The following is a 72089-nucleotide window of genomic DNA, read 5'->3' on the forward strand; positions in this document are numbered from 1 at the left end:
TCCCATTTCTTTGCATCATGTTCTTCCAAAAAGGATATGAGCACAGCGGGATGTTAGAGCTAATAGCTCTGGGAATGTCAACTGGGTAGGAGTCTCAAAATAAAGAGGCTATGATTCCCCAGGGCACAAGGGTTTTTATATTAAAAACCAAAGCCATAGCCTCCCAAAACAATTCAGTTGCTACCTTAATTAGATTATGTGAACTGACCTTCTGCATATCTTTATCTCTGAAATTTACAGAGATACCTTTCTTCCACCTGTCTAGCCAGCTCAAGTTACTCACATAATTCCCACCATTCTCACTGTCACTCATCCCTGAGCCACCCCCCTTCTTCATAAGATCATAAATGCTGGGAGAGGCCCAAGATCAAGGCCTTTGTCCACACATCCTCATGGGAATTGGATTTAGGACTGATTGGTTGTCCTTAATTTACAACATATCTTGGGGTTTTTACTCTCATCGTGGGTTGCATTGGTGGTGGTAGATTGCTGGGATTCCAATAACATCTCAATAGGATTACAAATATAACTTTTTGGATTGTGAGGAAAACTAAAAACAGGATTACAATAATTGGATGACTGAACCCAATATTTGGGATTACAATATTTGGTGCCAAATTTGGCTGCCTTACTCCAGTATATCAAAGTGGTAGGTTGTGAGCTGGGCATCGAGGCATGTGCCTGTAATCCCCACACTCAGGAAACCGAGGCTGAAGGATCACAAGTTCAAGCACAGCCGCTGTTGGGGCTGGAGATTTGGCTCAGTGGCATAAGCCTGCCTTGCAAGCAGGCAGTCGTGAGTTCAATCCCCAGTACTGAAACAAAAAAGACCAAATGAGAAGCAATGCAAAAGGCCCTGGTTTCAATTGTAAGTACTAAAACAAACAAACAAACAAACAAGCGAGCAAACAAAAAGGTAGTTGATGTGACTAGAAAGAGAAGATACAGAGAAGATACTAATGGGGTGACAAAATTATAATGCACTGGGGCTGGGGGTTTAGCTCAGCGGCATAAGCACCTGCCTTGAAAGCAGGCAGTCATGAGTTCGATTCCCGGTACTGATAAAAAGGAAAAAGACCAAAAAAAATGTAATACACTGTGATAAGTGACAAATCTGAGGTACACATAGTAAACAGTGAGAGTACATACCAAGGGCACTTAGTCAATTCTGTGTGTATGCACAGTATGTGTAGGGTAGGGGATTGTTAGGAAGATTTTCTGGAAAAAGTAACTTCCAAATGAAGTGCTCAGAGAAAACAACTGAAGTGCTAAATGTACAAACAAGATTTCAGCCAACCAAAATGTAGGAGAGGAAGTGTCAGTCAGGGTCAGGGGAACATACTAGATCCAAGGACCCACAAGGATTACTCTTGTCCAGAGGCTAGACAGAGTGGCAGCTTAGTGCAGCCAAAAACAGTTCTCTGGAACACGAATAGAGAATAGAGTGTAGCCCAGGGGAGGATCCTTGCTTCCACTGACTTAATGCTGGGGAGGAGTGTGTGTGTGTTTACATGTGTGTGTGTGTGTGTTTGTGTGTGTGTAGTTGGGAATCATCCTTAAGCAAAAGATTCTGTTGAAATAACTTTAGGTTTACAGAAGTGTATTACAAAGTGATCTTATATACCCTTCACTCGAGGTTCCTCTGATGTGAATATCTTATGTAACCATGATACAATAAAAAAAAAAACACTAAGAAATCAACATTGGTTCAGTGCTATTGTCTAACTTACAGATATTTGGTTTTCAGCAGTTTTCCCTCTAATGTCTTTTTGATGTTGCAGAATCCAGTCCAGGATCCCATTTACATTGGGGTATCTATTCCACTGAAGGATTTTAAACAAGAGTGAGGTGTGATCAGAATTACAATATAATTTTGGAATTAACATATTTAGATTTGGGGAACCTGTGGAGGAAAAAATAAATCAAGGCAGGAAGCAGCAGGATCACCTGGCCTGGCCCTGTCATGCACACCATGGAAGGTATGATTTGGCACCTGGAGGGTACACTCGGTCTACCAGAGCAGGTTAATTCCCTTTCTGATGTTCCAAGGTGCTGAGTTAGAAGCATGGCTTAAATAGAACATGATCCACTAGATCACAGTATTCCTTTGTTCTGATGTTTAATTTTGGTGTGAACACAGTGAAGTGAGGTGGAAAGAGGGTGGGAACTGCAGCTTGGATATGTTTAATTTGAAGTGGTTAGAAACTCTGACAACTTTATTAAAGATCTACTTGTTGCATTAGTCTCTTGTTTGTTTTCTTTAATGTGGTTTGAAGCATCTGCTTTGGTAAAGTGCAATTTCTTATTTTTCTCTCCTTTGCAAAATTGTTTGAGTAACACTATATATTATAAATATCATGGTTTACTCTCTCTAGGCATCATTCTCAAAGGTAGCTCCTAACTCATTCCTAAGTGGTGAATTAAGTGCCATGAAGAAAAACAAAACAGGATAAGGAAGGCATATATGCATGTTTATCTGCTTTACATGAGCTCATCAGGGAGGGCCTCACTGAGGTGATTGGGTGTGTGTGTGTGTGTGTGTGTGTGTGTGTGTGTGTGGTATTAGGGATTGAACCCAAGGGAACTCTACCAGTGAACTACAACCCTGATACTTTCTATTTTGAGACAGAGTCTCACTAAACTGACCAGGTTGGGTTCAAACTTGTCACCCTCCTACTACAGTCTCCTCGGTAGACAGAATTATAGATGTGCCACACCCAGCTTGTTCCAGAAACATTCTTCACTGATGCTGCTGGAATTTCTTCTTCTGGAACTGGATATTAAACTCAGGGCCTTTGCACTGAGCTACATTTCTAGACTTTTTTATTTTGAGAAAAGATCTTGAGAAGTCACTAAATTGCCCAGGTTGGGCTCAAACTTGAGATCCTCCTTCCTCAGCCTCCTAGAGTGCTGGAATTACAGGATGGTTTTTAGCTGCAAGTTTAACAGCTACATTTTAAAAGGACTTTATTTCTGTTTCTTACTGCTACATTTTGGATCTATCATGTCTCTCAAAAGGCTTACGTGTCAGAGGCAAGGCTTTTGAAAGGTGATTGGATCATAGGGGCCCTATACTCACCAGTAGATTCATCCTTTGTAAAGTCATAGCTGAATGTGCTGTGAGGAGGTGGGGTCTGACAGAGGAGGAAGGGCAGCTTCCTGTCTGTCTCTCTGGCTCTCCTTTTGTCTCTGCTTCCCAGATCCCATGAACTGAGGATACTGCCGCCTGCAACCGGGCCAAGCCATTTTTGCCTTGGAGCCACTGTCCAAACTGAAACAATGACTCTAAATAAACCTTTACTTCTTTAAATTACATGTGTCAGGGATTCTGTCCCAAGAATGGAAAAGTGACTTCACAAACACTTTATACTTCCTTTCACTGGCATTGTGCTGGAGAGCTACAGTAAAGGTCAGACTTTGTTTCTTTCTTTTTTTTTTTTTTTTTTTTTGTCTTTTTGAAACAGGGTCTCGCTATGCAGTTCAGATTGGCCTTGAGCTCGCTTTGTAGCCCAGGCTGCTCTGGAACTCGCAAGGATCCCCCTGCCTGAGCCTCCGGAGTGCTGGGATTACAGGCATGAGCTACCACGCCCGGCTCAGACTTTCTTTTAGGCCTTCTCTTTTCTTCTATTAGCTTAGTGAATTAGGAGAAGCAAATGAAATTCCTTTTCTCTTGATCTCAGTTCACATCAAACAAAGAGGTCAGTAACTAACCTGCATATCTGACATGGTCATGGAAAGAATCACATGAGATGACACATGGGGGAGAACTTGGCAACTCTGTTCCCATATAAAAAGAGGTCATGGTGCACGCCTGCAATTCCAGCAGTTGGGAGGAGGAATGTGAGGCCAGTCTGTAATGAGTTTCAAACTGGCAGGTCTGCATAGTGAGATCCTGCCCGCCCTAAAAATGCTGGAGGTGAGAATTATCCTTTTCTGCATTAACTCACATTTACTAACTACAGTCTTATAATTTTTTTTTTGTTTTGTCTTTTTGAGACACAGTCTGGCTATGCAGTTTAGGCTGGACTTGAGCTCGCTTTGTAGCCCAGGCTGGTCTCGAACTCACAATGATCCTCCCACCTCAGCCTCCCGAGTGCTGAGATTACAGGCAGGAGCCACCATGCACAGTCTTATAATTTCTAAATAAGGTAAAATCTGTGAAAATGTTTAGAACACTCATTCATCTTTTCACTTATTCTGAATCTATGTATTATAATCTTACTAAGCTCCTGGAGCTGAACTAAAGATTTGAAGACAAGGAAGAAGTAGACCTTGTGCTTAAGAAGAAAGAGATGAGACAATCAGGGGAAGAGAGAAGCAAGTCAATAAAACGAGTAAGTGATTTCTGTTCTGCTATCTCAATGCCTGTAATGGCACAGGAGGGAGAACCCATAACTCCCTACAGTTGGAGGCATAGCCTACATTGGTAAATGAATGTCTTTGAAAGTCACATTTATTTATTTATTTGGTAGTGAGGATTAAGCCTGGGCCCTTGGGCATACTACCCACTCTACAACTAGCAGGGCATGGTGGCCCACACCTGTAATCCCAGCACTATGGAGGCTGAGGGTGGAAGAGTGTAACTGGAAGCCCAACCTGGGAAATTTAGTAAGATCTTGTCTCAAACAAAACAAAACAAAACAAGCTGGCAATATAGTTTGCTAAGAAAGCCCTGTGTTCAATTGCTAGTACCACACACACACACACACACGATCACTCTACCTTACTACTAAGCCAAACAACTTCATCCCTTTTTCAAAACATTTTTATTTTTTATTTTTTTTATCGGTACCTGGGATTGAACTCATGACCGCCTGCTTGCAAGGCAGGTACTTATGCTGCTGAGATAAATCCCCAGCCCCAAAACATTTTTATTTTGAGACAAGGTTTTGCTAAGTTATCCAGACAAAGAGTCTCACAGGCCCTAGGGTTTAAAGCATCTTGTCCACGGGTGAGAAGCAAAATATGAACACAGTTTGGACAGGCCTGACAAAATCCCAGACCTCCACTGTGCATGGAATATAAGGCTTCTAGAAGGACAGTAGTCATGTGGCCCACATAGAACCTACTCATCTGCTCCTCTCTGGGCTCAGCTTGATGTTTAGCAGATAGCTAAAGCTGGTGACATTAACGGATGGGCTTGTTGGTGGCACCAGGTCTTCGTCCGGTAGAAGTGTTGCTGTCTTTCAGTATTGGACCTCCCTGGCGTCTAACCCTAAGGGTTTGGCAGACCAGTCACTTTGCCTCTTTTTCATTTTAATATATACAGTTTTTCTCTCAAAGGCAGCCCAGAGAGTTGTGGTTATGGAGCAGTGAAACACAAGTTTTTACTTACGCTCTGGTTACTTCCAACCATGACCATTCACTCTCAAGCTTCCAGGGTCCTTTTCCCATTCCCCTTCACAAAGACAGTGCCCTTCTAATCCTGCTAATCTGACCCCTGAATCTTTACAGGGGCTGCTCCAATTTTCTTAGTCAAGTTCAATCTTTTCACTTGCAAAACTCCCCTACTTCTGAGCATTCTTACAGTTTCTTTTATTTCCCTCACAACTTTCCCTAGGCCTGTAGTCCAAGAGTTAACTGGCTAAGTTTCTACTTGCCTAGGCTAAGGGCCAGCTCCCTGTCTTTCTTCTGTGTTGAATTACCTCCTGCCAGTCACCAGAAGAAGCGAATCTTGAGAGAGAGAACTTGGACAGAAAGGTACTTGGCTGATGTGAACAAGTTCCAGTGGAAACAAATGACCTCTTGTTCTCCAAAGCTCTTCAGGCACAAGGGGGAAAAATAATTGAGCTCTTCTACCATTTTTGCCCTGTGATACCTATAATACCCCTTGGTCCAAATGCAAATTCTTGGCATTATAGGACACTTATAAAGAGCAGGAGGCAAGGGCAACAGGATTCTTACAGAGATTGCAAACCCGCCTCTAAGACAAGGAAAGCTTTCAGTGTCTTAGAGCAGATCTCATGCTCCCTCCTTCTCTTTTTTAGTCTTTTTCCCTTCCTTTTTCCTTCTCCAGGCCAGCACTGTAAAAAAGAGAAATATGTGAGCCACATGTGTAATTTTAGGCTTTCCAAGCAGCCCCATTTTAAAAAAGGTGACCTTAGTTGTGTTTTGTTTAACTAAAAATATTATCATCCCAGTGTCCACAATATTTGAATGATTTGAAGTTTGCTTGATAACCTGTCTTTGGAACTCGGTGTGTGTTTTCATTTACAGAATACGAAACTCGGACTAGTCCGGTACTTGGACCTCAGGAACCTGGAATTCTCTCCCCTCCGCATCCCCCCAACCCCAGTAGCCAGAGAGAAAAATGTGGGGAGGGCGGCGGTAATAATGCTAATTTGAAACTGAGAAACAACCTCCCAGAGGAGGCAAGATTGCGGGGCAGTGAGAGTGAGATCTCTCAGCCAGCTTCTCTTCTCACTCCGCCCCCGCCCTGGCCCAGCAGCGCTAGCAGTGGGGCAAAGCGCAAAGCTCTGCCACAATCGCGGGAAAGTACAGAGCAAGGCACTGGGGGCCGGGGGGGGGGGGGGGGCGGGCGGGGGGATGGGTACTAGGCGTAAAGTGCGAGCGGGATCCATACGCATGCGCACTCCCCTCCTCCCCCGGCACCCTGGCAACCGGGTTCCAAGCCAATGTCTTTTTGCCCACCCGGACTTCTCGTGCCACCAACCAGTCTCCGCTCTTCCCTGTGTGTGATTCTTCCTAGTCACTTCCGCTCCCCCTTCCACCGGTTCTGATCTCACTCGGGATGCTTGTGCCCCAGCATCTGAGCCAGTTCCTAAAACGGGTCCTCGTGGTTTCCGCCAGAGGATGGTTCTCTGGCGCCTCTGCTCCCCCACCCTCCTCTTTGGGCTGAAGTGGCTGCTGAGCCTCGGAGTGCTCTTGGAGGCCTCACAAGTGCCAGCGGCGCGGCTTTCTACTTCCCCGGCTAGGCCCCAGTCAGTTTCGGCGAGGTGGCCTGAGAGACCGCATCCTGTCAGGTGAGGACCGCGGGGCACTGAGAGGTGAGGCAAAGCTGCGGATTGTGGCCTGGGGCGGACCAGGCAGTCCAGAGTTCGGAGCTCAGGGCCTCTCACTTGGAATGCCAGCGCCCCTCTGTGGGTGTGCCTGTCTTAATCTCCGATCTCCCTCCCCCTTTGCAGATCTGGGCCTCATTTTCCCTGATCCTCTTTTCCTCCCTCTCAACACCTTCTCCGCCTTCAGTTCCTCGCCTTCACACCTCCTGCCTCTTCCTTCTCAGCTCTCTCTGCCCCCGTCTTCCTCCTCCTTCCCTACCCGCTCCACCCTTTAGGCTCCGCCCCTCTGGCCCCGCCCCTTCTTTTATTTTGGCTCTCTCCCCTCCCTGGCTTCTTACCCCCAAGCTCTCCTTAAGGCCACGCCCCAGTCCCCGCCCCTTAGCCTTGGCCCCTCCCTTCCCCCCCGCCTGCTCCTGCTGCTCCACCTCCTTCTCACTTCCTTTTCTCTTTTTGTTCCTTTTCTTGTCACTTTTGTTTTGGGGATCATCTTATCTTCCATCTCGCATCCTTCACCCTCCTCTTCCTCTGGATTCTTTCCTCACCCCTTCTCCCTTTCCGCTCCTCTTTCTCTCCTCCCTATTGCTCGCCCCTTCGCCGCCTCTTAGTTCCTCCCACCCTCACTAATTCTCCTCCCCTACCCCTTCCCCAGCCTATCAGCACCCGCGCACTCCTCCTCCTGCACGTCCCCCCTCCCGTCCCAGTCCATACCCCCCTTTCTGCTCGCGCGCACTTGTTTCGTGGTCTTTCTCTACCGCATCCCTGCCATGTTTCCGTCATCTCTCACGCCTATGGTCTCACACTTTTATTCCCTTAATTTTTATTTAATCTCTTTGGTCTCCTGGATCCTCCCTCTGCAAACACCGAGATAATGCTGTTTACCCCTAGAGACTTGTGAAAATGAGATAGTGCCTGAAGATGACTTAAAACGACACTCGTCATATAGTAAGCTTTCATTTAATAGAATTTAACGGTTACTAGTTTTTTTTTTTTTTTTTTTTTTTTTTTTTGTCTTTTTCGTTTTTATCGGTACCAGGGATCGAACTCCCGGCTGCCTGCTTACAAGGCAGGCGAGGCGCTTATGCCGCTGAGCTAAATCCCCAGCCCTGGTTACTAGTTTTCTTTAGCCAATGATTTCTGGCAATTCCCCAACGCTCAGTAATTTCTTGACTCCCTTGGTAATTTCGTTTTATTCATTGTAAGCTGACTACAAAAGATATTTTGGGTGCTGGAGGTGTAGGTCAGTGAGAGAACACCTACCCAGCATGCACAGGGTCCCAAGTTCAGTCCTCAGCACTAAAAAATTGTTTTGGGGAAGTGATTATTCTACTCAAAAGGAATTACAGAGTAAGGTTTATTTTCTGAGTCCTACTTGCCTAATTTAATATATGGGGTAGGGTTTTGGAAGGAAATATCACAAACACTGTGAGGTTGACGACAGCTGGATGGGTTGACTGCAGCGTTAGCCAACTTGAAGGTTCCAGTTTAACAGCATCTCGCTGTGTAGTCCACGCTGGCCTCAAACTCTTGGCGATCCTCCTGCCTCATCTTCCTGAGTGCTTGGATTACAGATAGGACCTATCATGCCCGGCTGCCAGGGTTTTTTAAAGACCAGTTCTAGGCGCAGCCCACTTGATCTTTTTTTTTTTTTTTTTGAGGCAGGGATTCACTATATGGTTCAGCCTTCCATGTGCTGGGATTACAGGAGTGCACCACCACGCCTGGGGGAAACATGAATTTTAACCATAATTACCATATGGATTTTTTTACACAGTACTTATCATATTCAACACTCCACATTTCCTTGATTAGGTAGTATCTCTCTCTTTTTAAAACTTTTTACTATTACAAAAGTAGTAACATACATGGTAGAAGTTTAAAAACTGTGGCTAGAAGCCAGGCTACCCTGGGCTACATGGTGAGACCCTCGTCTCGAAAAATGATAGCAACAAGAATGGTGGATAGGCAAAAGTAAGAACAATATTTCTAGCATTTAGAAAATTACTATTCCTGGGTGGGGAAAATAGCTCAGCGGCACAAACAAGTGCCTGGCAAGTGCAAGGTCCTGAGTTTGATTCCCGATACAAGAAAAAAAAATCACTACTCCTGATGTCTTACTGTATATTATAGATTTTAAAATGTGTGATCATGCACACATGCATTTTTAGTAGACTAAAGGAGCTTTCTAAAGGAGTTTTAGGTTCACAGTAAAAGTGAGCAGCAAGTATAGGGAGTTCCCACTTCCCCACTGCCTCTCCCAGTTTGATCTGCTGTTGACATCATCCCTGCCCTCACCAGAGTAGTGCATTCATTACAGTCCTTGAGCATACATTGAATGGTCATTTCTCTCAGAAGTCTGCAGTTTACGTGAGTGTTTATTCGTGGTGTTCCATATTCTATGGATTTGTATAATGACCTGTGGCTACTGTTACAGTACATAGGGTAGTTTCACCATACCAAGAGCTTCTATGCCTCTCCTGTTCAGCCCCCCTCTCTTCTCTAACCCCTGACACTGCTGATCTTTTTCATTGGCTTCATGTTTTCACCTTTTCCAGGGATGTCATGTAGTAGGATCGTACGGAATGTAGCTTTTTCAGATTGGCTTCTTCACTTAGTAATGAACACTGGGGCTTTAGCTCAGTGATATGAGTGCCTGCTTGGCAAGCATGAGATGGCAAGTTTGATTCCCAGTACAAAAACAACAAAACAGTCCACATTAATAATGTGCATTTAAGCTTTTTTGTGTCTTTGTTTTTTGGTGCTAAGGATCAAATCCAGGACCTTACCTGTGCTAGCTAGGCTTATGCTCTACTGCTAAACTTTACAGTGCCCAGCTCTTTCTATGGGTTTTCTTTTGCTTCTTTTTTATTTTATTGTCTTTTTGAGACACGGTTTCACTATGCAGTTCAGGGTGGCCTTGAACTTGGAGCGATTTTCCTGCCTCAGCCTCCCAAGTACTGGGCTTTTCCATGGTTCTTCATGGCTTAATATATCCATTTCTTTTTTTTAAAGTTATTTCTTTTTGGCACTGAATAATCGTCTGTTGTCTGGATGGATAAGTTGATTCATTCACTCACTGAAAAGCATCTTGATTACTTCCAAATATTGGCAGTTATGAATAAAGTTTCTGTGAACATTCATGTGCAAGTGTTTGTGTGGATGTGAGTTCTCAGCTTATTTGAGTAAATACTAAGGAGCACAATTGCTGGATTGTTTGATGAGAGTATGTTTAGTTTTGTAAGTAACTGCCAAAATGTCTTCCATAATAACTATATCATTTTGAGTACCACCAGCAAAAAATGTCTATACACAACTTTTTACCAAAATAAAATCATGGTATACATGTGATATTGCCCCTTGCAATTTTCTCTCTTTAATTCCATCTCATTAAATCAGTATGTTCTTGACTCATCTATTATATAGCTCATAGTTAGATTACCAAGCCATGTCTTAAAATATCCAAACCAGAATTCAATCTAGCACCACAAATTGCATGTGGTTGTTATGATCTTATGGCTCTTATAATCAAGCAGAGTCCCTTTTTCCATTTTTCTCTTCATGACACTGACTGATAAAGAGTACTATCTCTTATTTACCTGCTTAGCTTATTTACATTCCTTTGATCTTACCAAACAGTGCTGCAGAAGAGATTATAACTTTATTTAATTTGTAAAAACATTTAAAAAATCCAATTCTGTGTATTATGTATATATGAAATATAAAAGTTTGAGTAGTTAAATATATGATAAAGCAGCCTTATGTTATCAGTCCTGTATCTAAATGATTTGCCTTAGAAAAAACTAGACATACAATTACAAGATCTCTTGGAAACAACCCAAAAGCCTATCAACTGTAAATAATAAAGATGTGTTTTTTTATCCAATAGAATACTACTTTGCCATAAAGAAGGAATAAGCTTGAGATATTCCTAGGTAAATGGATGCACCTTGAGACTATCCCCCCGCTCCTTTCTCTGTACTGAAAATCAAACTCAGGACATTGCACTTGCCAGGCAGGTACTTATGCTACTGAGCTGTATCCCTGGCTTGAGACAATACTTTGAAGTGAAATAAATCAGACACATATGTGTAAATACTGCACTGTCTCTCTGGTGTGAACAATGAAAAGGATAAAAAAGAACCAAAATATATACTTGGTATTGTGAAACAGGAAGAAAATGTTCAAATGGGGAGGGGAAAAGTAGAGGGGGGAGGGGAAAGGAAAGAAGAGAAAGGTAAAACAAAAGTGAGAAAAAAAGGAAAAAATGAAAACAAAACTTTTCTAAATGGTGTAGAGAGGAGGGGTTGAAGGGAGGCTAGGGGAATGGGAAAAACAGAACCAAGTTATATCATGTACAGTACAAATTCTCTATGAGGAATGTGATCCTTATGTATATCTAAAATATACCAATAAAATCTGATTGAAGAAAAAAAATTACTAGATCAAAGAATACATGCTATTTTGATACAGCTATTTTCTTTCTTTTTTTTGAGATAGACTCTCACTGTGTAGTTCAGGCTGACCTTGAACTCACTCTGCACTCCAGGCTGGCTGCAAACTTGTGGTGATTCTCCTGCCTCAAACTTCCAAGTGCTGGAAACACACGCATGTACCTCTATGCCCAGGTATTGCTAAATTTCTAAATTATGTGTCCTAATGTACACTCTTCATCAACAGCATGTATATGTGAGAATATCTGTTTCTTCATGGCTCAAAAACAAAATATTATGGTATTTTTACATCTTTGGTGATCTGATAGTTGAAAGATTGTTGTACTTTCAATTTCCTTTGCTTTATTAAAAGTAAGATTGAAAATATTTTCATATAATTAAAAACCATTGTATTTTATTTTCTGCAAACCACCTACATATCATTTGGACATTTTTGTAAAACAATGTGCCATTTAAAAAATGTTTAATTTTTAAAAGTACATATTTGCAATATGTAGTGATTACATTCATTGTAGGGAATTGGTACTTGTACATAATACAACTCAGTTCTTTTTTTCCACTTCCCCTACACCCTTTTATTTGGCAAGCATCAGATTCATTTGTTTATCTTATAAAATAAGTCCTTATAAAGTTAGTTATTTTATATACAGATTAACAGGCAAAAAATACAAAACATTTAAGAGTGACACTAAAACAGTATACTTTTGGGTGTGTTGTCCATGATGGGTTATGATTAACTTTTTTTTTCTCTCTTTTCTCCTGTTATCTGTCTATTTTGCTCTTTTTAAAAATATACTGAGTTTTTCATGTAAGAAGAATCATGTGATATTTAAACTTATGTGTCTGAGTTGTTTCACTTAACAGTAAATCTCTAGGTGCATCCATTTTCCTACAAATGTCTTAAAGTTTATCCTTTATGGCATTTGCCTTTTTTTAAGTCCATTTTAAATTTTTCCCATTTTTGTAGTAGATTGAACATTTGAAAACTTGAGTTGTAAGGATTTTTTTTTCCGTACTGAGATTTGAACCCTGGGCCTTCACACTGAGCTACAGCCTTATTTATTTATTTTTTGGTCTTTTTTGAGATGAGGTCTCGCTATGCAGTTCAGGCTGGCCTTGAGCTCACTTTGTAGCCCAGGCTGGTCTCGAACTTGCAAGGATCCTCCTGCCTCAGCCTCCCAAGTGTTGGGATTACAGGCGTGAGCCACCACGCTCAGCTTATTTATTTATTTATTATTTTGAGATCAGGTCTCACTAAATTGCTAAGTTGCTCAGGCCAAGCTCAAACTTGCTATGAGCCTCCCAGAATTTTGGGAATATAGGTTTACTCCACCATGTTTGACTTTGTGAGAACGCCCATCCCCTCACATCCCCACCCCCGCCCTCTCATACAGGTTCTCACTATGTAGTACAGGCTGGCCTTGAACTCACTGTGTAGCCCAGGCTGGTGTTAAATATCATGATCTTTCTGCCTCAGTGCTGGGATTTTCAGCTTTCCCAGTGCTGGGATTACAGGCTATGCACTACCATACCTGACTATGAGAACACTTAAATCAGGAAATTGGTTCTTTGTATGTAACATGTGGCAAATGTTTCTTCTGTGTTTGATAATTTTCTTTTGGTTTTATTTTTGCCATTATAAAATTTGATTTTTACTCTGATTTATAATGGATTTTTATGGCTTCTAGCTTTGTGGCTGAATTTGAAATATCCTTCCTATGACAATCAATGTTTTAAATAATTCCTCCCTGGTTTTTAAAAGGTGTTATGGTTTAAATCCATTTTTTTTTTTGAGACAGGAACTTGCTATGTAGTTCAGGCTGGCCTTCAACTCACTATATAATCCAGCCTATGGAGATCCTCCTGCCTCAGCCTCTCCAGTGTTGCATTATAGGTATGTGCCATCATGCCATAGCTTTTGCGTTTAAGTAAGATCAACATTTCCCTATATAATATACAAGGTGAGGCTCCAACTTAGCTTTTCACAGATCACTGACCAATTATCATAACAGTATGTATTGAATAATATTTTTCTGTACTTGATTTGAGAAATCATCAAGGTTATTTTAAATATAGTAAGATCTCAATTCATCTTTTAAAGTAAAGTTCAAATCTTAGGTAGGTTTCCAGTAGTACTTTGTCAATTTTAGTATTTTACACGAGAATTTCTATTCCTTACTCTCCTCTACTGTCCTCTCTATCCCTTCCCTTCCCTTCCTTCCCTTCCCTTCCCTTCCCTTCCCTTCCCTTCCCTTCCCTTCCCTTCCCTTCCCTTCCCTCCCCTCCCCTCCCCTCCCCTCCCCTCCCCTCCCCTCCCCTTCCCTTCCCTTCTCTTCCCTTCCCTTCCCTTCCTTTCCCATTTCTTTCTTTCTTCCTTCATAAATAGGGATTGAATTACCTATTATGCAAGCATTTTACCACTGAGCTATATCCCCTAACGTTTTACATTTTATTTTGAAACAGTCTTGCTAAGTTTCCCAGACTGGCCTTGAACCTATGATCTTCCTGCCTCAGCCTCCTGAGCAGCTTTACATGTGTGTGCACCATGCCTGGCTTTCTTAATTATTTTGTTTCTTATTAGAACTTTGATCATTCATATGCCTATAACTGCTTTATGCTCCAGTTGCAAATTTCAGATTCAACTGTACTAGATGTGGATAAATTTTTCTTTTTTTTTTTTTTTTTCTCTTTTTGAGACAGGTTTTCGCTCTGCAGTTCAGGCTGGCCTCGAGCTCACTCTGTAGCCTAGGCTGGTCTCGAACTCGCAACGATCCTCCTGCCTCAGCCTCCTGAGTGCTGGGATTACAGGTGTGAACCACCACGCCCAGCTTTTTAATTTTTTCTTTTTAAGAAGCTGTAGTAAGACTATATTTTTATTCCTGAACTCATAATTTTCTGCATCTCTTTAAAAAAAATCTAACATATGGTAAAGCTGATAGCAGATTTTTTTTCAAAGCAGTGTGTAGAATTTTGAGAAAGGACCCAGATTCTTCTGTGTTAGTCCTTGAAAATTTCCAGTCCAGTAAATTATCAAGAGTAGGGGCTGGGGATTTAGCTCAGTGGCATAAGTACCTGCCTTGCAAGCAGGCGGTTGTGAGTTCGATCCCCAGTACCAGAAAAAAGAAAAAAGAAAAAAAAAAAAGGAAAAAAAATTATCGAGAGTATAGCTGAGATCAACAGAAGTAGACAAAAATGTCTCATGGAGAGCCCGATAGATGTCCTGATGTTCATTCCCTAAATCCCTTGCTCTCAGATACTCTTTCAAACAATGTTGTAGCCAATCTGTTAATGCCACAATGAAAGGTCTGCTCCCAGACAGAATGAAAGGACAAAGGAGAAGGGGGAGGTGGCACAAGAACAGCTGATGCCCAAAATGAAGGAGACATAATAGCATCACAAATGTTAGGTTCTGAGTGGGGTGTGAGGGATGCGGGCAGTAACAAATACGGATTGTCATCCATCCTCACCTAGTTTTGGATAAATAGCTCCCGTCATCTATTTGTTTCTGAGAATGTCACTGAGTCCAAGCAGGTACAATGATTGATGTGCAAAATCAAGGAAATTTACATTGTGATCTTTATGCTGTTAAATATCGGAAAGACTAAAGCATATTTTAGATAGCTTTAGTTATTTCAAGTCCTTAACCTGAGTTTTGGACACTCCAGGACTCTATGAATTTTTTGTTGTTGTGGTTGTTGTTTGTTTTTGTTTTTTGAGACAGGGACTCACTATGAAATTTGGGCTGGTCTTGAACTCACTATGTAGCCCAGGCCGGCCTTGTTTTACAGTCTTGCTGGCTCAGCATCCTGAGTGCTAGGATTAGAGGTGTGTGTCACCATGCCCAGCAATGTGAAATCTTAGAGCTGAAAAGAGAATTTGATGAGTATGTGCGTTTTTCTGGGGAGAGGGGACCCAATTTGTCATATTCTGAAAGGGTTCTAGGATTTCAAACAAGTTAAGAATGTCCGAGGTGGGGGCTGGGGATTTAGCTCAGCAGCATAAGCACCTGCCTTGCAAGCAGGCAGTCGTGAGCTCGATCCCCGGTACCGATAAAAATGAAAAAGACCGGGAAAAAAAAAAAAAAAAAGAATGGACGAGGTATCTGCAACATTTATACATCCAGAGAATCAAAGATATTAGGCAAGTGAAATGTTATGAATTTATAGCTATGCTGTGTAAATATTTATAACTATACCCAATTATAAATTTATAAGAGTTGTAAATTTATAACTACAGTTATAAATTGATGGTACCAACAGGCCCAATTACCTTTCAGTTCCTTCATTTCATGTTTTGCAAGTGTTACCTCGTTTTTCTTTATGTTTTAATAAATTTTTTCCTTATTTTAGTCAACATTTTGTAAATAAATTGTGCTCAGTGTAACCTGTACTACTCTATGCATATGACAGGTAAGTGTTTAAAGACAATGAGTAAAAGCCCTGAATATAGTAAGAAATGTAATTTTGTAATAAAGGTAACAGGAAAAAATTAAAATAGAGAGCTTTCAAAGCTAGACCAGTGCTTACAAAAATTAGAATGTTGTTGTACTTTATTTGTTTTTCTTGTTATTTACTTATTTATTTATTTCTTTGAGATAAGGTCTCACTGTGTACTCCAGGCTGGCCTCGGACTCTTGGCAATCCTGCCTCAGCCTCCTGAGCCCTGGGATTATAGGTGTGTACCACCACATCCAGCCTTTGATTTTTATTTCAAAGAAAGGTAAATAATGAATGTACTACGCTTTGGACTTTCGAAAAATGTCTTGACATATTTATGTAGTTTATTTTTTCAACATGAAATAGATTTATACAAAAATTTTAATGTTTGAAAGCGCTTTGTTTAGTATGAGCTGTTATATGATTATGATCAATCATTTGACAATAATAAATTATATATTTTTTACAAAAAGATGATTGTTTTCCCTTGGGTGTTAATTTCTTCTAATAAAGCAAGGATAAAATTCTTTTTTTGCCTGTAATCCTAGCATTCTGGAGGCTGAGGCAGGAGGATCACTGTGAGTTTGAGGCCAGCCTAGGTTACACAGAGAGACCCTGTCTCAAAAAAAGAAAAGTTTCTACCCCTTTTTATTTTTATTTGATACAAGTTCTTACTAAGTCACTAAGTTGCCCAGGCAGAGCTTAAACTTTTGATCCTTTTGCCTCAGCCTCCCAAAGTTCTAGGGTTACAGACACTGACTGTCATGCCTTGCTCAAATCTGATTTTGTTATATAAATACAGGGTGTAGTATGAATCTTTACTATTCATTTATATTGTTTTCCACTTATGTGATTTTTTTTTGTCTTTTGAAACAGGGTCTCTATGCAGTTCAGGCTGGCCTTGAACTCACTTTGTAGCCCAGGCTGGTCTCGAACTTGCAACGATCCTCCTGCCTCAGCCTCCAAGTGCTGCGATTACAGGCGTGAGCCACCACACCCGATCACTTATGTGATTTTTATATGCAAATTTACTGACAGGTAGTTGTCATTCTTTTCAACTAGCAACTCTTTGATTTGTAACTGTGAGAATATAGTATTTTTGGAGGATTTTGTTGTTTTAAGGTTTCCTTTGGTAAGAACTGACAAGTACAGCTTCTAAATGGCTCAGGTTAGAATTAGTACAAGCTTTATTCTGTCATTTGCTCTTTTTATGTAATTTTAAGTTTAACTGTGAAAATATTTAGTTTTTTTAAAGATTGTGATTATTTATTTCAAAAAAAGTCAAAAACAGTAGCATGAAATAAATTCAGAGGTTAAACCATCTAGAAAAAAATATATAATGAGGTCCATAAATCATAATTAAGCATATTCTAAGTAGCATTTTCAGAAGCAATACAATATCATTAACAGTGGAGAAGCCAGATGAATTACAATGATCAATTTTTTTTTTGTCTTTTTCTTTTTTATCGGTACCGGGGATCAAACTTGCGACTGCCTGCTTGCAAGGCAGGTGCTTATGCCGCTGAGCTAAATCCCCAGCCCCACAATGATCAGTTTTTTTGGTCTTTTTGAGAAAAGGTCTCACTATGCAGTCCAGGCTGCCTTGAGCTCACTTTGTAGCCCAAGCTGTTCCTGAACTTGCAAAAATCCTCCTGCCTCAGTGTCCTGAGTGCTAGGAACAATGATCAATTAAAAATTTTTTTGGTATCAGGAATCGAACTCAGGACCTTGTGTGTGCCAGGTAGGTGCTTGTGCCACTGAGCTTTATCCTGGGTCCACACCAATATATTGCTTTGCTGATATTTTTATCTTACTTGAACCACTTCTCTTTTAGTTTTGACTTCCATCAATCAAGATGTCAGAAAGCAAAGACCTTCTGAAAATCTTGGGCAAATACTATCTGGAGAATGGATAATATCATCTCCTTATAAGGTTATTCAGTCGATCTTATTATTACTGGATCTTATTTCCAAATGGATCTTCTCAAAACTGACTATAGTACTTAGAATTATAGCAGAGTCTTTGTTTTAATGGGAAAGAAAAATAAAAGATAGACTCTTGTGTTACTAGCAGAATGCATTAAAATATGCTATCTCAGATTTTATTTCAAGTTTTAGTTTTGCTTTATCAGTTTGTTGCATTTATTGCTCTGTATATATTTCTATGGGATGATATAAGATATAATTGGATCTTTAGAGTATTAGAGTATCTATTGATTTTGTCTTCAATATCATAATAGATACGAGGATAAAGATGTTTCCATAAGCAGTTATGGTGATGAAGCATTAACCTTTATTCTTTTTTTCTAACTTTATTGAAGTCTGATTGAGGTACTATAAGCTCCACCTATTTAAAGTATATAATTTATTATACACACACAAATATATAATATTTGAGAGAGAGAGAGAGAGAGAGAGAGAGAGAGAGAGAGAGAGAGAGAGTCCTCCAAAAATGCATGCATACTTCAGGAAAAGAAAAATAGTATGTTTTTTCAACAGATGGTGTGAGTGTGACCTTTGTGGTGTAGGGAACTCTACAGGATGTTGAATACTGCAGAAAACCGACCATACTGCTGGCCCTTAGAGAAGAACTTGAAAATGCATGTGCAGTAATCTCAGTGACCAAGGTTACCTGAGCAGCAGTTCGTCATGCTGGTAAATGTCTGGAGACTCATGGCCATCACTTTGAGCATGTCTTGGAAGTGCAGAAACCAAGGTAACTTGTATTAATTTCATAATGTTGTAATAAATTTAGTCTTAAAATATTTATATATGTTTTTTTCCTGAAATGTATATACATTTTTTGCTGGATGTTATATCTATGGAATTATGAAACCATAAGGTGTTAGCTTTTTGTTTGTTTGTTTTTGTTTTTTGAGACAGGATATTGCTGGGTAGTGCAGGCTGGCCTTGAGGAACTCACTTGCAGGCTGGCCTCCAACCTGAGACAGTCCTCCTGCTTCAGCCTCAGAAGAGCTAGGAATAAGAAAGAAAGGGAAGAAAAGTGCTCTAAAGGATATAACGGTATGTATAGAACGTAAGATAAATGACCATATTACTAAATTTCTGTTAGATCATCGAAAAAGAGGGTTTGCACTGTCAGTGTTTCAGTGTTCAGTGACTTTTTATGCTTTGTTTTTGTAACTTTAACATCTATTTTTAAGACAACAATATGTAATGTATTAACTAGTGATTTTATGATGTTAATTTTTTTGAATTCCTGCAGGCTTGCACCACCATATCTGGTTAAGGCATTAGCTTTTTAGTTTTTTCTTTTTTATAAAATTTTATTCTTAAGTGTACGACAGACTCCAAGAATACACTTCATTGAAGTTATAGGTGTCAAAAGATGTTATGGCAGGGAGTTTAGATAACGGAATAAGAATGGAATCCTGGGTCAGCAGTGTCTTAGGCACAGGGAACGGTTTATTTTTTGCAGGTTTCTTAATTCCACTTGTGGCCAGCGAGTCCTTTCCTGCGGCCTTCGTTTTCAGCTCTTCAAGTTTCTTCTGCTCCCCTTTTTGCTTCTGTCTCCATGCTCTGTCTTCCTAGTCCATCTTCTTGGCCTGTTTCTTGGGCTGCTTTAGGGGCTTCTTTTTGCCACCTTTGTGGCCTGACATGGAGCCCGCACACCCTCCAGAATCGGGTTTAAAAAGCCAGTAATGAGCCATTAGCTTTTTTTTTTTTTTTTTAATCGGTACCGGGGATCGAACTCATGACCACCTGCTTGCAAGGCAGGTACTTATGCCGCTGAGTTAAATCCCCAGCCTTGCCATTAGCTTTTTAATAAATGATTTATTTTGAAATAATTATAAGTTGTCAGGAAGTTGCAAAAACGCCCACCTAAAATGAACAAGAAGGTTCCACATGCCTTTTAGAAGGGTTTGCTCTCTGATGACATCTTGCATAACTATAGTAGTACAGGATCAAAACTAGAAATTGATGCTGGTTCAGTTCATAAAAATTATTGGTGTTTCCCCAATTTTTTATGCACACTTTGTGTGTGTGTGTGTGTGTGTGTGTGTGTGTGTGTGTTGTGGGGGGAGATGGAGAGGTGCTTTGCAGCTCTGTTGTGTGCAGGTCTGTGCAACCATCTCCTCGATCAAGACCATCAAGACACAGAACAGTTCCTTTACCATGAGGCTTACTTGTGCTTCCTTTCTAGAGCTGTCTGCACTTTGCTCCCATATCCTCTCCCCCTGGCTAACACTTTTTCCTTTCTTACAGTGTTGTTGTCTTGAGAATTGTTCTATAAGTGAAACTATAGTTTTGAGATTGACATTTCTTCCCAAAAAGAATTCGTTGGCATCCTTCCCAAAAATCAGTTTATTCTTCCTGACTGTCTTAGTAGAATTCCATAGTATGGATGAACCTGTTCATTTAACTTTAACCCTACTGAGGAGCATTTGGAACTTTTATTTTCTTTCTTTATTTTTTATTTTTGTCTTTTTGAGACAGGGTTTCACTGTGCAGTTCAGGCTGGCCTTGAACTTTGTAGCCCAGGGCTGACCTTGAAGTCATAGTGATCCTCCTGCCTCTAGTGCTAGGATTACAGGATGCGCCACCAAGCCTGGATGTAATTTTTAAAACTTTTGGCTATTATATGTAAAAGTGCTACCAACATTTATGTGTAAGGTTTTTTTATTTTTATTTTTGGTACTGGGGATTGAACTCATGACCATGCACTTACAAGGCAGGTGCTTATGCTGCTGGGGCTATCCCCAGCCCCAGGTTTTTTAAAAAATGTGTGTGTTGTTTGGTTTTCCTTTTCCTGTAGTAAATATCCAGGTGAGCAATGTGTAGGTTCCATGACAATTTCATGTTTAGTTTTGTAAGTTGTCAAACTGTTTTTAAGAGCAACTGTGTAATTTTATCTTATTTTGTTTTTATTCTGAGACAGGGTTTCATTATGTGGTTCAGGCTGGTCTTGAACCCACTATGTAGAACAAGATGACCTCCAACTGGCAGCAGTGCTCCTGCCTCATCCTCCCCAGTGCTGGAATTACAGGCATGCACCAGCACACCCAGATGTGTCATTTTACAGGTCTACCTGCAGTGGGGTGTGAGTGATCTAGTTTCTCTGCATCCTTGTCGGCATTTAGCATTGTCATTATTTTCTGTAAGCGATTCTGATATATGTGTGGCGGTATCATATTGAATGTCTTTTCATGTGCCTATTTGATATTCACATATCCTCTTCAGTGAAATGTTTCACCTATATTCTAGATACAAGACTGTTGCCGAAACAGTGGTTTAAACGTATTTTCTCCCAGGCTGCGGGAAGTATTTTTATACATTTAACAGGGTCCTCACAAAACAAAAATTTGAATTTTTTTTTTTTTTTTTACCGGTACCAGGGATCGAACTCAAGACTGCCTGCTTGCAAGGCAGGTGCTTATGCCATTGAGCTAAATCTCCAGCCCCCAAAATTTGAATTTTTGATGAGATCATGTTATTAAGTTTTCATTTTGTGTATTACATCTTTGGTGTCAAATCCAAGAAGATTTTAGTCTTAGGTCCTGGGAGTTTTCTTCTATGGTATCTTTCTTTTTTTTTTTTTTTTTTTTTTGTCTTTTTCCTTTTTACAGGTACCGGGGATCAAACTCATGACTGCCTGCTTGCAAGGCAGGCACTTATGCCACTGAGCTAAATCCCCAGCCCCTCTATGGTTTCTTTTAAAACTGTTTTAATTTTTCTTTATACATTTAAAACTCATCTTTTTTTGAGTGTTTTTTTTGGTATAAGTTGTGAAGTTTAGGTTAAATTTAATTTTTGTTTTTTCCTATGGATGTCTAATCGCTTCTGGACCATTTGTTGAAAGGACTTCTCTTCTTCTGTTGAATTGTATTTGGACCTTTGTACAAAAATTACTCAGGCATTGTTGCATAGGTCTCTTTCTAAGTTGTATATTGGTTTCTTACATAGATTTGTGTCAAACATTACCTTTTGATGATTAAAATTGCACATAAAACCCTTGTGCAGTGCTATTGTTCTAACAGAAAAGTTGACGTTATTCAGAAATGTTGCTCCTTGGACTAAAGAAACTAAGCAATGTTGTTCAACTTAGCTGTCACTAAGCAGGTTTTTCATTAATATTTGTAACTTTAGGACCTGCAGTGGTAACTATGACACTTTTCATTTGCTTAGTCTTGTTCAGTTTTTTTCTTATTAATAGCACTGGCATTTTTCCTTGATGATTGTCCATAGCTAGCTCTTTTAAACAAGAGCTTTTACATTAAAGCATACATACTCTGTTATCTATTTTTGATAACAGATATATTGAGAGATAAATCATATATCATATCAAAAATTCACCAACTTGAAATATGTAATTCAATATAGTCTTAGAGTTGTGTAACCATCACTATAATCCATTTTATTATCACTTTTTAAAAATTTTATTTTAAAGAGAAAAAAATTTCAAAACACGATACTTAGGGGATAACAATGGTGTATACACTGTATACTGTTATCTTCAAATCACTCAGAGTTCAAGACATCTGCAGCTAATCGTTTTGCTAGTTAATACTAGCAAAAACTTTTCTCTTCAATGAGACCAGAGAAATCAGTAGTATAACTATCTTAACTATATTATATATATATATATATATATATATATATATATGTATGTATTTTCAGCTTTTCACACTAGTGAGACAACACAATGTTTATACATGTGTGTCTGATTTATTTCACTAAGGAGTGTGGCCTCAAGTTGCATCTATTTACCTATAAAAGTCTCAAGTGTATCCTTCTTAATGCCTGAGTAAAAATACCACATCCATTTTTTTTAAAAAGCCAGTCAAATTTAGCAGTGGGGGGGTGGTATACAAACTTTAGTGACACTAATGTTAATAAGTTTTGATAACCCACTGCCATTGGACCAGCTACCGCATCCATTTTTTTTTATCCACTTCTCACTCAATGGGCATTTAGGTTGTTCCTAAGATCTAGCTATTATAAATTGTACTCCTATAAACATGGGGGCACATGTATCATTGTGGTATGATGTTCTTAACTCTTTTAGGAAGATATCCAGAAAGGGAACAGTTGGGTTAAATGAGACCTCTAATCCTAGTTTTTTGCAGAATATCCATAGTGATTTCCACAGTGGTTGTACCAATCTACACCCCCATGAACAGTGTAAACGAGTTCCTTTTTCCCCACATCCCCTCCAGAATTTGTTATTGGTTGATTTCTTGATAATAGCCATTCTTTTGGGGATTAGGTAGAATCTCAGTGTTGTTTTAAATTGCATCTCTTGAATGGCCAGTGATGTTGAGCATTTTTTTCACATATTTATTTACTCTTTGTATTTCTTCATTTGAGAAGTGTGTATTCATCTCAGATGCCCATTTTTTTGGGTTGGGTCTTTAAATCTGGGAGGACAGATTTTTTGAGTGTTTTTCTGTTTTCAATAGTAATCCTTTGAGAAACAGCTGACAAACATTTTGTCCCATATTGTGGATTGTCTCTTTACTCTGTTGGTGATTTTTCTTGTGCAAAACTTTTCAATAGGATGAGATATCAATTGTTGATTCTGTGTGATAGTTCCCTGCAATCGGGGTTTTGTTCATAAAGTCTTAGCCTACACCAGTATCTTCAAGAGTTTTGCCTACTCTTATCTTCTAGCAGATTTATCGTTTCTGTTTCAATATTAAGATACTTGATTCATTCCAATTTTAGCTTAGAATGTGCTGAAAGATATGGGTCCAGTTTTAACCTTTAGCATGCATAGAACTGGTTTTTCCAGCACTGTTATTAAAGAAGCTATCTTTCTTCCAGTGAATGTGTTTAGTACCTTGTCAAAGATAAGGAGGCTGAGTGTGTCTGTAGTTTTTTCTGCATCTTTGAATCTGTTCCATTGATCTTCAGGTCTGTTTTTTATTTGCAGTAGTATGCTGTTTTTATCATAGTAGCTTTATAGTATAATTTCAAGTCAGTGATATGGTGAATGTTGTTTTGCCTTTGTTTCCAAGAATTGCCTTTGCTATTGTAGGTCTTTGCTGGTTCCAAATGAATTTTAGTATTGTTTTCCCTAATTCTGTGAGATATATTGTTGAAATTTAGATTGGGATTGCATTGAATCTGTATAACAGTTTTGGAAGTATGACCATTTTCACTATATTGGTTTTTCCTACCCAAGAGCATGGGATATGTCTCCATTTTCCTCTTCAGTTTCCTTTTTCAGAGTATTATAGTTATCAATGTAGAGTTTTTTTTTTTTTTTTTTTTTTTTTTTTTGGCTTTTTCATTTTTATCGGTACCAGGGATCGAACTCACCACTGCCTGCTTTTAAGGCAGGTGCTTATGCCGCTGAGCTAAATCCCCAGCCCCAATGTAGAGGTTTTTATATCATTTTACACTGATTCCCAGTATTTCATTTTTTGTGGTGCTATTGTGGAAAGTGTTGTTTCTCTGATTTCTCTCTCAGTGAGTTTGTTATTTGTGTACAGAAAGGCTACTGATTTTTTAAAATTTTATTTTATTTTAAGGTGAATAAAATCAACCAAACAGAACAGAATAAAGCTAATCAGAGCAGAATAACGAAAGCAATACAAGATTTCCAAACAAGATAATAGAAAATCAACAATGGCTACCATAACATCTCTTGTTTTCCTCAAAGTATCTGCCCATATGATCAGACAGTAAAATCGAACAGAGCAAGCCAGAATAAAACCAAACCTAAGAAAACAATACAGGAATTCAAAACAAGATAGCAGAAAATTAACAATGGCTACCACCTTCCCTTTTTAGACATTTCTTCCCCTATCAATTTCATATTATCTATTATACATTTTGGATCCCACTAACTCCTTCAGTTGTTTACACTAAGAGATAACATGATGTGCACTTGCAGGAATCTGAACCATTTCACCCATAAGCATGATTTCAAGTTGCCTCCATTTACCTACAAAGGCCTCGAGATTATCTCTCTTTATTACTGTGTTGCTTTCCGTTGTATAAAATCATTATATGTTTCTTATCCATTCTGTGGTTGATGGGAAAGCTACTGCTGATTTTTCTGGTTTCCTGTCGCAAGGAACATTGTTTTCTCTGCTTTGACTTTTGATGTATGAATTTCCTTTCGAGTTAAATGCGTTTCTTGTACATGGCATATTGATAGATCTCATTGCTTGATCCACTCTTCCTGTGTTTCTTTTTATTGGTGAATTGAGGCCATCTACATTAATGGTTGCAACTGGCATGAATTGGCTCATCTCTGCCGTCCTATCCACCTGCTGTTGGATCCCACTTCTCCCCTTGGTTCAATTGCCTGGCCTGTTTGGCAATCCAGCTCTGGTCCTATTGATTTTTGAGTGTTGACTTTGTATCCAGCTATGCTACTGAATTTGCTAGTTTTTTTTTTAGTGGAGTTTTTGGAGTGTTCTAAAGTAGAGTATCATGTCATCTGCAAACAACAATAGTTTAACTTCTTCCTTTCCTATCTTTATTCCTTTTATTTCTTTCTCTAGTCTAATTGCCCTGGCTAAAGTTTCCAGGACTATGTTGAATAAAAGTGGAGACAGTGGACATCCTTGTCTTGCTCCTGATCTTAGAATGAAAGCTTTCTTTTTTGGTCCATTTTGTGTGATGGTGGTTGTTAGTTTGTCATAGTTAGATAGCTTTTATCAGATTGAGATAAAGACCATCTGTTCCAATGTTTTGTAGGTTTTTATCATGAATGGATGCTATACTTTGTCAAAAGATTTTTCTGCATCTATTTAGATGATCATATGATTTCTGCTCTTGGCTCTGTTAGAATGGTGTATGACGTTTATTGATTTACGTGTGTTGAACCATCCCTGCAACCATGAATGAATCCCACGTGGTCATGGTGTATACTCTTCTTGATGATTTGCTGCATTCTGTTTGCTAGGATCCTTATCGAGGATTTTTGCATCTATGTTCATTAGGGAGATTGGCCTGAGTTCTTTTTCTTAGTTGGGCCCTTCTCTGGTTTTGGCATCAGGGTAATGCTTACTTCCAGGAATGAATTTGGGAGCATTTCTTCCTTTTTAACCTCATTAAAGGAGTCTGAGAGTTAGTGGTGTTAGGTCTTCTCTAAATTTCTTGTAGAATTCAGCAGTAAATGTATTAGAACCTTGGCATTTATTTGTTGGTAATTTTTCAATTACATCTTCGTTTTCACTGATTGATATTGGTTCATTTAGGATGTTTATATTTTCTTGATCCAGCTTTGCTAATTCCTATGTATCTAAGACTTTTTCCATTTCTTCTGTATTTTCCATCTTGTCAGAATACAAGTTTTCAACGTAGGTATAGATAATCTTCTGGATTTCTGCAGGGTCTGTTCTGATTTTACCCTTTTGATTCCTAATTGCATGGATTTGAGTCTTTTGTTTGCTATGTTTGGCTAAGGGCTTGTTGATTTTATTTAATCTTTAAAAGAACCAACTCTCTGATTCTTTGTTTTGTTTTTTTAGTCTCCAATGCATTAATTTTTGCTCTGATCTTTATAATTTTCTCCCTCATATAGGCTTTTGCCTTAGCCTGGTCTTCTCTTTCTAGAAGTTTGAGGTTCCCCATTAAGTTGATGTGCTTACTGGGTTTTTCTTATGGGTATTTACTGCTATAAATTTCCCTCTTAGAACTGCTTTCATTGCATCCCATGAATTACACTATGTTGTGTTGTCATTATCATTCAAATGTAAAAACTGTCTAATTTCTTCTTAAATTTCATCTGTGATCCATTGGTTGTTTAAGATGGTGCTATTTAATTTCCAGGTGTTTAAGAAGGTCTTATGATTCCTTTTGCTACGGATTTTCAATTTCAATGCATTGTGCATGGATAATGTATAGGATAATTTCAGTTCCTTTGCATTTACTTAAGAATGTTCTATGGGCCAGTATGTCATCTAATTTGGAGAACATACTGTGTGCAGCTGAGAGGGATGTGTATTCTGATGTTGTGGGTTAGAACACTCTGTAGATATCTACTAAGTCCATTCGTTCAGAACTTTGGTTCAATTCTAATATTTAATTATTGATTTTTTGTCTAATTTATCTGTCTTTTTGTGACAGTTGGGTATTGAGATCTCCAAATACAATTGTATTAGGACTTACTTGTCTTTTCATGGCCATTAGTCTTTGTTTTACATAGTTGGGTGCACTGATATTTGTTGCATATATGTAATTATGATTAGTATCTCTTTCTATTGGATTTTTCCCTTTATGAGGACATAGTGACCTTCTTTAGCTCTCTTAATCAAGTCTTGGCTTGAAATTCACTTTGTCTAAAACAGAATACCTACCCGTCCTTTTTTATGAGTTCATGTCATTTGGAATATTGTTTTCCATCCTTTGACTTTCAGTCTGTGAACTTCTTTTTGAATTAAATGTGTTTCTTATATGCAGCATATTTTTGGACCTTGCTTCTTGATCCATTCTGCCAGTCTATATCTTTTGGTTGGTGAATTAAGACCATTAACATTGATGGTTACAACTGATATTATTGAGTTATCCTTGTCATGTTATTTTCCTGTTGTTAGTCCTTCCCCAACCCCTCTGTTTAACTGCCTTGCTCATGGATTCCTTCTATTGGGGTTCATGGAGTTGAAGTCCTTATCTTTTTCTGTAACGTCCTTCAAACTATTTCAGATTACTGGTTTTGTGGTCATAAATTTCCTCTGATGTTCTTTGTCTTGGAAGTATCTTATTTATCCATCATTTTTTTTGAATGTAGTAAAATGCAACAGAACAAGACAGAACAAAGCCAATTGAGACAATGCAGTGAAATTGGTATGAAACATCACAGCAGGTTACCAGTGTAACAGTAATAGGTTAGCATAGTATATCTTGTTATCTTTGCAATAGTTGTCCCTTTAATTAGGTATAGCAAAATCAAACCAAATACAGAACATTACAGAACTTATCAAAACTGAATATTGAATAGAGCAATATAGTTAATCAGAACAAAGCAAAACAGTGATAAAAATATTTGTCTTCAAAGAGATAGTATTAAGAAATCCCCCATATTTGCTGTATCCTCCCAAGAGATGCTTGACTTCTGCTCTCATTTCCTAATGGGGGTTGGGGGAGGAGGAAGGATGGGATGTTTGATTCTCAGCCCATGCACTGGTAGGCTCATGATTGCTTACCAGGGAGGCTAGCCGGTTGCTTTGTTTCCCAGGGCTCTCAGTTCCAACATGGCGGAATCTCAGGAGATGCTGGCTGGTTCTCTCCCTGGGGCGCCCGCCACTCAAACCATGCTGGTTATCAAGGAGGTGAGTGGGTTCCTCCATCAGTTTTTAAAGATAGTTTTGTGAGATACATCAGTCTATGTTGAAGGTTGTTTTCCTTTAGAACTTGAATTACTTTACTTTAAGCTCTTTTTTACTTGAGGGCTCTTACTTCTTTAGTTAGTTGGAGATGGAAAATTGTTTTTTTGGCCCAGTCCGTGGTTTTTGGCACCATTCCACAGTATTTTCTCTGACTTTTAGTCAGTCTCACTCATTGAATACCAGGACCAACAGCTGTTTAGAAAAATTATTTCAATTTTGGCTATATTGGTACAATAGCATCAAATGTAACTCAGAAAATGACAAAGTGAGCTAACCCTTAATTTGCCACTTTTAACCATATAAACGAGATTTTTTGTTATATAACAAAATCTAATGCAAACCAGAGAATTATATACAATATATAATGATATGTCAGTTAATATGTTAATTTTGCCCTCGAGAGTCAAAATTTAATACAGTTTAAGGAGAAAATAGAAAACTGGCAGAAAAGGAAAAGATGTATATTTTCTGATCTTCATCCCTTTTAATTTTAATTTAATTTAATTTTGATACAGAGTCACACTATGCAGTCCAGGATGGGTTTGAACTCACTGTGTAGCCTAAGTTGGCCTCAAACTCAACAATCCTCCTACCTTATCCCCTTTTTCTTGTAAAACTACCAAGATTCAATCCCGAGGGCCCCACACTAATCTGATCCAATCTAATCACTTTTAAAACAAAACTCTACACACCATAGATGGATTAAGTTTGCCTAAATCATCTTCTCATGAGTTTGGAGGGAAATCATATGCAAACCATAGCATATGTTACAGAAGAAGGCAAATTCTTCTGTCCAGTGGTGAAAGTGTTTTGTGTGTTTAGGGTAATAATTTCAACTATGAATTGACGCTGAGAGGAAGTAGTGTTCAAAATGATGGTTTACTAATATCTTTGAAAGAAAAGTTTTACTTTCATGATAAATTGCTTATTTTGTGATAGCTTATTTCTAAAATTTAGCCACATATATTAATATTTTAAATTCTTAAAAGTTTTAACAAAACTGAAACAGAAATAAAAAGTTAGTGTAAAATCATATGAAAATAATAATCCAGAAAATAATCCAGAAAATAAAGCTCCAAAACTCAGGTTGACTTTTTTGTTGTTTGTTTTTTGAGACAGAATCTGTGTGTAGCTCAGGCTGGTCATGATCTCACTACCCCAGGCTGGCTTTGAACTGTGGTGATCCTCCTGCCTCAGCTTCCCAGTGCTGGGACTATAGATATGTACCACCATGCCTGGCTCGAATTGGCTTTTCTGAAGAGAGGAATGAAAACTGGAAGGTTTGGTATTTGTCTTATTTTTTTTTTTAGTTCCTTTCAAAAGTACTTTTAATAGATATGTGGGATTGTATACATGTTATTTTTTATTTTTTGGGATAGGATCTCATTATGTAGTTTTTCTGAACCCATTATGCAACCCAAGCTGGCCTTGAATTCATGGCAATCCTTCTGCATCAGTCTCCTGAGTGCTGGGATCACAGGTATGTGTCACCATGCCTGGCTCTATTTTTGGTTTTTTGAGACAGGGTTTCACTTTGCAGGCAGGGTGGCCTTGAGCTTACTATGCAGCTCATGTTGGCCTCAGACCCTAGGGAATCTTCCTGCCTCAGCTTCCTGAGTGCTGGGATAACAGACATGCACCACCACAGCTAGCAGTATACTAGTTTTGTGACTTGCATTCGATTACAAATTTAAATGTAAATATATGTATGACTATGTTTCTACTGCTTGATATGAGATGCTTTCTAAATCTTATTTTAATTATTCACATTAGAATTATTGGTAATATGCCACTAACATGGTGTCTTTGACAGAAAAGATGAGAAAAGCACTGCACAACAGGATTTCCAGTTGATTATTAAATTGCCCAACGGTGACATTGAAAGATGCCTGTGTTATTAGTGTAAGTATTAAGAGTTTACTAAAGAGGTACAAGAACATTGCCACATGTATAATTCACTTTTTATTGTAGTCATTTAGCAAACTTAATGGTACACTTACCATCTGCTAGGTTTGTGCTAGGTATTGAGGACACAAATTATACATTGTCTCTGTTCTCTCCAAGTTGACAGCCCTGAATGGTATATAGTAAGAGACTAAAGGGCCAGAGGGATGCAGTGGAGGGGGTGAAAAACTATTTGTCAGGCAGATGGGCAGGCAGAAATTTCTAGTGGCAAAATTACTCTGCTCTAGTAAACAAAGTGTGGAGCAGCGTCCTGTGCTTGGGGGCACCGGTGGCATCGGGTGTGCAGTTGTGAGGAGGCTGAAAAGCAAGTAGGAAGGAGCCAGGTGCCAAAGGAAATGGCACTGAAGCCCTGTTAGGTGTCAGCTGCATAGCCACTGTGTCACTGGTACCTTACAGCTGCAGAAGCTGAATTTCAGAGAGGGCTAGTGACTTGACAAGGGTCAGACAGCCAGAAAATGGCAGAGGTCAAACTTGAACTTATCTTTTTAGCTTGAAAATTCCAATTGGGGCTGGGGATTTAGCTCAGCGGCATAAGCTCCTGCCTTGCAAGCAAGCAGTCGTGAGTTCAATCCCTGGTAAAAAAAGGAAAAAGACAAAAAAAAAAAAAAAAAAAAAAGAAAAAAAAAAAGAAAAAGAAAATTCCAATCACAGGAAGTGTGAAATCCACCGCGTGGTTCTCCGCCTGTCCTTTGCTGGGCTGTAGGCGAACAGAGGCTAATTTACCATGGAGGCTGAATGGTGTGTGGACTTCCCCTCCCTTCTCTCCCTCCCTCCCTGCCTTTTTCCTTCCTTCCTTTCTTTGTTTTTGGGGACTGAAGCCAGAGCCTCGTATATGCTACACACATATAAGCACTACCACTGAGTTACACCCTCAGTCCCACCCAGCTGGGTGACTTGTGCTGTATCCAAAGCATAGATGTATTATCCATTTTTAAAACATCCATTATTTAATTTAGATTTACTTGGAAAGGAAATCAAAGTATCTCAAAACTACAGGTTTAATATAACTTGCTTATGTTTTTACTCTAACTTCAAGTATGTATAAAAGTGAAGTACAAATTATTCCTTCATCTACTACCTAGAAATCATCTGTATACCTGCTTCACACTGGGAAGCAGAGAGATAGGAATCATGGGAGAGGAAACAACACAAAACCATGTAATTGACAGTGCTTTCAAAGGAGATACAGCCAGTCATGTTGGCGCACACCTGTCATTCCAGAAGTCAGGAGACTGAGGCAGGAGGATCACCACCAGTTTGAGACCAGCCTGGGCTACATAGTGAGTTCAAAGCCTGAACTGTACAGCAAGACTCTGTCTAAAAAAACAAGTCCAAGGTTGGCAGAAGAGAGGAGTTAATAAACAGGAGAGTTTTTCACTGCCATAGTCTATATTTGAGACAGTGTACAAAAGTGGGTTCTTGGAGATTATTTAAAGGCTATGTCTTTCAGGGTCAGATCTGGGAAGAACAAGCAGATCAGAAGGGCCCCAGTTGGCAAGAGTAGCAATAATTATATCAATATTTACAAATGTGGCAATTTAAATTTACCACGGTTAACCAGAAGGCTAAATACAGTCTGAAACTGCCTGTTGTTAATCCGTTTACTTATTTATTTATTTAGTCACTCTGATATGGTTTTTGCTATCTAGTTCAGGCTGGCGTTGAACTCAGCATGCGATCCAGGCTGGCCTCAAACTCATGGCTATCCCCGGACTCAGCCATCTGAGTGCTGGGACGACAGGGATGTGCCACCACACCCAGCTTGTTATTTCTTTTACAGATAGAAATATTAATTCTTATACATTTTCTTTATTTTTATTTAAGTATATTTAAAATTTATTTGTTGTGGTTCTGGGAACTGAACCCAGGGCCTTCCTTCTGAGCTACATCCTCAGTCACTTAAAATATTTTATGTTTTGATTTTGAGTCAGGGTCTGGCTAAAATGCTAAATTGCCCATGATGGGCTTGAATTTGTACCCCTCCTGCCTCAGTTTCCTGGAATTCTGGGATTACAGAATATTCGATCACAGCCAAGCTAAACACAGTTTTTAGATTCTGGCCCCACCCCCATGCACATAGGTTCTTTTTCATTGCAAAATTAAACTTCAGGCAAGATTCAGAAAAAAATGCGTATACTGTCATAGGTGATTTTGATGGAACAATTAGAAAAGCCTTTCTCAAAGTGTGTTCTGCGGGGGAGGGGGGTGTCTCTGAACTTTGCAAGGAGGCTTCAAGGCCAAGCCTATTTTTATAATAGTACTAAACTGTCATTGCCTTCTTTACTCTTATTTTTTCATGTGTGTGCAGTGGAATTTTCCAGAGGTTGCCCGAAGCGTTGGTGATGTCAACACACTGAGGGCTAATGGAATGTGTGCTTGTGTATGCTTATGTTTCTAAAATATCTCATTTAAAGTTTGAATGCAGCAAATAAAGCAGAAATAACCCACATAAAGAAAAGCTCTTTAGGGTTTTTCTTTTTAATTTTTATTCATTTTTTTAAGATAGGGTCTTACTATGTAGTGCAGGCTGGCCTTGAATTCACTTATGTAGCTCAGGCTGGCCTTGAACTCACAGTGATCCTCCTGCCTCAGCCTCCCAAGTGCTGGGATTACAGGCATGCACCACCACACCTGACTAGAGTCTTTAATAAGGGTTTAGTAAGGGTTGTAGGGACAAAAATGTTACTGAGCTACGGAGTTAGATGCTTAACGTCAAACAGGAGCATATGTTTGTCTAACTAGAAAAAAAGTGTTTTCTGTTTTTAAATCCATTAAGTACATTCACACTGTTGTGAAACCATCATCACCATGACTTGATTTGAATTGAAACTTCTGTTACTTCTAATCAAAGGCAATCACAATTCACAAATAAAAGCTTTTCTTGGTGTTGTAACAGAAACTGCCCCCCAGCCAGTATACTTCAGTTTCTTGGTTTCCTAGGTAATAGTTCCTGTTCTACTTTTGGTTGCTTCTGTCTCCTACAAACGGCTGGTCACTTCAATGCATAGCTGGTCACTAGAATACGCTTTGTAAGAACCAGTCTCCAATTGACTAGCCGTCTGCCTCTGTACTTTGTGCCTGCTTATCTCATACAAGTCCTAGACCACCAGAGATCAGGGCCTTATATTCTGGGAATGATCCCAATCAGTGCCCATTGACATAAATAAATCTGCCCCCAAATCATGGATGTTGTTTGGTGTTTCTGTTTGCTGCTGTGTTGTAATAAATTAAATTTCAAGTTTTGGTAACTTGTTTGAAGAACTACTAGAAAAAGAATGATAGATGAGAGAAAAGGGCTGGAATAGATAGAGTAGTCTAAAGCAGTAATGGCAAACTTTTTTATTTTTATTTTGTTTCTTTTTCTCGGTACTTGGGATTGAACTCACGACCGCCTGCTTGCAAGGCAGGTGCTTATGCCACTGAGCCCCTAGTAATGGCAAACTTTTTAGAGACCAAGTACCCAAACTGCAACCCCAAACACTTATTGCAAAGCGTCAACACTACAGTTAAACATAAACCCTGAGGTTTTAGTTTGGAGAAGACAACTGCTGTCTGATGATGGTTGGTCGCTGTGAGACTTGGCATGTGTCCTGTTAGAGAGGGCTCTGTGTCCCCCCCTGTGGCACGGGTGCCATAGATTCGCCACCACTGGCCTAGAAAGAGGCTAAACTATTCATAGGAACTTAGGTTTATCAAAAAGGTGACCTTCAAATCAGCAAAGATTGCTCAGTAAATGCTCCTGGTAGGAACAACTGAAAATAAAAATGAGCTTACTATCAAAGTCCTTGTACTCAAATGAACTTTAAGTGAATTAAAGTTTTAAACATTAAAAGCATAGAAGAAAACATAAAATGAGTAAGTCAGATCTAGACTCCTGAAACTAATGGAAATGACTGCTGAGTCTATGTAAAATAAAGGCAAAATTAGAAAGTTTCTATACAGCAAATAAAATAAAGAGCAAAGTCCAAATACAATTGATAATGCCAGACATGGTGATGTGTGCCTATAATTCCAGCACTGGGGAGGCTGAGGCAGGAGGATCGCCACGAGTCTGAGGCCATTCTGAACTGTAAGACCTTGTCTCAAAACAACCAAAACCAAACTGAACTAAAACAGCACAACTGATCTGCCAATTAAAACTACAGGTGATATAGGTGATGAAGGGTTTTTCGTTTCTTTCACACACAGAGCCTCATGCATGTCAACCAGTAAAAGGCAGACAGCCCAAGTGAGAGATGGACAAAGCCCACAAAAGGTCTATTTTACAAAAAATAAAAGCAGTGACTGAGGCAGGAGAATCTCAAATTTGAGGGCAGCCTGGGCAACTTAGTGAGAGCCTTCACCTCAAAATAAAATATTAAAAAGGGCTGAGGATGTAACTCAGTGTGAGCATCCTGGGTTCAATGTGTAGTATTGTTAAACAAACAAGTAAACACCCTGAGAGGAAAACAACAAAACAAATAGCCAAGAATCATGATACTTATTACAATCACAATTAAATAGACACTAGTTAAGACAACATTGGGAAATGATATTGGCCATCTGTCAGATCTGGAAACTCACTTAAATTGTTACAGTCTTGCTGGATAATGTTTGGCTATAACCAGTAAGACAAAATACATATGTTATTTACAAGTACATAGTAATATGCAAAATTTATAAAGTGATACAGAATTACAAAACATGAATCTTTTTTTTTTTTTTTTTTTTTTTTTTTTTGTACTGGGGATCAAACTCACGACCACACACTTGCCAGGCAGGTGCTTATGCCTCAGAGCTAAATCCCTAGCCACATAAATCTTTTTTATTTTTGGTATTGGGGATTAAACCCAGGGTTTCAGGCATGGTAGGCAAGTGTTTTACCACTGAGCTATATCTGAAACCCTTTGATTTTATTTTATTTGTTTTTGTCTTTTTGAGACAGGATCTCACTATGCAGTTCGTACTGGCCTTGGACTCACTTTGTTTTTTTTTTTTTTTTTTTTTTTATTTAAGAGGAAAAAGAGAAAAACACAAAACAAACCAAAGCGGCGTAAGGGTACACGCAATACAGAACTACAAAACAAAACAAAACAAAACAAAAAACCATAACAGTAAGAAATTACCTGCTAGTAGATTACACACTATTTTCTTGAAAATAGTTCCTCAAATCACAGTATCAAAGAACACAAGGTGGACATTCAAACAGGGAGACTGCAAACAGCTGTGTTCAATGTTCCAAAAACATTGATAAAGTCAGCTATTTAACACCCCCAAACACACTGGCTGTTATATCCGTTAGAGCTCCTTTTCTTTTTTTTTTTTTTTTTTGGACTCACTTTGTAGCTTAGGCTGGCCTTGAACTCACAACAATCATCCTGCCTCAGTTTCCCAAGTGCTGGGATCAGAGGTGTACACCACCATGCCTGGACCTTTTTATTTTATTTTGAAATAGGATCACACTAAATTGCCCAGGCTGCCCTCAATCTTGCCATCCTACCGCCTTAGACTCTTGAGTAGCTAAGATTGCAGGTAGGAGCTGCTCCTCCAGGCTCAAGGACAAGATCTCTTGATTTAGTAATCCCACTGCTAGGAACGCATGCTCCAGATAAACCTGCAAGGGATACAGCATATACACACTTGGTGAGTATGTTTAGTTGAGGGAGCTCCTGACCAGGCTTAGCTAGTGGAGAGTCCACTGTAAATGGCCCTGGAATATGTTGTGCTGGTGTTACTGATTTTAGAGGTGTCAGAGTCTCTCTTCTTTTCAAGGTGGTTTCTAGGATCTTTCTGTCCTGAGCAAGCAATTGGTCAAGACAAGTACAAATGGTAGGTTTTACAATTATCAAAGATAGGGAAAGAAACAGGCTCTGTAAAGCAAGGTTGGGTAAAGTAAATGTAGGAAAACAAGTGCACTGTATAGAACCGGGACAGACCGCTGTGAAAGGACACAGCAATGGAGGACTCAATGTGGACTGCCCGTTGATGTCAACCACTCCTCAGGCTGATGTCAAGTCTAGGCCACCCTGTCCAAAACTTGCTCGAGGTGAGGAGGATTGGAGACAGCACTCTCTGGCTACACAGGCAGGGCTTTAGGAACTGTTCTGTGCATGTGTCCTGGGATTTCGTAGACAAGTCACATCTACTTCCCCAGCCTGCTTTAGCGCACTCCAAACCTGCTGCCTCCTTGGTAGAGAGTGTGTAGGAGAGTGACCATCATTAAGCAGAATCTCTATTTGTTTCTCTATCTTGATCACCTTAGTTTACAAAGTTGTGGGAATCCAAAGTCCTTTTGTGTTTACTGTGATTTACTATTTCTGCATTGTTGTTTTGGAGTAGTATTGCAGGTATTTTCAAATTTATGTCAATGTAAATAGCTTCATCGTCAAGAAATGATCCATGTAAATTTTTGTGTTTCAGTTATGCATTCATTCCATGTATCATGTCTAAGGAAACAGAAGTATTTCTGGGGATCTGAGATGGAAGATGAGGATTTTTTTTATATCTATGACCATGAGACTTTTGTTTTATCATGGCTTTTTTATCTGCAAACTGTTGAGTTATATCATGCCTTCTTATGCTAGGTCTCTGCCTTTGAGTTTTTCTCACCTCTCATTCTCCTATTATTAAAACTTTTTAAAAATACCCAAAGTAAAATTCATGTTTGTGAAACCTCTATACGATATTAAGTTATCAAGAATACAAACTGAGAGTCTCCTTCTAATGCTTCTCCAATTTAATGAACACATGCTTTCATTCTAAATGGTGTTATGTGTAGAGTCTGCCAAAAACGTGTACACACTTCAGGAAAAGAAAAACTTGAATAAATGTTTAATTCGAAGTTTATTGAGATATCGTGAGATTAACACAACATACTTTTGGCCTCTACACTTCCAAAAGGTGCTCAGAGTGATGGCCGGGAGCCTCCAGACATTTATTAGTCTGGCAAACTGCTGAGGGGGTAACGCTGGTCATCAAGATTGCTGCATGTGCATTTTCAAATTTTTCTCTAAGGGGCTGGCAGTGCGGTGGGTTTTCTGTGATAGGATACCTCCACTAGGGTACCCCTATGAGGGTAACACCATCTGTTGAGAAAACATTGTATTATTTTTCTTTTCTTGAAATGTATATACATTTTTTTGGACAGACTCTGTATGTTTCTGTCATCTGCCTTTTTGTCTTTACTGAGTTTATTTATTTACTTATTTATTTGTCTTTTTGAGAACAGGGTTTCACTATGTAGTTCAGGCTGGTCTTGAGCCCACTTTGAGGCCCAGGCAGGTTTTGAATTGCAACGATCCTCCTGCTTCAGCCTCCCAAGTGCTGGGATTACAAACACACACCACTATGCCTGGCTTGAGTTTATTTTAGCACTAGGGAATGAACATAGAGGTGTTCTACCACTGAGATACATCCCCAGCTTGTTCGTAATTTTAATTTGAAGTTTTGAGATAAGGCCTTGCTAAATTGTGCAGACTTGTATAGAACTTGTATAGAATTTATAATCCTCTTGCCTCAGCCTTTCTAAGTAGTTGGAGTACTGTTACTGTAGAAATGTACTACTCCTCAGTGGAGGAGTTTATAATAAACTTCTTTCAATACATTATATATGTATAGTACACACAGTATTTTATATATATATATATGTATATATATATGTATATAATATAATCTCTAAATCCACATTGAGAGCAAGAGTGAGCGAGAGCGAGAGAGAGAGAGAGAGAGAGAGAGAGAGAGAGATAACAGGAGTGAGAGAATGCTTGTAGTTTTACATAGCATCTGGCATTCTATTGTATGGATAGATCATAATTTTTTAAAACACTGAATTACGATCAGGTGATTTCAGTGTTTGGTGTTACTAATGCTCAGTGAACATTCATTACTCCTTTGAGTCACATCTCTAAAATGGGAATAAGAACAGTACCACATAGGGCTGTTGTAAGAATGTCTTGTTTTTTTTTTTTAATTTTATTTTGAAAATAGTAAAATACAACAGAACAAGACAGAATAAAGCCAACTAAGATCGTACAGTGAAATTGGTACAGAACTTCACAGCAGGTTACCCGGATAACAGTAATAGGTATCACAGTATATTTTGGTATCTTTACAATAGTTGTTTTTTCAAAGGGATGTCTTGTTAAGTGCTTGAAGCAGAGTCTAATCCATAGTAGGCACTCAATAAATGATAGCTGTTGTACAACCATCTGCATACTCTTGTATGATCATTACCTTAGGATACACTCATATATGTGTAATTGCTAGGCAAAGGATACAGATTAAAAAATACTTTCTTTATTGTAAAATACAGATACAAAAACCAGATAGAGAACATATGCACTATAGTGTATAATGAGGGGCACATCTTTGTATACCCCAGCCAGGCCAAGAAACAGGCTTTGACCAGCTGCCCCAGCAGGTTTCCACGCTTCTCTGCCCGTTGACAACACTCTTGTTTTCTCCAAGGTAACTGCTTTGTACTCAGTCATCCTAGGGGATCGACCCCAGTTCTCCATTCCCTTATGAACATCAAAATACACCAGTGACCAGATTCCTTATATAAAGTGATACAGTTTCTGCATAGAACTTATGCATATCTCCCCATATACTTTAAATTACCTTTAGGTTGTTTATAATATCTAACAATGCAAATTATATGTAAATAGTTATCAAACTCTAGTTTAGGGGAAAAATGACAAGAAAAAATGTATACTCAGTGGTACAAAAACAATAAAACAAAGCTTTTTGATTTATTATTCACTGAATCCACAGATACAGAATATACAGATATGGAAAGGTGCATTTATAGAGTTTATAGTTTTATCTCACATATATTTTGTAAACATAATTTAGGCTTAAACTTTTACCTTTTGTCAACATTTTATTATGAGCATTTACAAACAGAAAAATTAAGCATTTTCAAACAAAAAAATTGAAAAGAGCTATATAATGGACACTCACATGTGCAACATTTAGATTCTAAAGTTAGCGTTTTGCTGGATTGCATTGGTTACATATCTGTTTAATCTGTCCATTCCTGCATCATTCAATTCAACCCGTTGTAAATGGTCCTTTGTCCCCATTTCTGCAACCTGGCTCATCTGATTTCAGGTTTGGTTTCTTTGACAAGGTATGGAGGTGGTGTGCTGTTTCCTCGGGAAGCACATGATGTCTTTCTTTTTTGTTGTAATATCTGGATTCATTAATTCCTTAATTCTCAATGGGTTTCAGCATCTTGGAGAAATAGCTTAGGGAAAGCACAGCAACCAGGAAGCAAACTCTTTCCTTTACAGTGTCTGTCCAGCGCCCTCTACTGACAAATCTTTGTCTAGTATTCCTTTCTACAGGACAACTACAAGGCCCAGTTTATTTTCACAGAAGGAAAATCCTTCAGGAATCTACAGATGAGAGGTGATAGATACATTAACAATGGGCACACTTTCCATGCACCTACTGATCAGCTAAGTAGCTGCCTCACCTTGGGTACTCTGCCTCACAAATTCAAGCCCCTGTCTTCCTCGGACTTTGAATTTTATCTTTGTGATTTAGGGGAACCATAGGGCTCAGTTTGGGTAATTTTTTCTAGTACCATGCCCTGGAAATTCTGTGAATTTAGCTGAAGGCAATAGTAGGACTTACTTTGTTTGCTCTCTTTTCTTAGTAATCACTTTCATATGCATTGTCCTTGTTTTTCTGTGTCTGAAAATTTTGTTTTACCCATTTTTTTTTTTTTTGGTCCTGGGGATTGAACCCAGCATATTCTAAGGGACCTACATCTTAAGCTTCTGTATTTGTTTATTTGTTTCAAGACTAGGGGCTCACTAAGTTGCCCAGGACAGCCTCAAAGTCTTAACCCTACTGCTTGGGATAACAGGTATGCACCTCCACACTCAGCTTACCTTACCTATTTCTAAGAGTGGTTTAAGGTGTGAAGCTAGATATGGTATTACGTTACCCCATTATGTCTGGAGGATGAAGTCCAACTCCCTTGGCATTTTTTATAAAAAATATATTTTTGTTTTTAATTGTTTTTATTTTATGATATACTATTTTATTTTAAATTGACATCAATTATACATGTTTGTGGGGTACACTGTGTTTTTTTCAGTGTGATGTTTTATACATATATGCAGTATGTGTTGTTATGATTTGTGTCTAGATGTTCTCACAAAGGCTCATGTAGTCATGGGGGCAGGCTTCTAGAGTTTGTGATTGATTCATGGTCCAATGCTGGGATTATGGGTGTGAGTGCTACACTCACCCTAATGTGGGTAGCCTACATACAACATAAGGGACTGAAAGAGTCTTTTCTCATGCTCTTCCCTTTTAAATCTTGTTGCTTTTGCTGTCTTCTGCCACCTTGAACTGTTGTTCCTCTGCCATGAACCACTCTGCTTTGGACCCAATAGATTATGGACTGAAACCTCCACAGACTGTGAGCTAAATAAACCTTTCCTTCCTTAGTTTTGGGCAGTTATGTTTCAGTAATCAGAGAAGAATAACTGATATGTGTTGATCAGATTTGACTATCATATTCATCACCTCAAATGTTTACTATTTTGTGGTGAAAAAGTTTAAAATTCTCTCCTCTACCTATTTAGAAACATAAAGTATAATTTTATGAATTATGAACACCTTCCTGTACAAGAGAACATGAGGAATTACTCCTACTATTTGTAAGTCTGTTTATATTCCCCAACTTCTTTACATTCACATCTCTACCTTGCCTGGCTCCTGTAGATATTGTTCTTCCTTCTCCACTGTAGTGTCAACTTTTATCATATTCTACAGATGAGTGAGATCATTTGTTATTTGTCTTTCTGTTCCAGTTTAACTTCATTACATAATGTTTCCCAGGCTCATCCATATTGCTGAAGGCTGGATTTCATGTTTTTTATTTTTTAATTAATTAATTAAATTTTTTTTGGTCTTTGTTTTTTTGGTCTTTTTCCTTTTTATCGGTACCGGGGATCGAACTCATGACTGTCTGCTTGCAAGGCAGGCGCTTATGCTGCTGAGCTAAGCTCCCCCCCTTTTTTTGTCTTTTTGAGACAGGGTCTCTCTGTGCAGTTCAGACAGATCTTAAGCTCACTTTGTAGCCCAGCTGGTCTCGAACTCACAAGGATCCTCCTGCCTCAGCCTCCTGAGTGCTGGGATTACAGGTGTGAGAAACCATGCCTAGCTATTTTTTAATTTTAAAGAGGATAAAACCAAGGAAAATAAAACAATAAAACTAATCAAAACAAACTAATTTAAGTGATACAGGAGTTCAAAACAATATGAAATCAACAATAGTTACCATAATGACTCTTGTTGTCCTCAAAATAGCTTCACATACCCTCAGACGTAGTAAAAATTAAACGGAACAGAATAGAATCAATAAAAACAAAACAATGAATGCAATAAAGGACTTCAAAACACGACAATAGTAAATCCAAAATGGCTACCATAATATAATCTTGCTCTCATTGAAATAGCTGCTCATGCCATCAAATATAACAAAAACAAAACAAAACAGGACAAAACTCAACCCAACAAAATAATGAAAATGACACAGGACTTCAAAACAAGATAATAGGGAATTAACAATGGCTACCTTCTTCAGAAGGAGATTCCCCCCCCCTAGATGCCACACTGCATGCTACTATCCTCTGAATAGATGATCAGACCACTGGTCCTAGAACTGCAAGGTCAGTGAGACACCAAAACACTACAAGCATCAAATTACATTTCACCCTGACAGCTATCATCTCATCCTGTGTTTCTCCGGATCAGTCAGTCACTTATGGGATAGCAGTGGGGGGACTGGCTCTTCTTGTTTGCCAGCCCACATGCTGGAAGGGGCTAGGGTCTGGCTGTCCCTCTACCAGCAGTGGCCTGCACATGGCGCTGATTCACAGGGAGGGCTTACTTCTTGGTAAGCCCTTGTTCTCTGCCCCCACAGTCTGCAGATGGTGCTGATTCACGGGGAAAAGTTGGGGTCTCGCTGTCCCCCTGCCAGCCGTGGACTGCACATGGTGCTGGTTTGCAGGGAGGTCTTGCTTTTTGGTGAATCCTTATTCTTTCCCTCTGAAGTCTGTGAATGGGGCTTACTCAATGGGGAAAGGATTGGATCTGGCTGTTTCCCGTCTGGCAGTGGCCCACGCATGGAGCTGGTTTGTAGGGAGGGCTTGCTTCTTGGTGAGTCCTGGTTCTCTCCCCACTGCGGTCTCATGCTTTTCTTTTTGATTAATGGTTGAAAGCATTGAACATACCATATTTTATTTATCTGTCCATTTGTTGATGCCACTATAATTAACTTCATGTCTTGGCTATTGTGAGTAGTGCTGCAGTGAGGATGAAGGTGCAGATATGTCAATATACTGATTTAAATTCCACTGGATATATATCCAGAAAGGGGATTGCTGGATCATATGATTGGTCTATTTTACTTTTAATGTCCATTAATATTTGTTTTATATATTTGGGAGCACTGGTATGTGTTGTATATGATTGACCTATTTTATTTTTTAAAATATATTTTATTTTAAAGAGAAAAAACCCTCAGACTGGGGATTTAGCTCAGTGGCATGAGTGCTTGCCTCAGGAAAAAAAAGAGAAAAACCTCCAAATTTCAAAACATAATAAGTAGGGGCAACAATGGTATATATATTGTTTATTATATATATATATATATATATGCATATATATTGTTTCTTTCAACTTCTCACACTGGTGGACAATATGATGTTTACATGTCTGGTTTATTTCACTTATGAGTATGGTCTCAAGTTGTAGCCATTTACCTATAGGTCTCCAGTTTACCCTTTATGGTCAAATACTACTCCATTGTATACAAATACATCTCTTTTATCCATTGCTCAGTTAATGCACAGTTAGGTTGTTTCCAAGATTTGGCTATTATAAATTGCACTGTTATAAACGTGGGTACACATATATCACTGTGGTATGATGTTTTTAATTTTGCAAAGATACTCAGAAGGGGAATAGCTGGGTTAAAGGGGCCCTCCAATTCGAGTTTTTTGAGGAATATCCATAGTGATTTCCATAGTGGTTGCACTGGTCTACATTACCACCAACAGTGGAGAAGTGTTCCTTTCCCCCCATAATCCCTCCACCATTTGTTAGCTGATTTCTTGATGGCAGCTGTTCTTTTTGAGGTTAGGTGCAATCTCAATGTTGTTTTAATTTGCATCTCTTGAATGACCAGTGATGCTGAACATTTTTTCACATATTTATTTGCTGTTTGTATTTTTTTCATCTGAGAAGTGTGTATTCATTTCTATTCCCCATTTTCAGATTGGGTCTTTAAATCTGGGAGGATTGATTTTTGTTTTTTAGTTTTTTCTATGTTCTCAATAGTAATCTGAGGAGAAGTTATTGTGTCCCATATAGTGAGTTGTCTCTTCACTCTGTTGGTGGTTTCTCTTGCTCTGCGAAAGTTTTTCAGTAGGGTGAGATCCCAGTTGTTGATTCTTTGTGATAGTTCCTGTGAAATTGGGATTTTGTTCATAAAGTCTTTGCCTACATTAATATCTTCAAGAGTTTTACCTACTATATCTTACAGAAGACTTAATTTTCTGTTTTAATACTTAGATCTTTAATCCATTCTGAATTTAGTTTAGTATAGTGAAAGATGGGTGACTGGTCTGTTTTTAGATTTTTAGGAACCATTATATATTTCCTAATAACTATTATTTTATATCCCTACTAACAAACTGTAAGAATTTCCTTTTCTGCAGTCTCACCAGTATTTATTATTTCTTATTATTTGGCAGTACCCATACCCTATTACACAATTGTTGTGCTGTTCAGTTTTGCTCTGTTTCCTGCTGATTCATACATCTTGTTTTGCTTTGTTAATATCTGTGTATCTAAAGAAGCAGTCATCTCTTCTGATTTTATAGAGGGGTTTTCATAGGAGAAAGTTTTTTTTACCTATCTATGCATCTCAAGGGCTTGTTTCATTAGGGCATGTGGGTTAGAGTTCTAGATAGGTGCAGTAGTGCGATCTCCATGCACTTTTTCATCCATAGCAACATCGGTGACTCCTGCAAATGCTTCAGTTGTGCAACTACTTCACTGGGTCAAAAGCTACCTCCCTACTGAGACAGCAATATCCACTTTATTCTGTGGGTTCACAATGCAACTCTTTCCCGGGCAATATGCACCCTCCAAGCCCTGCCATGCTTGGGCTGTGGCTGTACTAATGGACCCAGACTCCAAGAAACAAGGGAAAGGGTCTTGTAGCCACTTTTTATGTGCAGTAGTGGTACAATCTTTAAGATGGGGACGTGTAATGGTTAGGGGTCCCAATATGGTACGGTGCAGAAGCAGCCTGGGTCACAGTAGGAGAAACACTGTGAGTTCCTTCCTTGGTGCAGTGTAAATGTGTGCACTCCAAGTCGCTCCCTCTGGGCTCAGGGACAGTGAGCACTGCAGCATTCTTCAGAAGAAATACTTTAGATACCCATTGTTTCAAGGCAGTCTTCTGGGTGCCTCACCTTTAAGTTTTCTTTGGGAGATGGCACACTTGACTCCAAGATGTTCCTAACCTCCCTTTTTGGCTGAGTTGTCTGGTTGCCTGCTTCTGCTAAGGTCTTCCAAGGTCTCTGAATTGCTGATGCCTCCAGTCTTGTTTGGTGAAGTCTGCTGGGGTTTGACAGAGTCATCTTGGCTCAGCTCACCAGCTGTTACGGTTGAGTAGGCCAACTCAATGTAGCTTCTTGTGCATGACAAGGGAAGAATTGCTAATCATACACCTGATAGTAAGTAGTGAGTTTATTGACGATTTGGGAGTGACAGCAGCAGGAATGGGCAGAAGGGAGGAGTGAGGGAAAAAAGAGCTAACTTTTATATTTGATTTGATTTGATTGTTTTATTTTCAGGATTTCAGGCACCTTTATTTATGGCAGATGTTTTTGGCTGGTGGGGGGTGGGTTGCCTCTGAAGTCTGATGTTTAAGGAAGCCGACTCCTCCTAAGTCTCCACTATCCTTTCATTCATGAGCTGCTCTATCACTTCCACTGGCCATTCATGAGGCTTGAAAGTGTCCCGCATGCAGGCTTCTGCTGGCCTGGCTTGGGCAACTTTAAGGTCTCACCGATCTGCCCGATTGCAGGACTGTGTAGCTGGAGAACAATGTTGGCAAATTTATTACAGAAAAATCTGACTGTGTTGTGTTCCTCATATAATTTATAAATAGGAAAAATACTTAATATTAACTTTGCAATGTAGACAAGCCTGGTGATACAGGAAACTTAAAAAGTACAGTTTTAATTGAGGATTTCCTTTTAGGAAGGACCACTCCAGCCCTCAACTGTTTCCATCATGCACATTTCTGTCCTATGAAATCGCTCTGCGGTGACAACCACATGGCTCACCTTCTAGGTCATAGGTGCTGGTTTTGGCCCAGCACCGCTGATGTTGCATTTCTGAGTGGCAAGCCTCTCTCATCTTCTGTCATCACTGATGAAATTGTTACTCTGCAAGGATTTAGAAAAGTAAGAATATTTTTTTAAAAACTTGAGCCTACTACCTGCCACTCACTTGTCATATTCTAGCCAAACGACTGGCATATTCCATAGCTCTTTTTCTTTTTTCCAATCAGCAGCTGAAAGAAAGGATGGAGTAGTTGTTTCAAAATCCTGCCAGATTTTTTTATGGCAACCACTGCAGATGAACAATGTAGGCTGCTACTGAACTATTAGAATCTCATGCAAAACTTGTAATGAGTACATTAGGCTATTTGGTTATTTTCAGCTTTTAAAAAATGCTAACACAGCTTTTAAAAAATGCTAAAATCCCACACAATTAAGTCTGAAGCCATGGTTCAGTTCGGAGTTTTGGCAACCGAGTAATGATAGACGTTACTGAATAAACAACTTTTAAATGTTTTAGCCTTTTGAAAAGTACACTATTGCCAATACACTAGTTTTAGTTCGACAGTCATTTTGTGCTGAAAATGAAAATGAAAGAAGCCTAGACCCTACAAATATACTTCACTAGGTCTAACAATAATTGAAGGATTTACCACTTATCTAATAAAAAGTTTTACAGCAACTTTTACGAAACAGCAGCTACTACAAAATGATGGCAGAAGAAATGACTTCACAAAAATGCACTAAAAAAAATGACAGTTTTATGTAGGAACTGCCGGTTTTAGTGTTTAATAATGAAGAGTACAACTGACCAAGTTCCAGCATGTGAAGATACCATGTTTGAGAAACTGGGGGATAAACTATGTAGGGTGTGGTAAGAATGCACACTTTTTAATATAAAATCCCTCTACACATAGTACTTAGTGGTGAAAAGTCATTTGATCTTCTCTTGAAAAAATGATAATCTGTCAGTGCAATTTATCAGCAGCCTTCAACTTTTTTGTGTGGCAGGTATCTTGTTTTCACCTTTCAGTTCCTCTATCCCAGCCTGTGTCATGTGATCGCCATGATCTCCAGATTACCAATGGGACTACTCATATCATCAATACTTCTGGGCAAACAGAGAGTAAAATTTTTCTTCTATCTGCTGCAAGAGGGTCTCCACCACTGAGGTGAGGTCTTATATAGTCTTGGCTCCCACTTGGCTGCAAAGTCTCCCACAGTCAGCTACACTTCTGTTTGTTCATGCCAACATTCCCATTACTGCTTCTCCTAATTTTATTTTAAGCAACAACTACAATTATATTTATTTGTGGTGTACAGCATGACGTTTTGCTGTATGCGTACACTAGATTGTGGAATGACTAAATCAAGTTACTCTATTTTCTTTATGTACGCATTCACTTGACATAGCTTTATCTATCCTTTCATCTTTCACATTTCATAATTTCTTTTTCTTTTTTTTGTCTTTATCATTTTTATCGGTACCAGGGATCGAACTCACGACCGCCTGCTTGCAAGGCAGGTGCTTATGCCGCTGAGCTAAATCCCTAGCCCCTCATAATTTCTTTTGAGATAGGAGAGTAGGGCATGGCAAAGTTAGCTGATGAAGTGGGTGTGATCTGTTAGTTACAAGATCTTGGACACATGTGCAGAACAATTCCCAAAGTCTTGCATGTGGACTTCCTGAGACAACTCAAGCAAGGTTTCAATAGGGTGGTCTACAGGTCAGCCTGAGGCATGGGATCCCAGCACAACCTCTAAGGCCCAGTTATGTAGACATTGTCCTCGGGATCTGGACAGTAGAAAAGGAGAGCCCAGCAGTGAAGAGCATGCTATAGTAACTCCACGATAGTGCACGCTGTGTTTCCCAGATACAGTGTACTTTTATTCCTGTTTTCACCCTCTTTTTCTTTTTCACTCAACCTAAACTCACGCTGCAGGGGCAGTTTCTCCCACACTCTTCACTTTTACTTCCTGGAATAATTTTTGTTACAGATTAGAGAAGAATCTGGAATCTAACTCCAGAAAGAGTGACACACAACCAAGAATATGGTGGTATGTAATTGTTGGGCCACTTTCAAAAGCTTTGGGAAGTGTTTTGTATGACAATGTTAAGTTTTTGTTTGTGATATCTCTTAATAAGTCCTTACCTAAGTGATATAACTCTGGCCTGCAAATTCGCAGAGGTTTTCATTGTAGCCTTCCCATGTGGAGAAGGCTGCACATGAAGATTGAATGGACTAATGTGTATTTAGTAAAGCACTATGTATAGGGAGCCTTCAATAAATATTAGTTAATATGTAACCCAAGACTCCAGTCCTCAGAGAGTGAGTGTAAATGGGTCTCCTCCATGGGGCCACCAGAACTGAAGGGAAGCTCGAAGCATCAGCAGGTGTCCTCAGCGCAGTAGCATTACCGGTGCCTCACTCAGCTGCCCTCTTGGCTCCCAGAGTTCCCTTAGAGTTTGGCAGGATCTGTTAATAGGAACTAAAATAAGAATAGACAATGAACCAGGACTTTGGACCAAAGTGATTTCCTCAGGCAACATGGAATACAGTCCACTCCCTCCTAAAGGCAGTTGCTGGCCGTACAAAACTCGTGAGGTTTAAGGAACATAAAATGCAAAATAACCAGTTTTTCTCTCTAAAACCCCATTTCCTTTAAACTAGGTTGGAAGCTGGGTGTAGTAGCACACACCTGTAATCCCAGCGCTTGGGAGGCTGAGGCAGGAGGATGGCCGTGAGTTTGAGACCACCCTGGGCTACAAAGTGAGTTCAAGCCCAGCCTGAACTGCAGAGTGAGACCTTGTTTCAAAAAAGACAAAGCAAAATAAAATAAATAAACAAAAATAAACTGGATTAGAGAGCTTAAATTCCATTTTGTCATTTTAAATCCACAGAGCCACCCATGATAGGTGGCTACTGGACAACTGAGAAATTCCTGTGCTCTGCTTATCTGTAAGTGACTCTGGATCGAGAGACCAAGCAGCCACCAATTTAGGACCCTCCTGGAAACCCAGGAGTTGTTGGTCTTCTTCTTTCCAGTAAAACTGTCTTAACTTCATATAAAATTTGGTGATAGTTGCTTACTTTCTTGCTGGCTCTTGTTGCTTTTCAGGAGATGTATGTGTTAAGTTTTCTTTACCATTTGTAATTTTCATCAGCAGATTTGGCACACCTAAGATTGGAACTGGGCTTAAAAATATAATTTAAATATCCTGTAGTGGTGCTAGATTTTGGAGTCTTCTCCTGGAGATGGTTTTGTTGGGGTACAATTATAGTGTAAGAACACATTTATTAAATATTGCAAACTTACAGGTATTTCATAGAGAGCAATTAGAAGTCTCTGATCAAGCTTCTGCTTCTACTGGATTGAATTGACTCTTGACAGTGTCTAAAGCCCAGCTGTATATCTCTGATAAGCACTGAGTCACAGTAGTTATCTCTCCCTTAAAGTACCCTGGGCTAGTCAAGGACACTTTTAACTATGCTCACTCTGTAAGGGCCCCCTCCCCTTGTTCCTGGAGGATTTCTATATTGTGATAAACAATTCCTTTGTTTCAACAAATCAAGACTAGCTTGTCTGTCAATATAAGACTCAATGCATGTAACCAATTACACAATATTTTGTCACTTGCTTTGTAGCTCCTACTTCTAAATTCTGTGTAAATGAAGCTCTCTGTAAACTCAGGCCTGTTGCCTTTGGGAACCATCTTGCGACAGTCTGCTGGCATAAAGATTCAACAGTCCACCAGCATGAAGATTAAATGCTGCCTTATTTCCTTGGTGGGAAGGGTCTTTATGTTTGAGTTGGGAATTTTCCTACAACAGTTTCTAGGTTATTTCTGTCCTGAGCAAAGACAAGTGCAAAACAAAGTATTATTGAAAACAGGAAAGGAAACATACTCTGCAGAGCAATTTGGGCCCAGTAAAAATAGGAAAAAGTACACTCCACAGTGTGAGAGTGAATCACCATGCAGGAGAGAACACTGGCAAGAGCTCATTGTTGGTTGTCTTTTTTGAATTTCCCAGTTCTTAGGCTGACATCAAGCTCAGGCCATCATATTGCAAACTTCTCATGAGAGGTCCATGTGCAGGGTTTTGGGAACTGTTCTGGGCCTGTACGCTAGGATTTTGTAATGAACAGGTCACAGGTGCTTTTCCAGCTAGTTTTAGCCACACCTTAGCCTCCTGCTTCCCTAGCATTCTGGGATATTGAATTAGGAAGACGGCTAGTTTGCCTCCACCCATGGAACTTAGTGAAACCCTGTCTCAAATTAAAAAAAAAGAGCTAGAGATATAGGTCAGCATGAAGGCCCAGAGTTCAATTCCCCAGAATCACCAAAAAAATCAAAACCAGTCAGAGGACAACTCCCCCCTCCAATTCTAGTCCAGATATTCGATGTGAATTCTGTTCTCTTTGTACTATACTGAACTACATCACACACACACACACACAGACACACATATAATTTTAATTTTCCCTGTACTGGGAATTGAGCTCAGGACCTTGTGCTTGCCAGTCAGATGCTTGTGTTCCTGAGTTGTATCCCCAGCTCATATTTATATTTGTGAGCACCTATAAGATCTCAGCTATGAGGACACAGTTCTGAAGTGCCTGGCATGTAGTAGATGTTCAAAAATATTTGTTGAATGAGTCAGTTGATGAATGATTTTTTTTTATTAAGGAAAAAAAGAAAAAAAGCAGAAATAGTGTACAAGTTATACAGACTTTCAGAAAAAATAAACAATAGGAAATCACTAGTTAATAGATTACATATTGTTATCTTAGAAATAGTTGTTAAAGTTACAAAATTAAAGCATATAAAGTGGACTTTCAAACAGTGAGACTGGAAATAGTTTTGTTCAATGACCCAACAAAACTCAGTAATATGGTTATCTATCTTATACACTTAAATATATATGTGGTTATATTCTTTAGAGCACTGTCTTTTCCTTTCTTTTGTACAATGACAATTACACATTTTGGGTTTTATTACTCCCACAGTTCTTATTACTTTTTTTTGAAGAGAGTAAGACCAAATGTGACATAACAGAGCAGAGTCAGTCAAATCAAAAGGATGAACATAATAGATGATGTAAAAACAAAATACTAGGTGATCAACAATGGTTACCATGCTGCCTCTTGCTATCTTAAAAAGAATTGCCTATATCATCAGTTATAATAAAATTAAACAAAACAGTAAAGAATAAAACCAAAACATTGGAGACATTACAGGGCTTTAAAAGAAGATAATAGTCAACCGGAAAGGGCGTCATAATGAATCTTATTGTCTTTACAGTTGTTGCCTATACTTTTGAACTTGGTACTATCAAGCAAAGCAAAATAGAGGAAAATCAGTCAAAGTAAGATGGTGAGGGCTATACAGGGTTTCAGATCAAGTTAATAGGAAATCAAAGTGGTACTTTCAATGATACTATAATACCATACTATAATAGTATGATACTATAATAATATATCCTGCTTTTTAAAATTTTTCCCTTAATTAAAAAGAAAAAAATAAAGTAAATAATTTAAAAAAAGGAGATGAGATAAAAGAGGGCATAACAACAAAATAGCGCAGGTCAAAGCATAACCATTTAAGCAAAATAGTGTTTCACCACAAGACATCCCGACATAAAAGTAATTACCATAATGTCTCTTTCCTTGAAGTCTTTGAGTATAACTTCGTATACTGTAGCACGAAACATATCAAGACAATGTAAAACCATTCAAGAGAATGACAGTATTACAGGGTATTTAGAACCAACTATCAGAAAATGAACAATGGTTTCTGTATAATCTCCTTGTCTATAAAAGTTTTTGCTTATATTATCACATATAATAAAATCCAATAAGATACAACCTGTTAAGACCGATGGAGACAGAAGAATAAAAGCTTGATGGGACTTCAAAGAAAGATGATACTAAATCAGCACTAGCTATTATGATGTCTTGTTCTCTCTAAAATAGCTATTCCTATCATCCAATCTTCTCTGCCTCATTTCTGTTGAGCTCTTTTTCTGTCATTTGTTGTCAGTTTGTCTTCTTCATTTCGCTTTCTGCTCCATTCATTGTGGCCTCTCTGCCACTGTTTCTGAAGTCTTAGTATTTTCCTTTTGTGGAATATCCCTCAGTATTCTCTGTAGAGTTGAACTGGTGGTTGCAAATTCCCCTAATTCCTCTATTCTGGAAGCATCTTATTTTTCCATCAATATCTAGGGACAGTTGTGCAGGATATATCAATCTTGGCTGGAGGTTATTATCTTTCAAAGCTTGAATTATTTCCCCCCATGCTCTTTGTGATTTGATGGTTTGTGCCAAGAAGTCTGCTATAATTCTGATGGGCGTTCCCTTGTAAGTGATCTGTTTCTTGTCTCTGATGGCTTTTAGTATTCTGTTCTTATACTGGACTTCTGGAATTTTGATTATTATATGCCTGGGTGTAGCTCTGTTTGGATTGTAGGTTGCTGGGGTCCTTTATGCCTCATACATCTGAGTATCTTTACCTTTTGTTAAATTAGGGAAATTCTCTTGGATTATTTCTTTGAATAGCTTTTTTAGTCCATTTGTTTGTGTCCCTACTTCTTCTTTTATGTTCTTAATTCTTAGGTTGTAGATCCTTTTATCATCTTCTAGTCTTTGTATTATTGCTGTTTGTTTTCTTGTTATTTTAAGAAGTTTTTCATTTCATGCTCCCACCTTACAAATCTGCCCTCCAATTCAGATAATCTATCCTTAGTTTCTTTCAAGCTGTTATGCCAGCTTTCAATAGAGTTTTTAGTTTCCTGGTAATCTCTTTGAACCTGCTTCACGTATTCTATGTTTTCTCTATTTTCTCCATCAAACAATTCTCCCCTTTTTTTCTGTTCTTCCATTCCACCATCTGTTTTTTCTTGGGCGGTGCTTAGCATTTCTCTAACTATTCTACTTATCTCTTGCTTTATTTCGTTAAATACTTCATTTTTAAACTCGTCTATGAGGCTCTGGAGATATCGCTTTATGTCTATTGGTGCCGTGTCTGATATTGCGTGTTTTCTGTCTTTTTTTGCATTTCCCTTTCCTGGATCAGTGTCCTCAGGATTGGGGATTAAGGACCCTTTCTTGTTCCTTCCTCTTCCCATACTTTTTGTTCCTTCCATACAAGCGAATGTAGGAGGCCCAATTTTTTTCTCTTTTTTCGGTTATGGTTTGTTTGAATTGCGCTGGTTAGGTGTTCCCGCCCACTGCAATGTACTAGGGAGACACAGACCTGGGCAGCCTCTGCTGGGCCTGACCCTCCAGGTTAACCTACCGAAGGCTTCACCGCTAGGGTGCACCTCCAGGCACTGGGACCTGTGTTGGACTTGCCTACTGTGTCTAAGTCAGTGGCGTCACACAGGCCAGGTACTCCCCACCAATCCCACTGGAGAGGGGAATATGTGACTGAAGTCACTGCAGCGCCCCATTCTGGCAAGTCGGCCCGGTACCAGTATGTCCTTTACTGGAGCCTCCTACTCTATGAAAGGGTCTCCGTTCCCCTCACTCACAGCAAATCGATGTAGGGCTCCCTGCTAGTCCTGCTCTCGACTCCGTTCGCAGATTCCCGCTCTCAGAGCTTTCGCGCATCTCTCTACCTGCCCTGCAGATTTGGATGCAGCAGCGGCAGCAGGAAAGTCAGATCGCGGCTTCCAGTGGTGCAGGTTCTAGCTTCCGCGCTCAGATTTTTTTTTTTGTCTTTTTCCTTTTTATCAGTGCCAGGGATCGAACTCACGACTGCCTGCTTGCAAGGCAGGTGCTTATGCCACTGAGCTAAATCCCCAGCTCCTCCACCCTGAGATTTTATCTGTTCCTGTTATAACGCCAGGATTGGATTTCCAATTGGTTTCTCTTAGCTTAGTTCATTCCTGGGTCAGCAGGGTGTATTTCCTCTTGCTTAGGACTCCTCGTACCACAACATTCCTGGATTCTAAGTGGGGTATCTCAGAGAGCCTCCATAGCTGCTGCTATCTATCTGCCATGTTCTTCTGGAAGTCCAGTTGATGAATGATTAAATGAGCCAAAGTTTCTAGCTTTGTGATGTGCTGGAAATACAATTTTCTAGGGGATGGAAACATGTAAATATTTTGATTGAAATTTTCTCTGTGGTACTGGGGGTTAAACCCAGGGCCTTGTGCATGTAAGGCAAGAACTCTACCACTGAACTACATCTACAATCCACTGAGCCACATATCCAGCTCTTGATTAAAATTTGATAGTGGTGACAATAGAGATAATGAGTTGAGTGTTACAAGAGCACAGAATAAAGAATTGTTTTCAGTAATTTAGCAGGCAGTAATGGAAGATGAGTTTGGAGAGATAGGCAGGATCTAGATCCCAAAGGACCTTGTTAACTCTGTATCTGTTACACTGAGTAATTACTTTATGCCAAAAAATGGTTGAAATGCTTTTCACCAGTTGACTTAATAGTGACAGCATTCTGCAGGATAAATACGAGTGTGAAATACATGTTATACTTCAGAAAACTGAGACCCAGAGCCTACCAACATGGTCATAATCTCATGAGCTAGTAGAGGGCATACCTCATTTTTGTACTAGTAGATTTGACTGTGGAGTTCATACCCTTAAGCACAATGTTTTGCTTTTTCTGCTGTCGATAATTATCATGGACAGTCTACCACACCAAGCAGTGCAAATCCTCTAGCTGCATTTCATTTCTTTACTAGGTTACACTGTGATTTGTTTAACTCAATTGATGGACATTTTTTATCTTACTATTTTTTTTTTGGTACTGGGGCCTAACACAAGACATATGCACTGAGCTATATCCCCAGTACTTTTTATTGTTTATTCTGAGACAGGGTTCTTGCTGCATCACTCAGTTGCCCTTGCTGGGCTTATACTTGCCATCCTCCTGCCTCAGCCTTCCAGAGTACTGGGATTATGGATGTGTGTCTTTATGACTGACTTTAATATATCTTTTTATGGGTACAATCCATTCCAGAACAACTCTTATTTCAAAATTTCCCTTAAATACCCATGGAAAATAGTTGTTCATTTTTCCTTAACCACTCTCATCAAAAGATGGCAGTCAAGATTTTTCTTTCTTCTAGACTAAAGCAGTGGTTTTCCAAGTGTGGTCCAGGAAGGCTGATGGTACAGTCAATGATAGAGCATTTACCTACTGTGTGTGAGGCCCTGGGTTCAATCCCCAGGTAGCATAAAGAAAATGAAAGTGAATTAGAGTCTACATTTCCATAAGATCTCTGGGTGATCATGAACTTTCAAATTTAAGAAGTACCGATCTAAGAAATTTCCCTAATTCTCTTCAGCATTGTGGCTACTAGGCTGTGCACTGATAAATACTTGGCAGGTAGAGATTCTCTATTTGTTGATGCTCTGTCTGTTGATTTTCAAATGCAAATATATCCTTATTATGAAATAATTGGGAAGGATAGCAACACACAAAAGGTATTGCCTATAACCTCACCTTCCAGAAGTACTACTCTGAATAGCCTGAAATATTTCCTATTTTTTCTTGCTTCATGACTTATAATGACTAAACTCTTGTTAACCTCAAATTTTATGTACTTACAAAATTTCATTAGCTAATTTGTATTATTTCATAGCTTTATGTGCTTAAAACCTAGAAAAATAATTGATTTATGAATTTTAGTTTAGTTTTACAATATTATCATTTGTAACAACTATTTAAGACTATAGAATTTGCTAACACCTTAATTTTAGGGCAGATACCCATGGCTACAGTTATAATCATGAAAATAGATTTATTCTCTATTATGCTTAGTTTAGAGCTTAATTTTCTTCAAATTAGTGTATAAAATTTTTTTGAGACAACATCTTGCTACATAGCTCAGGCTGGCCTTAAATGCACTATGTAGCCCAGACTGGCCTCAACTGATAGAGATCTTCCTACCTCAGCCTCTCAAGGGCTGGGATTATAGGCATATACCACCATATTTGGCCTAATGTATAAATTTTTATTCCATAATTAGAGTATTTTTTACTTTTAGGAAAAGCTCAAAGTTTAACATTTATTTATCCTTTTGTCATCTTCTTGTAGTTCAAATTTATTAAACATAGTTCATCAAATTCATCAAGCATACTTCACACTTTCTCAACTATGTTGACATTACAATTTCATATTACAGGGAAAGTGACACAAATTGGAGTATTGCAAGACTGGTTACTGTCAGAGTTGATCTAAAAACTAACTGTAGACTTTTTAATAAATTAATTCCAATGATTTAAAAATTATTTGGAAATTTAGAGATTTTTAAGTAGAATTAAAACTTTCAGAGTACCTCTATGATATAAACTTATATACTTGGAAAAATAAAATACTCAGTTCTACTCCTTTCTATCTACAGCAAACATCTGAATACTATATAATGTAATGAGGAATTGAGAGGTCTAAAAATAACAGACTTATGAATAGTATCCTAACTCTCTTCATTTGGTTGTTGTTGTGTGACAAAGGGGTTAGATTCAGATTTGTGTTTCTTCAGGAGCAAAGTCTGGTACCAGTAGAGTCTATGAGGAAGTTATCAATTGAGTATGAGGAAGAATCTGCTAAGGAATAAAGCCCCCTAATAATGGAATAGGCTACCTTGAGGATTAGTACTGTACTTTAGCACTGTTTGTATGTGGCAAGAGCCTAGGTGTCTTAGCTTGTGAGAACCTGCTCAATTAGGCATCCAGCATAGTACTTGGGCCTTAGTAGGTAAACTGAATGCTAAGCAGAGAAGAGCAGTTCCAGCTCTAGGGTTCTTCAAATTGTAGGACAAGGTTAGTTCTCTTCAATTAAGAAAGTTAAAGAGGCAATGGACGCCATGATATGTAGAGTCACGGTCAACTGAGGGCAAAGAACTGACAACTTTAACTATTAATGCAGAGGGAAATTATCCCTTGCAACTGAAGTGAAGCTTAGTGAAGAAGGCACATGAGCTATAGCCCTCTGAACACAGAACAAGTGATCAGGCAAGTTGGCCTTTAGTTTCATCTCTGCTGGTTCCGTTTTGGAAGTGATTCCTGAGTGCCTAGAGATGAGTCAGACTACAGTTTTCTGAGTTATGTGAAATGATATTTCATTGTGGTTTGGATCTACATTTCCTTGTGTTGTATCTTAGTAAAAGAATCTTTTTATTTGTTTGTTTTTGAAACAAGGTCTAGCTATGTAGTTCAGGCTGGTCCTACACTTACTATGTAGCACAGGCTGAGAACTGGTGGCGATCTTCCTGCCTCAGCCTCCTGAGTGCTAGGATCACACATGCCTGGTAGTAAAGGAATCTTTTAAAATTAGTGACTGTATTAGTGTGCTTTTCGTCACTACAACAGAATATCTGACAGGCCTACATAGGAAGGAAAAAGGCATTTTAGCCATAGTTTTGCTGGTTTAAGTTTCATGATTAGACGTTCCTAATAATTTGGCCTCTAGTGAGGGTGGTGGATGATATTGTATCAAGATGGGAGCTTGTGTCAGGGCAAGCAGTGTTAACTAGAGCTAGGAAGCAAAGAGCCCTCGGCGGAGCCAGGGTTGCTCCTTTTATAGTAGACTTGTGGTGAGAGTTCAGGGGCTTGCAGGAGACCTGCCTCTGAAGGTGAGTCCCCAGTAACCCAAGAAACGCAAGGCTCTATCTGCTAAGACCCAAGAGCACCTCCTAATCCTGCCACCCTGAGGAACGAGCCTTCGATCACCCTGCACTTTTGAAGGACACATTTAAATGGAACCATCAATAGCAGTGGCTCTTAGAATGTTTGAAGCTTATCTATCTCTTCAAAGTGCTGCAAACAGGGAATGAAAGGATGAGGGCATGTTTATGAATAAGAGAAATAAACTTAGGTACTAAGAAGTCAGAAACATAAATGACATTTATTGTGATTAAATAGAAATTTAATTGTATGCACACAAAAGCTATTACCATAGGTTGTGTAGAATAACAATTATAAAAAGTTACTTTTGCTGGGTGTGCTGGTCCCTGTCAGAAAGTAATTACCATTGTCAAGGATATTCACTGATACTTTTTTGTGAGTGTGAGTTCTGGTTTTTGGAAACAGAATTTTAGAATGATGGGCCATGAGTTTTGATTCAGGATGTCTGAAGTAATTTGATTAGAAGAGTAGAAAACATACAACTTGTGATCACACAGAGCTGATCTCCCCACCTGTATGAAAATAAAACTTAATGATTCATGGTCATAGCTCATATTCTTAGACCCAGAGAGGGAAAAAATAAAGAAAAATAGTTTTTGGAGCACTGGGGATTGAACCCAGAGTCTTTATGCTGAGCTATACCTTCAGCCCTGCTTATTTATTTGACTTTTTTCCAGGCTGGGTTCAAACTTGCAGTCCTTCTGACTCAGCCTCCCAGAGTCCTGAGATTACAGGCATGGGCCAGCATGTCCAGCAGAAGTAAATTTTTAGAGCTGTTATTCTACACAGCCTATGGTAATAGTGTATGTATGCATACAATTAAATTTCTATTTAATCACAATAAATGTCATTTATGTTTAGCCTTATAAAGACAAGCATTGTGTTACAATTCATCTTTTGCAGAATTAGACAATCTGTTCAAGGTCATCGAGGTAAATTACACCTCATTGCTTTCTCTTTTTTAAAAAAAATTTATTTAAAGAAAGACTAAACAAAGCAGAAAATAGGTAGAAATAATACATACATTCAGAGAAAAAAAACAGTAAGAAATCACTAGTTGATGTTTACATATTGTCATTTTACAAATAGTTGTTCAAGGTACAAAAATGGAACATGTAAAGAGGGAATTCAAACAGCGAGACTGCAAACTGTTCTGTTCAACTGTCCAACAAAGACTTAGTAACATGGTTGTCAAGCCTTTACACTAAGGAAGTAGTCAGGACCAGATCCTAGGTGTTATGTACCAATACTGAGACACTGGAATTTTTATTATAATTATTTTTAAATTCATATGTGTATCAGAACACTTCGTGGTAATTACTTACAACCAACTAAAAGCAAAAAGTATGATGACCTGGCCCCATCCTAGAGTCCATGCATCAGAATCAGTATTGATCTATATTTTTAAAAAATTTTATTTAAAGAAAGACTAAACAAAACAGAAAATAGATAGAAATAATACATACGTTCAGAGGAAAAATAAACAGTAAGAAATCACTAGTTGATGTTTACATATTGTCATCTTAAAATAGTTGTTCAAGAAACAAAAATGGAACATATAAAGTAGGAATTCAAACAGTGAGACTGCAAACAGTTCTGCTCAACTGTCCAACAAAAACTTAGTAACATGGTTGTCAAGCCTATACACTTAAACATGCATGCAGTTATCCATATCTTCATTTATGTTTAGATTAAACAAACTAAAGCAGGTTAAAATCATTCTGAACAAAGAATAATAGTATTGCTGGATTTCACATCATGACACTCCATGATCAGCACTGATTAATGTAGTGTCTTTTTTAAAAATTTAATTTAAAGAAAGACTAAAACAAAACAAAATGGGTAGAAATAATACATAATTTCAAAGAAAAAATAAACAGTAAGAAATCACTAGTTGATGATTTACAGCTTGTCTTCTTACAAAAAGTTATTCAAGATACTAAAGTGGAGCATATAAAGTGGGGATTCAAACAGTGAGACTGCAACCAGTTCTGTTCAACTATCCAACAAAAACTTACAAATATGATTATCAATCCTATACACTTAAACATACATGCAGTTATTCATATCTTCAATTATGTTGAGATTGAATAAACCCAAGCAGGCTAATATCCCTCTGAACAAAGAATAATACTACTGCAGTGTTTCACATTATGACACTCCAGGATCAGCACTCGGTATTTTAGTGTCTCTTTTTCTTCAAAGTATCTGTTCATTTCATCATGTGTCATAAGATCAGATCCCATAAACTGTTTATAGATTCTACACATGCATGAGTCTTAACATGTATTTCTATCCTTTCTATATTAGAGGGAGAAACAAAAAAGCAAGGCAAAACAAAACATATTCCCATAAACACATGAAACAAAATAAACATATAAGACCATTGTACAAAGAGTTCTACCATGGTTCCTGTGTTGTCTCTTGTTATCTCCAATAGAATCAGCTATATCATCAGACATAGTATAATTGAATATATCAGTGCATAACAGTATTAATGAAAACACAACTTTGTATGTAGTATAGAACTTCAAAAACTGGCAGTTATCAAACCAGAATGTATATTGTAGAGTCTTGTCATCTTCCGTGTAGTTGCCTGTACTCTCAGACTTGATACTATCAATCATATCAGTTTTGAAGAAAATATTCTCTGCCTCATTTCTGTTATGCTCTTTTTTTGCCATCAGTTGTCTGCTTATCTTCTTCATTCTGTTTTCTGCTCCATTCATTGAGGCCTCTCTGCCGCTGTTCCTGGAATCCTAGTACTTTTCTCTCTCTCTAGAATGCCCTGCAGTATTCTCTGTAGAGTTGGATTGGTGGTTGTGAATTTCCCAAGTTCCTCTTTGTCTTGGAAGCATCTTGTTTCACCATTAATTTCTAGAGATAGTTTAGCAAGGTACATCAATCTGTGATGGAGGTTATTTTCTTTCAGGGCTTGGATTATTTCGCTCCAGGCTCTTCTCAACTTTATGGTTTGTGTCGAGAAGTATGCCGTTATTCTGATGGGCCTTCCTTTATAGTTTATCTGTTTTTTGTTGCTAACAGTTTTTACTCTTCTGTTCTTATATTGAATTTCTGGGATCTTGATTATTATATGTAGTTCTGTTTTGTTTGTAGGTGGCTGGAGTTCTGTATGCCTCATATATCAGAATATCATTTCCTTTTCCTATGTTTGGGAAGTTTTCCTTAAATATTTCTGTGAATAACCTTTGTAGTTCCTTTGTTTATACCCCAGCTTCTTCATTCACATTCTTTATTCTCAAGTTATAGATCTTTTTATTACTGCTTGTTTCCTCATTACTTTAAAAAAGTTTTCATTTCATTCTCCCACATTGTAAAATTCTCCTCCAGTTTGGATAATCTATTCTTAGTTTCTTTCAAGCTGATTTGCCATCTTTCCATAGAGTTTTTAATTTCCTGGTGATCTCTTTGAATCTGCTTCATGTATTCTATATTTTTTATATTCTTCATCAAATGGTTCTCTCCTTTCTTTGAGTTCCTCCCTTGTTTCGTCAGTGTCTGCTTGAGGGGTGCTTAGTATCTCTTTTATTAATCTTCTTATATCTTGCTTTATTTGGCTAAATGTTTCACTTTTGAACTCGTCTATGAGGTCCCAAATATATCTCTTTATCTCTCTATGTCCACTGGTGCCATGTCTGATATTGCATGTTTGCTGTTCTCATTCTCCTTTGTATTTACCTGTCCTGGGTCAATGTTCTCAGGGTTGGGACCTGGGGACTTTTTGTTGTTGCTTCCTCTTCCCATCTTTTTTGCTTCTTCCAGGAGGCCCAGTTTCTTTCTGTGTTGGTTATAATTCTTCTGAAACACACTGGCTAGATGACCCTTCCCACTGCCATGTGCTAGTGAGTTGCAGACAGGGTCAGCATATACTGGCCCCTCCCCTCCGGATTAGTCAAGCTGCTGTGGCCTGCACTATATTACTTTGTGCTGCCTCCTCTCCGCATCAGTGGTGGCAGTGGTGGTGGTGGTGGTGGCAGGGGCTGGGGTGGGGGCTGGGGCAGCTGGTGGGTTCCGAGTTGCTGTGCTCCTCCAGCCTCCAGTAGGCCTGTGGCAACAGGTCTCACTGGCAGCCCGGAGGCCAGTGGTAGTGGTGCGGGGATCAGTCAACCTGCTGTAGTGTGCACTGTATTTCCTTGTGCCGCCTCCCCTCCCAGTCAGTCAAGCTGCTGTGGCCTGCACTGTCAGTCAAACTTCTGGGGTTTCACTGGGTTCCTCATTGCTTTCTCAGTGTTTAGGGTTACAGGTGCTTTGCCAGTTACTTTGCATGTGTATTACCAGAGTTAATCATCTCTTTTTCCTTAGGATAATTGCTTCATAGCCAGGTGTGGTGGCGCATGCCTGTCATTCTAGCAGTCAGGAGGCTGAGGCAGAAGAATTGCCACAAGTTTGAGACCAGATGGCTCCATAGTGAGTTCAAGCCCACCTTGAACTACATAGTGAGACCCTATCTCAAAAACAAAACAACACAAAACAAAAGAAAAAGCTTGCTTCATTTGTCCTTTAGATTACCATGTTTTGCAGATTTTTTCCTATTTCATCAGTCACTTCTCCCATGTCTTCCTCATCCTTAAACACTTTGTGTTGGAAAAACCTTGGAAAAGGTCTCCAGATCTTTTCTTTATTTTTTAGCCTGGTGATCTTTTTTTTATTTAAAGAAAAAAAGCAAAACAGAAACAAGCGTTTAAGTAATACAAAATTTCAAAAAATTAACACTAAGAAATCACTAGTTGATAAATTACATATTGTCACCTTAGAAATAGCTGTTCAAGTTACAAAATTAAAGCATAGAAGGTGAACAATCAAACAATGAGAGTGCAAACCATTCTGTTCAATGATCCAACAAAAACTTAGTAATGTAATTATCTATCTTACACACTTAAACATACATGCAATTATATCCTTTAGAGCACTTTCCTTCCCTTTTTTACAATATCTATTACACATTTTGGATCTTATTACTCCTACAGTTCTTATTACTTTTTACACCAGAGGGACAATGTGATATTTATAAATATTATTCTTATTTATTTCATTTATGAGGATAGTCTCCAGTTGCCTCCATTTACCTATAAAGACCTCAGGATGATTCTTTTTTATAGTTGAGTAATATTCCATTGTATAAAAATACCACATCATTTTCATCCACTCTGTAGTTAATGTGCATTTAGGTTCCCAAGATTTAGATACTACAAATATTGCTACTGTGAACATGGGTGCACATTTATCATGGTGACATGATCTTTTCAGTTTTTCTGGGAAAATACCCAGGAGGGGAATAGCTGGATTGAATGGAACTTCCAATCCTAGTCTTCGGAGGCATCTCCATACTGATTTTCATAGTCAGCCTGGTGATCTTAATGACTTTTTCTGTGCTACTGTGGATTGAACTCAGGGTGTTTGTTCCAAAATAAATCTCCAGTCTTTCTTTTGTTTTTAATTTTAATTTTGATATAGTGTCCACTAGGTCTCTAAGTTGTCCAGCCAGCCTGGGCTAGAACTTGTGATCCTCCTGCCTTAGCCTTCCAGAGTGTTGGAGTTAGAGGTGTGCACCATTATACTTGGCTCCACAATGACTCTCAGGTCTGGCTACTTGTGTTCCTACTATCTAGTTGACATGTCCATTTAGATGTGCTACTCCTCTTGTTTTCCCTGTCTCTGCTACTAGCAACTACACCCATACACTTGTTCAGGCTTCAAGGCCATGACATCACCTCTGATTCCTCCTCATCACTTTGACTCTTGGGGCATGTCTTGTCGTCTTGTCCAACTCTTTGACAGACCAGAAGCCCCTTTCAAAGTATTTTCACCACTTTTCATCATCTCTACCACTATCACATGGTCTAAGATGTCATTTTACCTCACCCAGGTTATTGCAAAACCTTAGTAGGTTGCCCCATTGCTCCTCTTGTCTTGTAGCAATCTATTCTCAGCACAGCATTTAGACAATTCCTTTTGAAATGTCAGCTCATGCCAGTGTTCTACTCAGACTTGTTTTGACTTTTCATCTCACTTAGAATTTGGCTGGGATGGCCTTATGCAGACTATATCTTAGGGCAGTGGTTTCAAACAGGAATTGAATCTTAGTGCTTGTAGCACAGTTTTTGCTGCATAGCATCTTGTGTATGAGATAGATATTTTTGATGCTGTGTTCAAGGCCCACACTTGTGCAGTAAATCTTGATATGCACTATCATGCAGTACTTTAAACTTTATTTCTAGTGTTCGGTTTTTACCTGTGGCCTTAATATTTGTTGTTTATTTAATTTATAGCTGTTAATTATGTTCTGGCTTTAGGTAAAAGATATTAATTCTAGAAATACTTATGAGTGTATATTATGTACCAGAGACTAGAGTTACAAAAACAAACAGAAGAAGGTACAGATCAATAACTTTCACCATTGTGAGCAAGTGATTTTAGGATGTACATATATGTAAGAAAAAATCTCATAAAGATAGCATATTCTTCTTTAGAAAAAAGTCAACAGACAACTTGTATGTTGAGTAAATAAATCAAAAGGGAACCATCACTATTTTTCTTTTGATTTTTTTCTTGTCTCCCCTTTATTTTTCTTTTACTTTTCAAGTAACAGAAGAATCTCCTCTGGCCCTGAATCAAGGCTAGAAGCTTTCTGACACTGTTGGTTTCAAGCAGGAGCCTAAAGAGATGTCTTTCTATGGTCTGTTAGCCATTTCAGAACTTGGGCAGTGAAATAGTCAATTCATTAGAAAGAAACAGCTTGAAGTACCCCCACCCACCCCATGAGTGTGGCAGGCTGCGGCGGCCCAGGATGGGAGCCACTGGTGTTTACTGGGACCAATACCATGCTGGGATCTGGAGCACCAGGAAACCAGGCCAACCCTCTCCACACTGGTGAGCGGCTATGAGTGTGGCAGACTGTGGTGGCCCAGGATGGGAGCCACTGGCATTTATTGGGTTACGCTATGCTGGGACCTGGAGCACTGGGAAACCAAGCAACCCCTCACCTCAGGTGAATGACTGTGAGCCTTGCAGGCTGCATCAGCACAGGATGGGAGCCACCAGCATTTACTGGGACCCATGCCATGCTGGGACCTGGAGTGCCAGGAAACCAAGCAACTTCTTGACCCTGGTGAGCGGCTATGAACATGGCAGGCTTTGGTGGCCCAGGATGGGAGCCACTGGCGTTTACTGGGACCTGCACCATGCTGGGTCCTTGAGGGCCAGGAAATCAAGCAACCCTTCCCCTTGTGGGGAGTGGCTGTGAGTGTGGCAGGCTGCAGCGGCCCAGGATGGGAGCCACCACCATTTACTGGGATCCGAGCCATGCTGGGACCTGGAGTGCCAGGATACCAAGCAACCCCTCCCCACCTCACGTGATCGGCTGTGAGCATGGCAGGCAATGGAGGCCCAGGATGAGAGCCACTGGCATTTACTGGGACCTGCACCATGCTGAGACCTTGAGAGCCAGGAAACCAAGCAAACCCTTCCCTCTGGTGAGCAGCTGTGAGTCTCCTGGCATGCGGGCTGTGAATCAAACATTACATCTCTTCCCCTCACCCCCACCATTAGCATGTGGGAGCCAGTAATCTGGACATCCCTTGAGAGGTTAGTCTTAGGCAATGTAGCAAATAGGGATAATTTTCTACCATTTCTTTGAAGGCAAATACTTTTATCCTTGTTTTGCTTTACTCTAATTAATAGTGTTATTTTAGCCTGTTTTGTTTTGTTGAACTTCATTATGCACGAAAGTATGGACAGCTATTTTGAAGAGAATGAGAGACTCTACAACAGCCATTAGTGACTTCTCTATTGTCTGCTTTTGAATACCTAAAACGGCTTCCTCATTTTGTTCAGATCAGTTTTATACTATGTTGTTTTTAATAAATTCTCTGTATGCAAAGACATGGACAAATGTTTGGAGGAAAACAAGAGACAATATGATAGATAGTGAAGATAAACAAATAAACAAACAAAAAAAGAAGAATCTCCTTATCCCTGATCAGCCATTTGCTAGCTGTGCCAGCCCTGGCTAGATTTAAACTTCTCTATTCCCTCCATTTTTTACTTTAAGTAATTGTTCTGTTTGTCAAATACAAAAGGCTCACATAGTTTATGTTCTAGTATCTTCATTTAATTCCTGCTTTCTAACACACAACAATATAATAATCATACATATTTATGAGACCATGTGATGATTCAATATGCACATACAATGTATGTCTTAGTTACTTTCTCATTGCTGGGACAAAATACCCAATACCTGCAAGTTAAAGGAGGAAAGGTTTATTTTAGCTCACAGTGTGTAGAAGTTTTTGTCCATGGTTGGCTCCAAAGCAGGGTGACTTGGCAGAGGGGCATGGCAGAGGAAAAACAGTCCATGGCAGGGTAGGCAGGAGAAAGTGAAACTAGCAGCCAGCCTCCTTTTCCTTTTATCCCACCTAGGCTGCAAACCTTTTGGGTGCTGCCACTCACAGCCACGGTAGGCCTTCCCACTATCAAGACCCAGAACTATGCTGAACTGATTTAGGTATCACACACTGTTAATCTCAGTGTCTCATACCTTAAGGCAACATCATGCACCCACGATCCAGTTGCCTTCTATGAACCTTGCCTATAAGCCCATGAGGCTTTCGGGGGACATCTAGGTATCAGCCATAACAACACGTAATAATTAAATTAGAACAACTAACATTTCTATCTTCTTATCATCTCTTATGTTTGGAGAATTCAAACTCTAATCTTCTAGTTCTTTATAAAATACAATCTTTGTTGTAAATAAACTGTACTCACCCTAAGGTGCCACTGTGATGGAGAATAGTAAAATTTAGTCCTCCCATCTAATTGTATTTTGGCCTCTGTTTGTTTACCCTTTGTCCATTTTCTCCCTCCCCTTCCCTTCCTACTCTCCAGCAATCACTATCCCACTCTCTTTTTTGAGATATCTTTGCTTTAGCATCTACATATGAGCAAGATCATGCAATATTCCTCTTTCTGTGCCTCACTTATTTTACTTAACAGAATGTCTTCCAGTCCCATCCGCTTGTTACAAATGACAAGATTTAATTCTTTTTTAGAGTTGAATAATTTTCCATTGTGTATATAGACTACATTTTCCATTTAGTTGATTCCATATCTTGATTATTGTGAATAGTGCCACAATAAACATGGGAATGCAGCTATCTTTTTTGCATGCCAACTTCATTTCCTTTGGATGTATATGCAGGAGTGGGGTATCTAGGTCATACAGCTGTTACTTATTTATTTAACCGTTTTTGGTTTGAACCCTGGGCCTTCCAACTGAGCTACATCCCCAGACCTTTTTCTCATTTTTAAAATTTTAAGACAGGATCTTGCTAAATCACTAAGCTACCCAGGCTGGCTTCAGACTTGTAGTTCTCCTATTCAGCATCCCAAGGTGCTGAGATTACAGGTGTATACCCCATACCCAACTTATTTTTACTTTTTTGATGACACTCTGTCTTGTTCTCCATAAAGATTGTAAAAATTGACATTCCTATCAACTGCGTTTGAGAGTCCTTTATTGCTAAGGATGGCACTTTATTATGCACAGTAGGCCCTCAAATATCTTGGTGTTTATAAATACATTTGTTTTACATATTTATTTCTGCAGCCCTACAATTATAGTTACAAGATATTATATCAAAGAGAGATGAGGTAAAAGATGAAAAAAACCATTTGTTAACTCTAAGTTTTTCCCCCATTTATCCACAGGCAAAGGGAAACTTAAGTATTTAGTATTGGATAGTATACTGGGTCTCACTGAGTTGTGGAGGCATTTATAAACCAAAAGTATTTATTTATTTATTTTTGAAAAAGGTCTCACTATGTAGTTCAGGATGGCCTTGAACTCATGGCAATCCTGCTGCCTCAGCCTCCTGAGTGCTGGGACTACAAGCATGTGCCACCAAACCTGATTTAGAAACCAAAGTATTTCAAAGTATAAAGACTTTAAATGTACCCAGCAGTTAGGAGGCTGAGGCTGGAAGATTACTGTGAGTCCAAGGCCAACCTAGGCTACAAAGTCAGTTCAAGGCCATTCTGGACTGCATAGCAACACCTTGTTTAATAAAAAAAGACTTTACATGGAGAACGTAATAGCCTATTTTTTCAGCTTGCCGTGTTATGATTGAATTGGTAATTTTACAATGGTTGTTTCATGTAAAAATTGCCTTATTTGCCTATAGAAAGTCCTTCCTGGACCTCATTTTGGTCCAGGAAGTTTGTATTTGTAATCCCGTGGAAAGTTATTGGAATTCAAGAAAATTAATTCCAATCTACCACTTTCAGTGCAAACCACAGTGAGAATTAAGACACTAAGTCATATTTGTAGTTATGGGGAGCCAAGGAGGGGTCCTAAATTCAGCCAAGATGGTGGTTCACCAGAACAGAGTCCTTGACCCCTGCTTGAACCAGATTTTATTAATTCCTGAAGAAGAGAGTGACTTGAGGATGAGTGACTCTAAGAATGGTGGGAAATAAGTGAGTGTTGTGGGTTGGGCCAGGTAGGAAGCCTGAAATCACCTCTGCAATATGCAGAAGGAAGGATATGCAGAAAGACTAATTTGCATAATACAATTGAGGTAGCATCTAATGTTTTGGCATCTATAGCTTTGATGTGTTAACATTTTTGCCCTGGGAAGTCATAGCCTCTTATCTTAAGGCTTTGCACTGTGGAACATGGGTGTTCATCCTACCCATCTCAGTCATGTTTTTTGGGAGTCCTGGGGTGGAGAAACAGGGACTGTCACCTAGCTTCAAAGATTATGCATCAGAACCTCAGCCAGCCCTATTTACATTGCTCACTGAAAGGATAGAGAAATGGCCTAGCCAGCTCAGTACATATCAGTACATGGAGACAGGGCTGGGTTTAGCCAAAATAAAGATAATTGCTCTTTATTCCAGGAGAGTCACCCAGGTGGCCCTCCACACTTACCCTTCCTTTAAAAATCTTTATTAGCTATAAGCATTCAGACAAAAACCACCTAATGTGTAATGGACCCCCAGTGGAACTTCCTGGAGAACATACAGAGAAGTTAAATGTGACCTACTTTTATTCTGTGAGATCTAAAATAAGTATTCCATGCCATCATCTTGTTTTTCCCAAATCAAGTATATAAGTATCATATACTTAATAGTAAAGCCTAGGTGTTCACCAATTTAAGATTGTAGGGCTGCAGGTCTAGCTCAGTGGTGGAGCACTTGTCTAGTACACATAAGGCCTTTGAGTTCCATCTCTGGTATCACAACAAACAAAACAACAAAAAAGTTGTGTACCACAGCTAAAGCTCCAGAAGGTAGATGCATTCTTTTTTTTTTTTTTTTTTGGTGCCAGGGATTGAACTCACGACCTCATGTTTGCCAAGCCGGCACTTACGCCACTGAGCTAAATCCCTGGCAGCAGATGAATTCTTAAAAAAGGTTCAGTGCACAATCATTAATGGAATTACTGAATTAAGATTGCTACATTCCAGATACTACACCAAGTACTTTATTTCCTCTCCCTTCAGGGGAGGTTTCAAAGAGGTATGTAGGAAACCATACTGGCATTGTCCAGGCTGCCAGGCTGGCTGGTACATAAGTGGGACCTTAGAGGGAGACTATCTTATGGAAGAGACACAGTTGACTACAGTATAAAGAGTGCAAACAGTGGAGTCAGATTGACCTGCTATTCCAGCTGAGGTTTGCTGCTTACTACCCTTGTGACTTGGTGGTGTCATATGATTTTGGAGTCTCAGTTTCTTCTTGTGTCATTTCGTCTTCATTTGCAGAATGTGTAAAGTCCTTAGCATAGTGCCCGGCATAGAGAGGATTCTAAATACATGACATTCTGTTTCAGTTCACGACTGTGGCACAGTGCAAAGGATGAGAGATTGCTGAGTCAATATCCAACTCAAACTCCAAGAAAGCCCAAAGGAACTGCCTTTAGCTGAGAACCCCCTCAGCATGAATACCCCATACTGAAGCTTTGTGGCTTTTTATTCACAGAACCAGGAAGCAAGGATAAATGACAAAGCAAGAATGTTGCTGCAGGAATTCATGTAGGGGGAAGGGAAGAACAGGAGGACAGAGTATGGTGAGGGTGGTCTGTTATATGACTGAACTTAGGTCTGATCTAAATGGAATATGGGAGGTCAAGGGCCAGAACATTCATTTCTTGAGGCAATGCATTTGATCCTACTTGGCTTGTGGCTCTGTACACTATCTTAATTTCTAGCCATGCATTCTGGGAAGTTTTGGGCATGTGGCTCCCAAAGTACCTTACTTCTGCTTATCCATCTCATACATACCTTTGGCCAACACCCCTACACCATTCATCATTGATTGTGTGTCTGGAATTTGTTTCTTTCATAAATAGTTATTTTTACAATGATGGTGTGTGTTTTTGGTAAAAAAAAAAAAATATATATATATATATATATATATATATATATATATATATACATACACACATAGATATAGACAGTTACACTGTAAAATTTCTGAAAAATATTCTGTAACTCTCTGGTGCCCATGATTTCCAAGGGGCTTTCTATTGACTGGTTGCTGTATATTTTATAGTATTTATTTTTGGTTGATAGTTTGAAAATATTATCTATATATAAAAGGAATTCTATGGTGAGGCTACTTTGGATAATGCTGGGCTGAACAATACTAAAACAATGGCTTCAAGAGTAATGCTGTGTGTTAAAGAGCACTGTGACTTTTCCAAAGATGATTACAATGTGCAGTGTACTTTGTAGACTGTGGAGGAACCCACAGGAATAACATATTCTGCAGATTATCATAGAGAAGTCAAGCACATGATTTTGAGTTACTCAGCTTACACGAATCCACCCTGTTGATGTGAGGGCTATCTGGCTGTGACATCTGTCACTGTATTGATCGCCAGGGTTGATTCTGCTGTCTGGCTGCCTAGGCAAATGTCCCCCTTTTCCCTCAATGTTCCAAGCACGTCTCTCCCAAAGCTGCACACTTGCTGGAAGAAGATGCCCACCCCAGATAGAGAAGGACTGGTTCCTCCAGTCAAGGGTAGCTTCACTGCCCTGCCTACAAACAAGCTCTCAAAAGGGGTCCTGCTGTATGTGCTGTGTTTATCCAATGTGTTATGTCACAGCTACCTTTCCATGTCGATAGCCACATCTTTCTCTTTATTGACTTCTTAGTCCCTTTTTGACTTATAAATTTGAGAATTGCCTTATTTTCTGCTTTACTTAATTTTTAATAATTATAAACAATGCTTTAATGGGCATTCTTATATTTTGGGGGGGGGGGAGGGGAGGTACTAGAGATTGAACCCAGGGTCTTCACACTGTGCTACATCCCCAGGCTAGCTATTTATTTATTTATCTATTTATTTTTTGAGGCAGGGTCCCTCTATGTAGTGCAGGCTCACTATGTAACCCAGGCTGGCCTCGAACTCATGATGATCTTCCTGTTTCAACCTCCTGAGTGCTGGAATCACAGGTGTGTGCTGCCATGCCCAGCTTCATTTTTTATTATTTTAGTTTGAGACAGGGTCTTGCTAAACTTGCCCATATGAGAATCTGTCACATTGCTGGGATTATAGGTACATAGGTCTAAGCCTGGCTGGATTTTCTTAGTTTTTAATATATGCAACTGTCTCCAGGGTTAAATTCCTGGATGTAGAGTTATTTATGTCAAAGGGCATGCAGGTTTTTTTTGATGGTACTGAGGATTGAACACTGGGAACCTCTAACCACTTAGCTACATGCCCAGCATTTTCTATTTATTTATTTTTGTTTTGAGACAGGGTCTTGCTAAATTCTCCAGATAGGACTCAAGCTCATGATCCTCTTGCCTCAGTCTCCCAAATAACTGGAATTATAGGGATATGTCACTGCACCTTGCTAAATTGCACACACGTATCAGTAACAAATCATTAAGTTGTTTGCTTGGAAAGTTGCTAGGCCTGAGCATCAGCTGTTTCCTCATATACTCAGCAGTATTAGATTTTTTTGTCAATATTTAAAAATCTTGCCTCAGATTTTAATTCTGTGAGTTATTGAAGGGAGACAGAGTCACACCAACCAAACTCCTAAGGGCTTAAGGGTCCAATGTGTAAACCAAGATACTAATTTATTAATTTATATAGAGAAATAGAAATGCCTTGCAGGCCACATGCATCATGTTAGCTGGTCAGCATTTCTGTCCGTCATAAAGATTTATCAAAAAGCAAGTAAAAATGGAATAGCATAAATAGAAAGTTTCTTGGTAAGCATAAGATCCCACAGCAAAAGGAAATGTGATATTACAAGATGATATTCGTGACATTCTAGAGCTGAAACAGATATTTGTGTTCATAAGTCAGATATCTTTGCTCTGCTTACAGCTGGTGGTGCTTTATCAAAAGGTCATCTTTGCGACTTCCCATTTATGACTATGTAGATCTCTATATTTCTCCTTTTCTGTGTTTTTTAGACTGTATGTCATTTTTGTTAATAGGTTTTAATTTTTACTTGACACATAGTAATTGTACATATCAATGGGGTGGTAACTGGGACATTTATCACCTCTGACATGAATCATTCCTTTGTGTTGGGAACATTGGAAATTCTCTCTACCAGTTTTTGTTGAAATAGTCAATTAATTGTCAATCATGTTTATCCTCCTGTGCTCTGTAGAACAGTATAAATTAATCCTTCTGTCCAGCTGCACCTGTGTATCTGCATATCAGTTTGATTTGGCTTTGATTGTACTCAATTTCATATGAGGCTTACTTTTTATAGCTTCAAATGTGCTTTCCTGAGACCAAACTCCCATTGCTTTATTTGGAGTAGGCTTCGAATCTCTCTCTTCAAACAGTTACAAATTATACTCAGTCTGTGTCATTTCTGTGAGTGGCCCAACAGCCCTTATAACGT

The 72089-nt window shown here is 39.0% G+C and overlaps 1 long non-coding RNA gene and 1 other non-coding gene across 11 annotated transcripts; both read left to right on the forward strand.

The window, feature by feature from the left end:
- The first annotated feature begins 6695 nt into the window (after window positions 1-6695).
- Window positions 6696-49282, forward strand: LOC106026459 (uncharacterized). Of its 10 annotated transcripts, XR_010046680.1 has the most exons (16): window positions 6719-6983; window positions 11514-11641; window positions 13267-13361; window positions 16067-16141; window positions 16780-16941; window positions 17738-17835; window positions 18402-18618; window positions 18786-18926; window positions 20803-20964; window positions 28057-28150; window positions 29327-29487; window positions 29587-29687; window positions 30021-30109; window positions 46543-46703; window positions 47530-47589; window positions 48204-49282. It is a non-coding gene; the product is annotated as an uncharacterized LOC106026459 (long non-coding RNA). The 10 variants fall into 10 exon arrangements; XR_010046675.1 differs by having other exon boundaries at window positions 6696-6983; window positions 46543-47589; XR_010046678.1 differs by having other exon boundaries at window positions 18782-18926; window positions 46543-49282.
- A 14525-nt stretch (window positions 49283-63807) lies between these two features.
- Window positions 63808-63944, forward strand: LOC111755410 (small nucleolar RNA SNORA2/SNORA34 family). The gene has a single exon (XR_002789963.1). It is a non-coding gene; the product is annotated as a small nucleolar RNA SNORA2/SNORA34 family (small nucleolar RNA).
- Window positions 63945-72089: the final 8145 nt, after the last annotated feature.

This window comes from Cavia porcellus, unplaced genomic scaffold (genome assembly GCF_034190915.1).
Source record: "Cavia porcellus strain 051 isolate PalLab524CR breed Dunkin Hartley unplaced genomic scaffold, mCavPor4.1 scaffold_3, whole genome shotgun sequence".
NCBI classification, from domain to species: Eukaryota; Metazoa; Chordata; class Mammalia; order Rodentia; family Caviidae; genus Cavia; species Cavia porcellus.